Source organism: Salmo salar, chromosome 12 (genome assembly GCF_965601325.2).
Source record: "Salmo salar chromosome 12, fSalSal1, whole genome shotgun sequence".
Taxonomy (NCBI): domain Eukaryota; kingdom Metazoa; phylum Chordata; class Actinopteri; order Salmoniformes; family Salmonidae; genus Salmo; species Salmo salar.
In genome coordinates this window covers 20,630,362-20,702,450 of record NC_138302.1, presented here as the reverse complement: position 1 = coordinate 20,702,450, position 72,089 = coordinate 20,630,362, and the positions used below count along the sequence as shown (strand labels likewise).

Genomic DNA, 72,089 nt, shown 5'->3' with positions numbered 1-72,089 from the left:
CTAAAAGTATTTGGTTTTAAATATACTTCAGTATCAAACTAAATGTAATTGGTAAAATATACTTAAGTATCAAAAGTTAAAGTATAAATAATTTTAAATTCCTTATATTAGGCAAAGCAGACAGCACCATTATCTTATTTTTGTAATTTACAGATAGCCAGGGGCTCAATCCAACACTCAGACATCATTTACAAATGAAGCATTTGTGTTTAGTGAGTCCACCAGATCAGAGGCAGTAGGGATGACCAGGCATGTTCTCTTGATAAGTGTGTGAATTGGACAATTTTCCTGTCCTGCTAAGCATTCAAAATGTAATGAGTACTTTTGGGTGTCAGGAAATGTATGGAGTAAAAAGTACATTATATTCTTTAGTGAAGTAAAAGTTGTCAAAAATATGAATAGTAAAGTACAGATACACAAAAAAACGACTTATGTAGTACTTTAAGTATTTTTACTTCAGTACTTCACACCACTGGTAACCAAATATCTAGGGCTTTACATGCACACTAATCATTTCCTATTAAACTGATTATGGCAGTAGACCGAGTATGGCATTAGTCATGTAAACACCTTACTCTGATGATCTTAATTGGTGTAAGGTCATAACCGAAGTAAGCATATGCCTTTAAAAACACCTGGTTTTCTGAACAATCTTTAGAATTATTAGGACATGTAAACAGTTTAATCAGAGTTATAGAGGTGTATTTAATCTGTGTATGTGTTAACACAAGCAGCGCCAGCTAACTTCTTTTGACCGAGTCCAGTGAGTTCAGGAAAAACTGAAAGTATGCAGCTTAGAAATAAGTTTCACGTACACACTTTTTTTCTCCAAACTCAGAATTAAATATGCTTAAAAAAATGACATGGTCGCTGTCGTGGTACGTTTATTTTGAGTGGCCATTTTCAGCAAGTCCCGTCAGGTAGCCTGATTTCAGATGTGTCCATGTAAACAGGTTTATTAGGGAAATTGTAATTCTTTCAAAGCATATCAACATTTAAATCAAACTCCTTATACTATTTGACTATTCACAATTTTCGTATTATTCTGCTCATGTAACCGTATTCAATGATGGTACAACTTGGAGAAGTTATTGTATTAGTTGGGTTAAAATCTTTTCTAGAAGTTACACAGGGTTGACGGGACTTGTCAAAATGCTGAATTTTGTCACTTTAGCAAGTGTTCATTCCTATTAAAAATCTGATTCATCGAATTCTCCACGTTCTGTATTAAAGGGCAGTTTATTTAATATAACAGAGATTTAAAATTCATTATTGGTGCACAATTTCTACTGGAAAAATATCAAAGGGTCGCAAAAGGAATTCATTTAATGGAACGACCAATCTGTTTATTGACCCATACTTATAAAACGTAATTATTCAATGTCTTTGTTTCACAGGGGACAGCTCTAATCCTTGTTCTCTCAGTGGGAGCGGCTTATCATTTGAGCCTCAACATCATGATGGTAAAAAGACAGAGAAGAGTCTCTCCAGATCAGAACACCTCAAGAAACACCAGCATAGAGGTATAGGGAAGAAACCGTACCACTGCTGCTCTGACTGTGGGGACAGTTTTGCTGCATCTAAAACCTTAAAATTTCATCAGAGAATTCATACAGGGGAGAGGCCTGCTTTGATTGTGGGAAATAATTCAATCATTCAGGATCCCTGATTACTCACCAACGCATACAAACAGGAGAGAAGTCTTATAGATGTGATCAGTGTGGGAAGAGTTTTGTTCCAGATTTCCCCCTGAATAAACACCAGCTCACACACACTGGAGAGAAACCTTACTCCTGTCTATGTGAAAAGAGCTTTGCTCATTCAGCATCACTGAAAAAACACAAGAAAGCACAAACATGTCGTCTTTCATCTCCCTCCTCTCCGGCACCGGTTACAGATCTCTAAATAAAGTTTCAATAGAAAACATATTGTAAGGAGTCATCCATCTCCCATTCTCTTAACAGTTTACTAAGTCTGACTACCATGGTAACCTGTGTAGCATAATATGCAGCTCTGGATCCGTATGTATTAAGCGTCTTGGAGTAGGAGTGCTGTGTGTGGTGGGGTGGGGGTATTCAGAGCTGTATCTTATTTCATTAACTCCTATTATCCATTAAATAATGTAGAATAATGTTTCAACAATAGTAGGTTCTGATAAGGGAGTTATACGTTTAAATGTAATGATTAAATAATTCTACCCTGAAACTTAACTATTAGTAATTATTAGTTATGTAGCATGTATAATGAATGATTAAAGTACTAAACGTAAGTCCCATAAGGTTTAGTAGAGACCTGTGATGAAGAGAAATGTATGTGTGTATGTGTGTGCCGAAGAGAATACCGAGAACAATGAAGACTGTGTTTGTCTCGACCTGGCTAGAACTGAGAAATCTATTGTCATGACGTTGGCCTCTTTTGGTACAGGGAGGACAGTTGACCCCCTCCCTTTTGCAAAACCACCCCCTTCCTTCCCCCCCAATCCACCCTGTGTGTAAAGGGTCGTAAAAACTCTAAAATTCCAGGAGAGTCTCTGGCCACATGGCCCATAGAGAGACACAGGAAATTCTTCCAACTCATAGAATTGGAGAGCCAAGCGACATTTTGTGTTCTGGAGAAGGTATGGAAGATTGGTGAAGAATCCAGCTACGAACTGATCCGCTTGGTACAATTTTGTGATACTCAGAAGAGACAATATAGCCATATTACCATAAAACTGTTTATATAATAGCATCATAATGGTTGTATAGAATGTATTAATAAGGATAAAGCTTTTGTAAGACATTGAGATGCTATGTACTGATGTAATGTGATAGAATTGTATTTCTGTAACCAAATCTAACTCAGTCATAGGCACGCCCCCAGGGACCCATACAGGACCAGGCGTAATTTGACAAGCTGTTCTATGGGCACTATAAAACACTCCCTGATTTACATTTCTTCAGACCAGGCCTACACTCTATGGCCAGAGGTTTGACCATCCAAGTACTCTACTGAAAGTGAACTATACCACGTGGTTAACTTTTAGACTATCGATACTGACAGAATAAGAACAAGTCTTTGATATTAATTATTAGTCTGCAGCTAAGTAAATTATATCATTGAACGCGAAGACCAACGAAACAACCATTCGATGACGACATTAATGAATGTCGCTTTGAAAGATCCATTCTAACCGAGAGAGAGAGAGAGAGAACGCGGACAAAACTCCCCAACAGAACAGAACTCTCGAACAAGGATCACGACGACACATGAGCGTAAATATGTATTGATTGCAATTGTTCCCGAATGAGTGAGCCTTCAATTGTCAATTGTTAATATTAATGAACTCTGTGTAACTTCTCAGCAGACCGTTTATGACCCATTGTTCAACAGGCCGACCTGCCTGTTTAGCCCACAAGGGCACATTCCTCTACCAATCCTTTGTGACGATAATTACTGTTTGTATGTTTTTCTGTTAATTACTTAGTGTAGTAAATAAATGATTTTAAGACAATTGATGTATGGATGATTTTAGTAAAGACTGGGTTCGTGCAGATACAACAATTTACGACGTTTGGAATGAGACTGGACTAGAGGTAAAATACACCATTTAAACCAGAAGATAATCGGCCTATATAATAATATAGGAAAGTTATGTTAGGAAAATTATAACTTTGTAATCTGAATATTCTCCTTGTTGCCCCGATCTCCTAGTTAATTACAATTAAACGATTAATCAGTTTAATCGCGTGATAATAATTACAGGGAGTTAATTGATAAACATGTCTTCCGTTTAATGGTACCCAAAGACACGACACTATGATAGGACAGGGAGTACTCCTCAAGGTTCCTCTAATCTCGGGGGAATGGAACGGACAGCGCTGGGTAGTGATTAACAGTGGTGAGAAGTCCGGGGAGGGATACAACTCACCTACTGTTCGTGTGGATGTATGTGTGTAGGATATCTACTGTTTGTGTGGAGGTATGTGCGTAAGTAGGGAGTGAGCATAAAATGAATGTCTTTGTATAATGGACTTCAGAACGTTCTCTGAATAAACTGTACGAACCTTTTGCATAAGCTGAGTCTTTGCCTAATTATTATTAACCCAGTGTCTTACAAACCTTGGGGATTAGTCAAAGCTTATTGATTGTTAGTTATCATTTGGATTGAAAATTCTCATGACAGGTTCCTATTCATGTGTGGGGGAAATGTTGTCTGAAGAGAGAGCCTTGAATTGTACATCATGTCTCATACAATCATTGGTTCCTGTAGGTGCTGGGTAGAGATGTGAGGGGGAGACGGTCATGACCCCCTCAGACCTTTTGTTAGAACGCCCAGAATACGTTCTGTAAGTTAAGATAGGAGACGGTGCCAGTCACATGCAGGAACCAAACGTTAATGGTGAATTAAGGAATAATGTAAATCATGCAAATATAACTTGTCTGTGTAAGCAGTATATAAGAAAACTAACAGGACTTCCCCGAAAGAGCTCCCAACTGATGTGTACTATGGTGTATTTGTTGGAACCTCTCCAGCTTGCTGATAATAAAGAATGATTCATTTAAGTTTGACTTTGAGTCCCTGGTGGTAATTTCCACGACACATATTCAATACATCAATAAATTAAATTCAATCCATTATCTTATGTGAAGGAGATGTGTTGCATTGCATGAGGCAAATGGTGGTCACACCAGATACTGACTGCCTTTTTTTAAGGTATCTGTGACCAACAGAAATGTAATGAGGTGCCTAAAATCCTGAGATCGGTCCAGAGTATGCAGGTCGTGCTGATTACCTTGGGACTAAAAAGAAAGTGCATCCTGAGAATCACAGACCTGAGAGAGATTCAGCTGAGTTCAAGTTCAGATTTAAAACACGGTATGCAGAATGGGGGTACAGCTTCCCCGGAACAACTCTGACTGTCACAGGTAATATATAATATTTACAGGTAATACGTCATATCTACAGGTAATATATAATATATACAGGTTATATATATATTTACAGGTAATATATATCTACAGGTATTATATCATATCTACAGTTAATATATCATATCTACAGGTAATATATATCTACAGGTAATATATCATGTCTGCAGGTAATATGTCTACCGGTAATGTATAATATCTAAAAGTAATATATCATATCTACAGGTAATATATCATATCTACAGGCAATATATCATATCTACAGGTAATATATATCTAGAGTTAATATATCATATCTACAGGTAATATATATCTACAGGTAATATATCATATCTACAGGTAATATATATCTACAGGTAATATATCATGTCTACAGGTAATATATCATATCTAAAGGTAATATATAATATCTAAAGGTAATATATAATATTTACAGCTAATATATAATATCTACAGGCAATATTACACCAATAGTTTAAGATTGTGGAGTCTTGGTCTGTGGCACAGAGTACTGACAAAGTTATGTTTCTACACCTCATTTCAGGTCTGCAGGTGAAGGTGACTCCTGCCACAGAGAAAGGGAATCTGACACTGACCAGTAGCACCACCTGTACTCTAACTGAACCCCACCTACATCTGGTACAAGAATGGACAACATCTCACCAACTCAAACACCCAAGATAACTACCTGATCCTAGACCCAGTCAGCAGTGAGGATACAGGCAGAAACTCCTGTACAGTAGAAGGCTACAATAATCTCCACTCTCCTGTATTGTCTGTGGGGGAAGAATTGTTTTTGAAGGAAGCAGCTGTAGGAATAATAGTGGATGTTCTGATTCTCATCCTCTGTCTCTCTGGCTTCATGTGGTTCAGGTGAGGGAGAGGAATTGACCCTTTTTCATATTCTGTTTTATAATCCTTGATCTCAATATTGAACTTGATTTTAATTTATTAATTAATTCATCTGATCATTTATTTATTCTTTCCATCATTCGCAAAAACAGGGAGAAGGCCTCCAAATCCACCTCTGACAGAAGAGACACAGCAGAGAATGGACTGGTGAGTCTGTTGGAATCAGCTAACTGACAACGGTATGTGTGAATCACCCTTAGCTGCGTGGAAGAAAGTGAATGTTTCTGGTTTTCAGGGATAAAGTATTTTCAACCTAACTACCGTTTCTTCTGAAAAATGTAAGTGTGCGCTCTTGTCACGTCCTGACCAGTTAAGGGTTTATTTGTTATTGTAGTTTGGTCAGGACGTGGCAGGGGGTGTTTGTTTTATGTGTTTTGTTTTTTTTTGGTTTATGTTCTATGTTAGTATATTTCTATGTTCGTTCTAGTTTTTCTATTTCTATGTTTAGTTTATTGGGTTGACCTTCAATTGGAGGCAGCTGTTCCTCGTTGCCTCTAATTGAAGTTCCTATTTAGTAGTGGTGTTTTTCCATGGGTTTTTGTGGGTAGTTGTTCTGTATGTAAGCTATGTGCCTTACAGGACTGTTTTTCGTCGTTGTTTTTGTTTAAGTGTTTATTTTGGTTTTCTTCATAATAAAGAAGATGAGTATACACATTCCCGCTGCGTTTTGGTCCCATCCTTACGACGAACATGACAGAACTACCCACCACCAACGGACCAAGCAGCGGGCCCAGGAGGAGCAAGGATCCTGGGCCAGGGAAAGAAGGGAGTGGAGGACGTCATGGACATGGGAGGAGGTAATGGCAGGGGACAAGACCCTGCCATGGAAACAGGTGGAGACAGCGAGGGAGGAACGGCGACAGTACGAAGAGCGAGCCCAACGACGGAAGCACGAGAGGCACCCCCAATAAAACATTTTTTTGGGGGGCACACGGGTAGTTTGGCTGGGCCAAGGGTGAGCCCTAAGCCAACTCCCCGTGCTTACTATGAGGAGCAGCGGATCATGAGAGCGCCGGTCTATGCGGAAGCGCGCACGATCTCGCCCATGCGTACGCACAGTCCGGTGCGAGCGATCCCAGCCCCTCGCAAGTGCCGTGCTAGAGTGGGCATCCAGCCAGGTAGGAGTATGCCTGTGCAGCACATCTGGCCACCAGTACGTCTCCTAGGCCCAGGCTACCCTGCGCCTGCTCTACGCACGGCAGCCATCAGGCCTTTGCACAGCCCAGTTCGCCCTGTGCCAGCACTCCGCCCGTGCAGGGCTACTGTGACTACCCAGCCAGGACGGGTGGTGCAGGCTGTGCGCTCCAGACCTCCAGTGCTTGTTCGGTGTACCCTGTTCCTGCTCCTCGCACTAGCCCTGAGGTGCGTGTCTCTAGTCTGGCGCCTCCAAAGCCAGCACCACGCACTAGGCCTCCAGTGCGTCAGTCCAGTTCGTCCTGCTCCTGCTCCTCGCACTAGCCCTGTGGTGAGTGAAAATAGTCTGGCGCCTCCAAAGCCAGCCCCATGCATCAGGCCTTCAGTGCGCAGTCCCCGTCCAGAGCTTCCAACGACAGTACCCCGTCCAGAGCTTCCGACGACAGTTCCCCGTCCAGAGCTTCCGGCGACAGTTCCCCGTCCAGAGCTTCCGGCGACAGTTCCCCGTCCAGAGCTTCCGGCGACAGTTCCCCGTCCAGAGCTTCCGGCGACAGTTCCCCGTCCAGAGCTTCCGGCGACAGTTCCCCGTCCAGAGCTTCCGGCGACAGTTCCCCGTCCAGAGCTTCCGGCGACAGTTCCCCGTCCAGAGCTTCCGGCGACAGTGCCCCGTCCAGAGCTTCCGGCGACAGAGCCCCGTCTAGTGCTTCCGGCGATGTCCGGCGCAGCCAGAGTCGCCCGCCAGTCCGGCGCAGCCAGAGTCGCCCGACAGTCCGGCGCAGCCAGAGACTCACATTCCCATTTTAGCCTCTCTGTACATCTAGATGGTGTCAACCACAGACTCTGTTTCACACAGCCAATAAGGTATTCTATCAAAACTCTCGATCTCTCTTCACTCTGTAAGTACACTCGATAATAACTTATACCCTACTGTTGTACTTTTTATTGGTGATTTGTTCTGCAGAATGAAAGCTTGCATGTCAATCTAAATGTAAAATACATCTGTAGTGTGGTGTATTTTGTTTTGTTTAGTTGAATTATGTTTAGTTGAATTATGTAGAAGAGACCAGGATATGTTGTGCCCCTGAGTTCCAAAACAACAATGCTATAGTCATGATAATGAAAATAAAATAAGTTTGAAACAATTGATGGAGAAACATGTCTTACAGGAGCTACACATTTGCCAGAATAAGTGACCACCCGCCCCTCCCGTGCTTAGTTGCAGTATGAGGTGTTGTCACGTCCTGACCATAGAAAGATGTTATTTTCTATGGTAGAGTAGGTCAGGGCGTGACGGGTTTTTTCTCTCTGTTTTCTATTTCTATGTTCAGGTTCTAGTTTTGTATTTCTATGTTGGGGTTTTTGTTTGGGATGATCTCCAATTAGAGGCAGCTGGTCCTCATTGTCTCTAATTGGAGATCATACTTAAGTAGGGGTTGTTTCCACCTGAGTTTGTGGGAGATTGTTTTTTGAGTAGTGTATGTTTCAACTCTGCGTCACGGTTTGTTCTTTAGTTTATGTATTGCATAGTTTCACAGTGTAAATAAAATGTGGAACGACACACACACTGCACTTTGGTCCGCTTCTCCTTTCAACAACCGTGACAGGTGTAATCTACATAATGTTAACCATCTACTCTATTAAAGGGGGCTCTGATCTGTAGGCCTATGTGACATCATTAGTTGTCCTGCATCAAAAAGACTGCGTCATGCATGTTAATGTCTTAATATGTGTCAAAATATACAGTACCAGTCAAAAGGTGTCATAAAATAAGTTGTACTCATCCTTAAAAATGTCGTACTGGAGAGAAGAGGACCAAAACGCAGCAGGTATGTGCAGGCTCATCTTGACTTTTATTAACTATCAAAATGAATGCCAAAATAACAAACCATGAGAATGAACGAACAACCAACAAACAGTCTGGCAAAGCATAGGCTCAACACAGAACAATTCCCCACAACCCCAAAGACAAACACACACACCTATATAGGACTTCCAATCAAAGGCAACTATACACACCTGCCTTCAATTGGAAGTCCCAATCATCAACCCAACATTTAACAAACACAAACCTGCCACGTCCTGACCAAAACTAAAACACTAGCTCCATCTGCTGGTCAGGACGTGACAGTACCCCCCCCTCAAGACCCCAGAATGCACCTAAAAAAGAAAACCAAGAAAATCCCCAATACCCCAACAAAAACCCAACAAACAATAACCCCTAAACCATAAGGGAGGGAAGGGAGGGTGGCTGCCGTCAACGACGGCACTGTGCTACACCCTCCCTCCCCAACCCACCTATCCTGGAGGTGGCTCAGGTGCAGGCCGTTCCAGGCTGTCGGGGCAGTCTGGCAGCTGGGGACAGTCGGGGCAGTCTGGCCACTCCGGCAGGTCGGGGCAGTCTGGCCACTCCGGCAGGTCGGCGCAGCAGTCTGGCCACTCCGGCAGGTCGGCGCAGCAGTCTGGCCACTCCGGCAGGTCGGCGCAGCAGTCTGGCCACTCCGGCAGGTCGGCGCAGCAGTCTGGCCACTCCGGCAGGTCGGCGCAGCAGTCTGGCCACTCCGGCAGGTCGGCGCAGCAGTCTGGCCACTCCGGCAGGTCGGCGCAGCAGTCTGGCCACTCCGGCAGGTCGGCGCAGCAGTCTGGCCACTCCGGCAGGTCGGCGGCAGCAGTCTGGCCACTCCGGCAGGTCGGCGCAGTCTGGCCACTCCGGCAGGTCGGCGCAGTCTGGCCACTCCGGCAGGTCGGCGCAGTCTGGCCACTCCGGCAGGTCGGCGCAGTCTGGCCACTCCGGCAGGTCGGCGCAGTCTGGCCACTCCGGCAGGTCGGCGCAGTCTGGCCACTCCGGCAGTTCGGCGCAGTCTGACCTCTCTGGCGACTGTTGACTGGCGGGCAGCTCTGATGACGACTGTTGACTGGCGGGCAGCTCTGATGACGACTGTTGACTGGCGGGCAGCTCTGATGACGACTGTTGACTGGCGGGCAGCTCTGATGACGACTGTTGACTGGCGGGCAGCTCTGATGACGACTGTTGACTGGCGGGCAGCTCTGATGACGACTGTTGACTGGCGGGCAGCTCTGATGACGACTGTTGACTGGCGGGCAGCTCTGATGACGACTGTTGACTGGCGGGCAGCTCTGATGACGACTGTTGACTGGCGGGCAGCTCTGATGACGACTGTTGACTGGCGGGCAGCTCTGATGACGACTGTTGACTGGCGGGCAGCTCTGATGACGACTGTTGACTGGCGGGCAGCTCTGATGACGACTGTTGACTGGCGGGCAGCTCTGATGACGACTGTTGACTGGCGGGCAGCTCTGATGACGACTGTTGACTGGCGGGCAGCTCTGATGACGACTGTTGACTGGCGGGCAGCTCTGATGACGACTGTTGACTGGCGGGCAGCTCTGATGGCGACTGTTGACTGGCGGGCAGCTCTGGCGACTGACTGGCGGGCAGCTCTTGCCCCGTTAAACAGCCCTTGTGCCCCCCCCTAAAAAATTATTGGGGGTGCCTCTCGGTCTCCCTTACCTCGCCAGCCTTCTTCCGCTGCTTGGTCCTTTGTTGGTGGGGAATTCTGTCATAAAAATAGTTGTACTCATCCTTAAAAATGTCGTACTGGAGAGAAGAGGACCAAAACGCAGCAGGTATGTGCAGGCTCATCTTGACTTTTATTAACTATCAAAATGAATGCCAAAATAACAAACCATGAGAATGAACGAACAACCAACAAACAGTCTGGCAAAGCATAGGCTCAACACAGAACAATTCCCCACAACCCCAAAGACAAACACACACACCTATATAGGACTTCCAATCAAAGGCAACTATACACACCTGCCTTCAATTGGAAGTCCCAATCATCAACCCAACATTTAACAAACACAAACCTGCCACGTCCTGACCAAAACTAAAACACTAGCTCCATCTGCTGGTCAGGACGTGACAAAAGGTTTAGAACACCTACTCATTCAAGGGTTTTTCTATATTTGTACTATTTTCTACATTGTAGAATAGTAGTGAATACATCAAAACTATGAAATAACACATATGGAATCATGTAGTGACCAAAAAAAGTGTTAAACAAATCAAAATATATTTTTGATTCTTCAAAGTAGCCACCCTTTGCCTTAAAGACTGCTTTGCACACTCTTGGCATTCTCTACACCAGCTTCATGAGGAATGCTTTTCCAACATTCTTGAAGGATTCCTATATATGCTGAGCACTTGTTGGCTGTTTTTCCTTCACTCTGCGGTCCAACTCATCCCAAACAATCTCAATTGGGTTGAGGTCGGGTGATTGTAGAGGCCCGGTCATCTGATGCAGCACTCCATCACTCTTCTCATTGGTCAAATAGCCCTGATACAACCTGGAGGTGTGTTTTAGGTCATTGTCCTGTTAAAAAACAAATTATTGTCTCACTAAGCACAAACCAGATGGGATTGCGTATCGCTGCAGAATGCTGTGGTAGCCATGCTGGTTAAGTGTACCTTGAATTCTAAATAAATTACAGACAGTGTCACCAGGAAAGCACCCCCACACCTCCTCCTCCATGCTTCATGTTGGGAACCACACAAGGGGAGATCATCCGTTCACCAACTCTGTGTCTCACAAAGACACAGATGTTGGAACCAAACATCTCAAATGTGGACTCATCAGACCAAAGGACAGATTTCCACCCGTCCTTCTTGTAGAATAGCTTGACTGCCTTAAACCCTTGGCTTCCAGAAGGAACGTAGGCCTCTTGTATAATAAGTGCTTTTTAATTTTCCACCCCTCGTGTTTCTTGGCCCAAGCAAGTCTCTACTTCTTATTGGTGTCCTTCAGTAGTGGTTTCTTTGCAGCAATTCGACCATGAAGGCCTGGTTCATACAGTCTCCTCTGAACAGTTTACGTTAAGATTTGTCTGTTACTTGAACTCTGTGAAGAATGTATTTGGGCTGAAATCTGAGGTGCAGTTAACTCTAATGAACTTACCCTCTGCAGCAGAGGTAACTCTGGGTCTTCCTTTTCTGTGGGGGTCCTGATGTGAGCCAGTTTCATCTTAGCGCTTTATGGTTTTTGTGACTGCACCTGCAGAAACTTTAAAAGTTCTTGACATTTTCCGGATTGACTGACCTTCATGTCTTAAAGTAATGATGGACTTTCGTTTCTCTTTGCTTATTTGAGCTGTTTTTGCCATAATATGGCCATGGTCTTTTACCAAATAGGGCTCTGTTCTGTATACCACCCCTACCTTGTCACAACACAACTGGAGCACAAAAGGGTTCTCCTATGGGGACAGCTGAAGAACCCATTTGGGATCCTGTTTTCTAAGAGACTACCCTGCATGTGTCACAGGTGTAACCAAGGTCTTATAATGAGTGACATCATCCTCGTCTCCTCCATGACGTCTACACTGTTGATCCTGGCAACGGCTCAAAGGTTTTGAGCACGGTCGCTAGGCGACGGTCCAGGGCGGAGAAGGACCACAGAGAATAGAGGATCATGAAAAAGAGAGTCCCTCATGACATGACAGACTGTACTGGGGCAGGGAGAGGAGACGCAGACAGAAGCAGGAGGGTGGAGCGACGGATCCTAGAGAAGGAGAAAGAGAGGGAGAGAGAAATGGAGTGAAAGTTGAGAAAGAAGAGGAATAAATTATATTTTTCATTTATCATGTTCTCTCATCTAGCTGAATATATATATATTCATGACAACACAACTTATTGCACCTTAATGTTTAATCATGTACCATGTTTTACCTGCAGCACCGCTCCAGAGGTGTCAGGATAGAGGGTTCATCTGTAGAGTGGCCTCCAAACCTGTAGTCAGCACACACAGTCTCAATGTTACGATCAACTAACGTTAGTTAAACCTGTAGTCAGCACACAGACAATGTCAATGTTTCAATCAACCAACTTTAGTTAAACCTGTAGTCAGCACACAGACAATGTCAATGTTACAATCAACTAATGTTAGTTAAACCTGTAGTCAGCACACAGACAATGTCAATGTTTCAATCAACCAACTTTAGTTAAACCTGTAGTCAGTACACAGACAATGTCAATGTTACAATCAACTAACGTTAGTTAAACCTGTAGTCAGCACACAGACAATGTCGATGTTACAATCAACTAATGTTGGTTAAACCTGTAGTCAGCACACAGGCAGTGTCATTGTTACAATCAACTAACGTTCGTTAGCTAGCATTCGAGGGCTGACTGTTTTCAATGATTTGTGCAGTATAAAAATAAAATGTTGGTAATTTGTGTAGTCTTACTACTGCAGTAGGCTACTGCTTGTCCATGTGCTAACTAACAGCAAAAACCCAGACGAGAGAAACGTGAAAGCATCCAGGCAGCAGAGATGAGCTTGTCATTAGCTAGCTAATGTTAGCGCTATTGTAGCTATAAAGCATTATGTTTATTGTTATTTTGAAATAACATCTTTATTTTATTGTTTACAAGTTATATACATAGACAGAAGGGAGTTAGTTATAAATGCAATATATTTGGCTGTAGTTTAGTTTAGAAGAAAGACTTACGCAGTGGTGTAAAGTACCTAATTAAAAATACTTTAAATTGCTTCTTAAGTAGTTTTTTGGGGGGAATCTGTACTTTACTTTACTATTTATATATTTGACAACTTTTACTTCATTACATTTCACAAGAAAATAATTCACTTTTTACTCCATACATTTTCCCTAACACCCAAAAGTCCTCATTACATTTTGAATGCTTAGCAGGACCGAAAATGGTTCAATTCACACACTTATCAAGAGAACATCACTGGTCATCCTTACTGCCTCTGATCTGGCAGACTCACTAAACAGAAATTATTTATTTGTAAATGATGTCTGAGTGTTGGAGTGTGCCCCTGGCTATCCATAAATTTAAAAAACAAGAAAATTGTGCCTTCTGGTTTGCTTAGTATAAGGACATTTTAATTATTCATACTTATATTTGAACAATTACGTTTACTTTTGATACTAAAGTGTATTTAAAACCAAATACTTTTAGACTTTTACTCTAGTAGAATTGTACTGGGTGACTTTTACCTGAGTCATTTTCTATTATGGTATCTTTACTTTAACTCAAGTATGACAAATTGAGTACTTTTTCCACCACTGGATTTTCGTTTATTTTTACTAGAGAATTACTTGTGAATTAGGTTTGATGCACCCATTGCAAAGACTTGCATACATAGCTCTTTGTCCGATCTGTGCTGGTAGTGTACAGCAGCTGCCATTATAGCAGCAGTGATAGACCGGAACCAATAATTCCCAGACACTCCCTCACGAGAGATAGGCCTGTTGAGATATTCCCTCTTTGCGCACGTGTTCCAAGTGGCTGCCAGGTAAAAGTAGACGATAGCAGACACCAGGATTGTTAGTGAAAGGGGGTGTTGTTTAACGTTTTCTTGACTTTTGTAGTTAACGTAAAATGTTATCCAAGAACTTTCTGAAGTAATATTATGCTATATGAGACATGTATTTGTTCTAACTTATTTACGTTTTGATATTTAAATAGATGTTTGATTGCTCTGGTCTAGGGACGCATCAGTTGCAGCCTTGAATCGAATTTTCTCTCCGCAACTCCCTAGTCATTATCTGAACACAACAACAAAGTATTCTGACTGTACTGTAGCCGACAACATTTCATGCAATACAAAGAAACATTTGCTTCCACAATGAATCGGGTAAGTCTGGTTTTAACAGTATAGGCTTGCTGTGTTGTACAAAATGTCTAGGCCTAGTTTTCATAATCTTTGTTCCTGTGTTGGGTTTAAACGTCTCGACCAAAAAAACATGACGGAAAAACTTGTTGGGATTTTTTTCTTCTTCAACAAAGTACCCTATCATGTTTAGGAATCTATGACCTAATTATCTCTCCTTCCTCACAAAGTGTTCACATAACTTCACTGATTTCGAACACATTATCCATTATTTGACCAGATACTCAAGTGGCCGTTCTAACAAAGAAGATAAATGTTTTCAACAATGGAGGGCAATCGGTAAAGAGGCAAGATCAGGTGGCACCATTACAGCCAATGAGAGGGCAGACATGCGTGTTGCCACAGAGTCAAACTTCTATTTAGCGTTTTAATTTATTTAGGATTAGGCATAACGTTAGAAGTGTTGTTAGGGTTAAAATCACATGTTAATAAGATCAATGGTAGAAATGGGCGTGGTTTATGACTTTGTTTGTGGTAACTAGTGACGACCAGGCACTACTCCCATATGAAGTGTCCTACTTTTATCAATACACTCCTAACAACATCGTTACGAATTTTATATTCGATCAAATAAAACAGAAGACAGCTTTTGGGCCGAGTTATCCCTGTCGCTTCGCCTCTTCCTCGCTGTTTGATAGGAAATGACTGGTATAAGAAATATGGTGGAAACTAGCTCATGCCTCCACCAGCCAATGCTCTTAGATTTGTGGGTTGTAGTCAACGAGTCAACATTTTAGGAAAAAGGAGATATCCTAGGGATTCACCCAAATCAGAGGTTTAGACTGAATTAATACAATATTTGGTTTAATGTTCATCTATGTAGAATACTTCTTGTGGCCAACAGGACAAAGCTAGTCCGTCCCCCTCCATCCACCCTGAGTCCCCAGGTCGACCGCCTCTCCGTACTTTACTGCTGGTTCTGGTCGACTGCAGGAAAACACCGGGGCAGAGTGGAACTAAGAGAGGAGAAGGAGAAGAGGAACATGGAGATTTAATTTCATTAAGTAAGAACCATGGTGTGTGGATTAGACTACAGTCTGCTTCTGTAACAATTAATAGATTTAAGTATATATTGATTAAAATATCTGGTCGATTTAAGAAGTGTAACTTGGTTTAAAAAAAAAATGTTTGATTTCACAATTTTAACATTCTGTCTTAAAGAGCAAGTGCTCAACTAAATAAAAAACAAGTTTCCCATCTCAAGAGGTTACATGGAAATAAATCCTATAGTAAGTACCAATGTGCCAAATAAAGTAACAGGGTTGACCGTAACAGGGGACTACTGAAAACAACAAAACTGCTGGATTACATCAAATCAAATGTATTTGTCACATACACATGGTTAGCAGGTGTTAATGCACGTGTGGCGAAATGCTTGTGCTTCTAGTTCCGACAATGCAGTAATATCTAACAAGTAATATAACCTAACAATTTCACAACAACTACCTTATACACACAAGTGTAAAGGAATGAATACGAATATGTACATACAAATATATAAATGAGTGATGGATGAACGGCATAGGCAAGATGCAGTAGATGGTATAGAGTACAGTATATACATATGAGATGAGTAATGTAGGGTATGAGAACATTATATAAAGTGGCATTGTTTAAAGTGGCCAGTGATACATTTAATTGCATCAAGATGGCAAGATACAGTAGATGGTATAGCGTACTGTATATACATATGAGATGAGTAATGTAGGGTAAGTAAACATTAAATAACATGGGTAAAATAGTCCTTTAAATCAGCCATGAATCTGCTTGTGACATGAGGAATGGACCTAGTATAGTGCAACAGGGAGTAGCAATTGAATGCAATTTTCAGAAATAAAGTTATTGTTAAAACATTTCTAGCATGTCTATGTCTGGGTAAAAGGGTTGACTTGCTCAGTTTTGCACCATAAAACAGCAGTAAATTGATAAAGAGTAGAACCAGCTCAGCTGCTTTTACTCTGATTTGACTATTAGATGTTCAATGTTTCTTATGCAAAAAATAAATATTTTCTAAAATTATTTTTTTAAAGAATAGTTTCACCATATTAAAACAAGATTTCAGTTCATGTAACAGGGTTGACCTTAAAATTAGGGACAAATGTAAATTAATCACTAATCACATGAAATAAATCATGTTCAGAAATGACTGTCAATGTAACCAAATAACTAGGGCTTTACATGCACGCGAATCATTTCCTATTAAACTGATTATGGCATTAGTCATGTAAGCACCTTACTCTGCTTATCTTAATTGGTGTAAGGTCATAACCGAAGTAAGGATACGCCTTTAAAAACACCTGGTTTTCTGAACAATCTTTAGAATGATTAGGACATGTAAACACTTTAATCAGAGTTATAGAGGTGTGTTTAATCTGTGTATGTGCTAACACAAACAGCGCAATCTAACTTATTTTGACCGAGGGCAGTGAGTTCAGGAAAAACTGAAAGTATGCAGCTTTATTTATCTGAACTCAATCAAATATGCTTAAAATAACATGGTCGCTGTTGTAGAACGTTTATTTTGATAGCCTATTTTTTGCATTTATCAAAGTCCCGTCAGGTAGCCTGATTTCAGATGTGTCCATGTAAACAGGTTTATTAGGGAAATTGTAATTCTTTCAAAGCATGTCAACATTTAAATCAAACTCTTATACTAATTGACTATTCACAATAATCATATTATTCTGCGCTTGTAACTTTACTCAATGATGGTAAAACCTAGGAGTAATTAATGTATTAGGTGGGTTAAAATCTTTGTAGAAGTTAAATAGGGTTGACGGAGGGACCTGTCAAAATGCTGAATTGTGTCACTTTAGCAAGTCTTTATTCATATAAAAAAATCTAATTAATCAAATACTCCATGTGTTGTGTATTAAATGACACTTTATTTAATATAACAGAGATTTAAAATTGAATATTGGTGCACAATTATTACTGGAAAAATATCAAAAGGACACAAAAGGCATTTATTTAATGGAAATACCGATCTGTTTATGGACCCATATTTGCAAAACTTAATGATTAAATGTCTTTGTTTCACAGGGGACAGCCCTAATCGTTGCTCTCTCAGTGGGAGGGGCTTATCATCTGTGGAGACTCAACAACATCATGATGCTGACAAGAAAGAACAGAGTCTCTCCAGATCAGAACACCTCAAGAAACACCAGCAGAGACGAAAAGGGAAGAAACCTCACCACTGCTGCTTTGACTGTGGGAAGAGTTTTGCTAAACAGAAGGAATTGATCATTCATGAGCGGATTCACACCGGTGAGAAACTGTACCACTGCTCTCAGTGTGGGAAGAGTTTAGCTGCATCTAAAACATTAAATTCTCATCAGAAAATTCATACAGGGGAGATACCTTACCCCTGCTTTGATTGTGGGAAATACCTCAATCAATCAGGAGCCCAGACTACACACCAACGCATACACACAGGAGAGAAGCCTTATAGCTGTGATCAGTGTGGGAAGAGCTTCAATCAATCAGGAGCCCTGACTAAACACCAACGCATACACACAGGAGAGAAGCCTTATAGCTGTGATCAGTGTGGGAAGAGCTTCAATCGATCAGGAGACCTGACTACACACCAACGCATACACACAGGAGAGAAGCCTTATAGCTGTGATCAGTGTGGTAAGAGCTTCAATCATTCAGGAGCCCTGACTAGACACCAACGCATACACATAGGAGAGAAGCCTTATAGCTGTGATCAGTGTGGGAAGAGCTTCAATCAGTCAGGACACCTGACTTTACACCAACGCATACACACAGGAGAGAAGCCTTATAGCTGTGATCAGTGTGGGAAGAACTTTGCTCGAGATTTCACCCTGACTACACACCAACGCATACACACAGGAGAGAAGCCTTATAGCTGTGATCAGTGTGGGAAGAGCTTCAATCATTCAGGATCCCTGACTGAACACCAACGCATACACACAGGAGAGAAGCCTTATAGCTGTGATCAGTGTGGGAAGAGCTTTGCTCGAGATTCCATCCTGACTACACACCAGCGAATACACACAGGAGAGAAGCCTTATAGCTGTGATCAGTGTGGGAAGCGCTTCAATCATTCAGGATCACTAACTACACACAAACGCTTACACACAGGAGAGAAGCCTTATAGCTGTGATCAGTGTGGGAAGAGCTTCAATCAGTCAGGACACCTGACCACACACCAACGCATACACACAGGAGAGAAGCCTTATAGCTGTGATCAGTGTGGGAAGAGCTTTATTCAATCAGTAGAGCTGACTAGACACCAGCGAATACACACTGGAGAGAAACCTTACTCCTGTCTATGTGGAAAGAGCTTTGCTCATTCAGGGTCACTGATAAAACACCAGGAAGCACAAATGTGTTGTTTTTTATCTCCCTCTCCTGCACCGGTTCCAGATCCCTAAATAGAATTTCAATAGAAAACATATTGTAAAGAGTCATCCATCTCCCCTTCTCTATAAGTTTACTAAGTCTGATTACCATGGTAACCTGTGTAGCATGATATGCAGCTCTGGATCCATATTTTTATTTTTATTTTTATTTCACCTTTATTTAACCAGGTAGGCAAGTTGAGAACAAGTTCTCATTTACAATTGCGACCTGGCCAAGATAAAGCAAAGCAGTTCGACAACATACAAAAACACAGAGTTACACATGGAGTAAAACAACATACAATCAATGATACAGTAGAAAAAAACAAGACTATATACAATGTGAGCAAATGATGTGAGATAAGGGAGGTAAAGGCAAAAAAGGCCATGGTGGCAAAGTGTATAGCAAGTAAAACACTGGAATGGTAGATTTGTAATTTGAAGAAAGTTCAAAGTTCAAATATAAATAATATGGTGCAAAGGAGCAAAATAATAAATAAAATAAATACAGTAGGGGAAGAGGTAGTAGTTTGGGCTAAATTATAGATGGGCTATGTACAGGTGCAGTGATCTGGGAGCTGCTCTGATAGCTGGTGCTTAAAGCTAGTGAGGGAGATAAGTGTTTCCAGTTTCAGAGATTTTTGTAGTTCGTTCCAGTCATTGGCAGCAGAGAACTGGAAGGAGAGACGACCAAAGGAGGAGTTGGCTTTAGGGGTGACCAGAGAGCTATACCTGCTGGAGCGCGTGCTACAGGTGGGTGCTGCTATGGTGACCAGTGAGCGGAGATAAGGGGGGACTTTACCTAGCAGGGTCTTGTCTATGACCTGGAGCCAATGTGTTTGGCGACGATTATGAAGCGAAGGCCAGCCAACGAGAGCATACAGGTCGCAGTGGTGGGTAGTATATGGGGCTTTGGTGACAAAACGGATGGCACTGTGATAGACTGCATCCAGCTTGTTGAGTAGGGTATTGGAGGCTATTTTGTAAATGACATCGCCGAAGTCGAGGATTGGTAGGATGGTCATGATATGTATCAAGCATCTTGGAGTAGGAGTGCTGTGTGTGTGGTGGGGTGGGGGTGTTCAGAGTTGTATCTATTTCATTAACTCCTACTATCCATGAAATAATGTAGAATAATTTTTCAACAATAGTTGGTGCATATTCATGTGTGAGGGAAATGTTGTCTGAAGAGAGAGCCTTGAATTGTACATCATGTCTCATACAATCAATGGTTCCTGTAGTTGCTGGGTAGATATATGAGGGGGAGACGGTCATGACCCCCTCAGACCTTTTGGCAGAACGTCCAGAATATGTTATATAAGTTAAGATAGGAGACCGTGCCAGTCACATGCAGGAACCAAACGTTAATGATGAATAATGTATATCATGCAAGTATAACTTGTCTGTGTAAGCAGTATATATGAGAACTAACGGGACTGCCCCGAAAGAGCTCCTGACCAACATGTACAATGGTGCATTAAGTTTGTTGGAACCTCTCCAGCTCGCTGATAATAAAGAATGATTCATTTAAGTTTGACTTTGAGGCCCTGGTGGTAATTTCCACGACACGTTTTCAATACAAAAACAAATTATGTGAAGGAGAAGTGTCGCGCTGCATGAGGCAAATGGTGGTCACACCAGATACTGACTACCTTTTTTAAAGTTATCTGTGACCAACAGATGCATATCTGTATTCCCAGTCATGTGAAATCCATAGATTAGGGCCTAATTCATTTAGAACAGTTTACTGATTTGTTTATATGAACTATAACTCAGTAAAATCATATATATTGTTGCATGTTGTGTTTCTATTGTTGTTCAGTATAGTAATAATAATATAATAAACTAATTTAATAAATGAATGGGCCTCCTACTGTTTTAGGTGTTCTGGGTCAGAACTGTTTCAACGTGACTTACACCTATCAGAGTATCTGTGCCCTGGAACAACTCTGACTGTCACAGGTAATATATAATATCTACAGGGAATATATAATATATACAGGTTATATAATATCAACAGGTAATATATACTGCTCAAAAAAATAAAGGGAACACTTAAACAACACATCCTAGATCTGAATGAAAGAAATAATCTTATTAAATACTTTTTTCTTTACATAGTTGAATGTGCTGACAACAAAATCACACAAAAATAATCAATGGAAATCCAATTTATCAACCCATGGAGGTCTGGATTTGGAGTAACACTCAAAATTAAAGTGGAAAACCACACTACAGGCTGATCCAACTTTGATGTAATGTCCTTAAAACAAGTCAAAATGAGGCTCAGTAGTGTGTGTGGCCTCCATGTGCCTGTATGACCTCCCTACAACGCCTGGGCATGCTCCTGGTGAGGTGGCGGATGGTCTCCTGAGGGATCTCCTCCCAGACCTGGACTAAAGCATCCGCCAACTCCTGGACAGTCTGTGGTGCAACGTGGCGTTGGTGGATGGAGCGAGACATGATGTCCCAGATGTGCTCAATTGGATTCAGGTCTGGGGAACGGGTGGGCCAGTCCATAGCATCAATGCCTTCCTCTTGCAGGAACTGCTGACACACTCCAGCCACATGAGGTCTAGCATTGTCTTGCATTAGGAGGAACCCAGGGCCAACCGCACTAGCATATGGTCTCACAAGGGGTCTGAGGATCTCATCTCGGTACCTAATGGCAGTCAGGCTACCTCTTGCGAGCACATGGAGGGCTGTGCGGCCCCCCAAAGAATTGCCACCCCACACCATGACTGACCCACCGCCAAACCGGTCATGCTGGAGGATGTTGCAGGCAGCAGAACGTTCTCCACAGCGTCTCCAGACTCTGTCACGTGCTCAGTGTGAACCTGCTTTAATCTGTGAAGAGCACAGGGCGCCAGTGGCGAATTTGCCAATCTTGGTGTTCTCTGGCAAATGCCAAACGTCCTGCACGGTGTTGGGCTGTAAGCACAACCCCCACCTGTGGACGTCGGGCCCTCATACCACCCTCATGGAGTCTGTTTCTGACCGTTTGAGCAGACACATGCACATTTGTGGCCTGCTGGAGGTCATTTTGCAGGGCTCTGGCAGTGCTTCTCCTGCTCCTCCTTGCACAAAGGCGGAGGTAGCGGTCCTGCTGCTGGGTTGTTGCCCTCCTACGGCCTCCTCCACGTCTCCTGATGTACTGGCCTGGCTCCTGGTAGCGCCTCCATGCTCTGGACACTACGCTGACAGACACAGCAAACCTTCTTGCCACAGCTCGCATTGATGTGCCATCCTGGATGAGCTGCACTACCTGAGCCACTTGTGTGGGTTGTAGACTCTGTCTCATGCTACCACTAGAGTGAATGCACCGCCAGCATTCAAAAGTGACCAAAACATCAGCCAGGAAGCATAGGAACTGAGAAGTGGTCTGTGGTCCCCACCTGCAGAACCACTCCTTTATTGGGGGTGTCTTGCTAATTGCCTATAATTTCCACCTGTTGTCTATTCCATTTGCACAACAGCATGTGCAATTTATTGTCAATCAGTGTTGCTTCCTAAGTGGACAGTTTGATTTCACAGAAGTGTGATTGACTTGGAGTTACATTGTGTTGTTTAAGTGTTCCCTTTATTTTTTTGAGCAGTGTATAATATCTACAGGGAATACATATCAAATTATAATAATTCACTGGAATCATTCAGACCTGCAGGTGAAGGTGTCTACCTCCACAGAGGAAAAGAAGAGAACACTGACCTGTAGCACCACCTGTATTCTGATTGACAACCACCACCCCACCTACATCTGGTACAAGAACGGACAACGTCTAGATGACCCTACTTCCCAACAATACTCCTGTAATACTCTAGTGGTCTGGCGTTACTCTGCAGACAGTTACTCCTGTGCTGTAAAAGACCATGAGGATTTTCTCACTCCTACAGTGTGTGAGCCTGAACTCACCTATAATAATCATCTTAAGCATCAATCATTAAGGGCTGTGGACCAATAGTCGAACATGTGGGGAAAAACAGACAAATCTGTAACACTAGTAGAAATGATGCAGTATAATATACAAGGTAGAAAATGGCTGATGGTATGTTATACTGTTTTAGAATTATAATTTTTTTAATACATTTAAGAATAAGGCTGTAACATATCAAAATGTGGAAAAAGTCAAGGGGTCTAAATACTTTCCGAATGCACTGTGTGTGTCTATATATTTCATTCATGTTAAATGAACCAGTCCAATACATCTAAAACACTTGAAAATCATCTCATTATTGTTTGAGGAATTGATCAGATACATTTAGTTTCAAGTGTTCATGGTCAGAGCTGTTTGAATGTGACTTACACCAAGAGGAGTATCTGTGCCTTGAAGGGGTCAACAGTGGACATTACCTGCACGTATAGACATCCCAGCTGGAAAAATGTCACAGAAGTATCCTGGTTCAACAAATGGGAGTCTGGAGTTACTACAGATCTAAGCCAGGACACAGAGTATGCAGGTCATGTGAAGTACCATCAGTGTTATAGTCATGAGAATAAAACAGTGGGATTTTTTATTTAACCTTTATTTAACTCGGCAAGTCAATAACGGCCTACCAAAAGGCCTCCTGCGGGTACGGGGGCTGGGATTTATATATATAAATATACAACAAAGCACACATCACGACAAGAGAGACCTAAGACAACAACATAGCAAGGCAGCAACACACGACAACACAGCATGGTAGCAACACAACATGACAACAAAATGGTAGCAACACAAAATACTGTACAAACATTGGGCACAGACAAAAGCACAAAGGGCAAGAAAGTAGAGACAACAATACATCTCGTGATGCTTCTCCATGGTTGTTATTCACACTGAACTCAGAAACTACGGCAACAAAGTGTTGACAAACTCTGTCTGTGTGAGCTAATAGGTTTGTGCCTAATTTAATATCCTTTTGATGTGTGATTGTGTTTCAGTGATACTGGGGCAGGATGGCTGGAGTGTGACTTACACTCCTCAGAGTATCTGTGCCTTGAAGAGGTCAACAGTGGATATGTCCTGCTCTTACACATATCCCAGAGGTCATACAGTCACAGAGACATCATGGTTCTATAGACGGTCTGGTGTGAAACCTCAGAATGATGATCGTGTGGAGTACTATGGGGACAGAGTGAATAACTGCACCCTGAGAATCACAGACCTGAGAGAGAGAGAGACTCAGCTGAGTACTGGTTCACTTTCAAGACTCAGATCATACAAGGTCATGTCTTTCAAAGTGTGACAAGTGAGAGATATTCTGGCAGTCCTGGAGTCAGGCTGTCTGTCACAGGTACACTATTTTGTAATGCTTTATCAGTTACATTAAAGCCTTTGGAAATCTGTTTTAATTTGACATTATACAGTACATTAGGATGTAATATGAATGTCTTGTGTCATTTGATTACAATGGTTGTCGTTTGTTGTTTGTTTTTAATCACAGGCCCGAAGGCAAATGTTCCAACAACAGTGACAGAGGGACAGAGAATGGCATTGACCTGAAGCACCACCAGTACTCTGACTGACAACCCCACCTACATCTGGTACAAGAACGAACAATGTCTCATCAACAAAAATACCAAAATAACTACCAAGACCCAGTCAGCAGTGAGGATACAGACAGATACTCCAGTGCTTTAAACGGCCATGAGGATCTCCTCTCTCCTGTAGAGACTCTCACTGTCACGATGTGGCCTTTTGGGTGTATATTGTGGCTCCCCCTTTTCTCTCTCTTGTCAGGTTTTACAACTGTCATAAATACCTGGTAGAAACTGCCATGCAGTATTGAGGGAGAGAGTCTACCAGAGCAAAGAGTTTCTCTTTGTTCAAAACTCCTAATCCCCAAAAAGGGAGAACTAAACAATTTCTATTTTTGAGAATATGGCAATGGTCCGTGGACATTTAAAGAACAATCCTGTCGAAGTTGTTTGACACACAACTATATCTCTTAATGTGTACATTTCCCAGCTGTCAGGTTTACATATAAATATTGTGAAACGTATGTGATTAAACATGATACTATTTGTGAAAAGATTTATTGTGATGTTAACCTTCTAAATGAGAGTGGTTTTCATATAAAGATTACAGTTGAAGTCGGAAGTTTACATACACCTTAGCCAAATACATTTAAACTCAGTTTTTCACAATTCATGACATTTAATCCTAGTAAAAATTCCCTGTCTTAGGTCAGTTAGGATCACCACTTTATTTTAAGAATGTGAAATGTCAGAATAATAGTAGAGAGAATGATTTTATTTCTTTCACCACATTCCCAGTGGGTCAGAAGTTTACATACACTCAATTAGTATTTGGTAGCATTGCCTTTAAATTGTTTAACTTGGGTCAAACCTTTTGGGTAGCCTTCCACTAGCTTCCCACAATAAGTTGGGTGAATTTTGTCCCATTCCTCCTGACAGAGCTGGTGTTACTGAGTCAGGTTTGTAGGCCTCCTTGCTCGCACACACTTTTTCAGTTCTGCCCACACATTTTCTATAGGATTGAGGTCAGGGCTTTGTGATGGCCACTCTAATACCTTGACTTTGTTATCCTTAAGCCATTTTGACACAACTTTGGAAGTATGCTTGGGGTCATTGTCATTTTAGAAGACCCATTTGTAACCAAGCTTTAACTTCCTGACTGATGTCTTGAGATGTTGCTTCAATATATCCACATAATTTTCTTTCCTCATGATGCCATCCATTTTGTGAAGTGCACCAGTCCCTCCTGCAGCAAAGCACCCCCACAACATGATGCTGCCACCCCCGTTCTTCACAGTTGGGATGGTGTTCTTCGGCTTGCAAGCCTCCCCCTTTTTCCTCCAAACATAACGATGGTCATTATGGCCAAACAGTTCTATTTTTGTTTCATCAGACCAGAGGACATTTCTCCAAAAAGAACGATCTTTGTCCCCATGTGCAGTTGCAAAGCGTAGTCTGGCTTTTTTATGGCAGGTTTGGAGCAGTGGGTTCTTCCTTGCTGAGCGGCCTTTCAGGCTATGTCGATATAGGACTCGTTTTACTGTGGATATAGATACTTTTGTACCTGTTTCCTCCAGCATCTTCAAAGGTCCTTTGCTGTTCTGGGATTGATTTGCACTTTTCGCACCAAATTTGTTCATCTCTAGGAGACAGAACGCGTCTCCTTCCTGAGCGGTATGACGGCTGCGTGGTCCCATGGTGTTTATACTATTGTTTGTACAAATGAACGTGGTACCTTCAGGCGTTTGGAAATTGCTCCCAAGGATGAACCAGACTTGTGGAGGTCTACAATTGTTTTTCTGAGGTCTTGGCTGATTTCTTTTGATTTTCACATGATGTCAAGCAAAGAGGCACTGAGTTTGAAGGTAGGCCTTGAAATACATCCACAGGTACACCTCCAATTTACTCAAATGATATCAGTTAGCCTATCAGAAGCTTCAAAAGCCATGACTTCATTTTCTGGAATTTTCCAAGCTGATAAAGGCACAGTTTTCTTAGTGTATGTAAACTTCTGACCCACTGAAATTGTAATACAGTGAATTATAAGTGAAATAATAAAGTGAAACAATTGTTGGAAAAATTACTTGTGTCATGCACAAAGTAGATGTCCTAACCGACTTGCCAAAACTATAGTTTGTTAACATGAAATTTGTGGAGTGGTTGAAAAATGAGTTAATGACTCCAAACTAAGTGTATGTAAACTTCCAACTTAAACTGTAACTAGTCAGTGGCCACACCCCCGTGAGCCTAGACATCACATTAGGCGTCATAAAACCGCCCCTTCTTCCACAGACTATAAAACCCACTTCCTACAAAATATACATTAAGTCAGAGAACGCCGGGACGTCGTCCACACGTTGAAATGGCTTCAACTCTATAGGCCAAGGTAACCAGAAAAGCATGAAGTGGTGGCTACATTGCTAGAAATGGTTAAACTCTGAGACTATCGATTCACTACAGAAGGAGCAAATTCTAGACGACACGAATTACTAGTCTGCAGCTAGAAATTACATAAACCTAGAACGAGAATACCGACAACCGCCAAAGCATCTATCTATGAGAACATTTCCGAATGGTACTATGAAGTATCCATTGTCACCACCTACAACCAAGAAAGACATCGTAATTTCTGGGAAAGTTAACCAGAGACTCTAATGAACTCTTTAGGACGATCTAGTGTTTTCAATGGAGAGACAACAACAACAGCGTAAATATGTACATTGCAATTTCTTTCAGAATGAGGTGCCATTCATGTGCAAAGTATTAGCATGTCCATGAGCACAATTATCAACTAACTGTGTGTGTAATCCATTTTGTCTTTCCCGCTCTTTCTCAGTCCCCACCCCTTTCCTTTGTTACCAAGCCATCATATCGGCTTCGTCTGCTCAGGACTTTTTCTTTGCATCATGTAGTAACCCAAATACCTACTGTTTGTGTGTTATGTAATTCTATGTAATTATTTAGTTAGTTAGTTAGTTAGTTAGTTAGTTAGTTAGTTAGTTAGTAAATAAATAATTAAGTCAATTTGTATATCACTGATTCATGATATAGGCTAGGGTTCGTGCAGATATTCAAGGGTTTGCGACATTCAGTAATGAGAACTGATGAGGTAATAATAATACATTCATGAGAATGACTAAATCGATAAGACATGAAAATATGTAAAGAGTTATATTCGGGAAATTGACACTCCATAAACAATTTTTCCATGGTGCTCCGACTTCCTAGTTAATTAAAATGTTCATGATTAGTTTAATCACGTAATAATAATTACACATAGAGAATTGATTTGATAAAATAAGTCTTCACATTTAATGATAGTCCAGAAACGACACCACTCTCCTAAAGAGACTCTCACTGTTGTCGTGTCTTTGGCTATGCCGGATTAAGTGATATGACATGCTATTCTATAAAATCCTTTCTCTGTAATTAATATTACCTGATTAAGCTAATCATGTAAATGTAATTAACTAGAAAGTCGGGGCACCACGAAAGAACGTTTATAGAGCCGTTATCTTCCGAATAAACTCTTAAAAGACTTAGTAATATTTTACATCGATAGCCGTCATCTTAATCCTCACCTTATTTCAGTCTCATAATGAAAGTTGTAAATTCTTGGTTATCTTCACGAACCCTGGCTAACAAGTTGAATCAGCAATACAAAATTGGGTTTAATTATTTATTTACTAAATACCTAACTAATCACACAGAATTACATATACACAGAATACAAATGATGTCATACAGAAAAACGTCCCTGGTGGACGGAGCCGACATGGCGGCTTGTTACACAAAGAAAGGGGGTTGGGCTTGAATGAAAGAGCGGGAAGACTGAGGAACAAAGAAACAGCTATGCTATCGTAAATACAGAATCTTATGCATTCTAAATTACCGCCCATTTGGAAAAGGAAAATGCAATAAATATTTACTCTGAGCTGCGCTTCGGTAGATTGGTCGTAGATAGTAGGCCGGGTTGGCCAAGAGAGATCTTCCTGTCCTCGGAAGAATGTCTCTGGTGGTAAATTGGATACGTTGTGGTATCTTCGCCTGTGTTAGACTGGATCTGCCGTCCGTCCTTTCCTAGCCCACGTCTACAGCGGCCGCTGCTAACTCAACGGCTAGGAAGTATCACTTCTGTAGTGAATAAGTGTTCAAAGTTCATTCCATTCACAACCAAAGCTCACGCCGAGGTTGGCTTAGTTCTGTACTTGACATGTGTGTCCCTTTAACGCAAAGGCTGCAGACCTCACGTAGTGGAACTCTTGGTTACATTGTGTCATTGTCTTTTATAGTGGCGAGGGGAGGAGGGTGTGTTTCATCGTTTATAACCCCTATCTCTTCACAGGGGCGGGCCACTGATTAAGCAGGGCACTTTTCTTATGAGAACCCAATTCTCTCAATTGGAAGCTAAAATTACATTTAATCTCCTAACAAACAATTTCAATATCAAACATTTCAATTGCATAACAATTCCATGTGACTCTGATAACTAGAGGGTGTATACTATCCCAGGTACAGTTTATGTTGTCCTGTCATCAGTCATAATGTCTCAGATGACAACCGAACTGACATCCATACTCATTAAGTTCCAAAGCATATTTCCAACTGGTTTTATTACCAAAATATGGTTATTTTCCCCCATTTGTTTCATGTTCCCAGACTCTCTATATTTAACAAAGGTTATTCAACAGTCCTTCAGCAGGGTCAGAAAGAGAGGGGAAGAGAGAAAGGTATTTATGGGGGGGGGGGGTCATAAACCTTACCCACAGGCCAACATCATGACACTGTCAGATGTAAGTACAATACATATATATAATCTCACTGTAATTTACTTATAGTATTATACTTTGGTTACACTGTGTGTTCATTTGTATGTCATTCCCAACACTAGATGGCCCAAAGAGAGTGTCAGTATTAGTCAGTCCTTCTGGTAAAATAGTGGAGGGCAGTTCAGTGACTCTGACCTGCAGCAGTGATGCCAAGCCACCTGTAGACAAATACAGAAGAACGTAACCTCACCAAAAGCATCAGGACAGAGTTACAGCATCACTAACATCAGCTCTGAGGACAGAGGAGAATATTACTGTGAGGCTGAGAATACAATTGGAGCCCAGAAATCTACACCTCAATTGATCATTGTAGCCGGTAAGATAATTTTTTATTTAAAGCTATATGATAACATTCATATCATTCCTTATGCTTTAGGGGAACAAGCTTCTGTTAGAATGCATCTGTAGGAATCATTGTGGTGGTTCTGGTTCCCATCCTCAGTCTCTCTGGCTTCATGTGGTTCAGGTGAGCATCTTTAAGACTTATCTTCCACTTTATTATTTTCATTTGTTATTAACTTGATTGTTATTCAATGATTTATTGATTGATTTGTTCAATCAGTTCATTATTTTAAACAGAAAGAAGGCCTCCACATCCACCTATGTCACAAGGGACACAGCAGACAATGGACAGGTGAGTTAAGATCACATAGAATTGTATTAATTAAAGCTCAAGCAGCACTACACCCTGGTTACACCTCCACACCTGGTCACATTATTTTATTACATCACTACACCCTGGTTACACCTCCACACCTGGTCACATTATTTTATTACATCACTACACCCTGGTTACACCTCCACACCTGGTCACATTATTTTATTACATCACTACACCCTGGTTACACCTCCACACCTGGTCACATTATTTTATTACATCACTACACCCTGGTTACACCTCCACACCTGGTCACATTAATTTACTACATCACTACACCCTGGTTACACCTCCCCACCTGGTGACATTAATTTACTACATCACTACACCCTGGTTACACCTCCACACCTGGTCACATTATTTTATTACATCACTACACCCTGGTTACACCTCCACACCTGGTCACATTAATTTACTACATCACTACACCCTGGTTACACCTCCCCACCTGGTGACATTAATTTACTACATCACTACACCCTGGTTACACCTCCCCACCTGGTGACATTAATTTACTACATCACTACACCCTGGTTACACCTCCACACCTGGTGACATTAATTTACTACATCACTACACCCTGGTTACACCACACCTGGTTACATTAGTTTACTACATCACTACACCCTGGTTACACCTCCACACCTGGTGACATTAATTTACTACATCACTACACCTGGTGACATTAATTTACTACATCACTACACCCTGGTTACACCACACCTGGTTACATTAGTTTACTACATCACTACACCCTGGTTACACCTCCACACCTGGTGACATTAATTTACTACATCACTACACCTGGTGACATTAATTTACTACATCACTACACCCTGGTTACACCTCCACACCTGGTGACATTCATTTACTACATCACTACACCCTGGTTACACCTCCACACCTGGTGACATTCATTTACTACATCACTACACCCTGGTTACACCTCCACACCTGGTGACATTCATTTACTACATCACTACACCCTGGTTACACCTCCACACCTGGTGACATTAATTTACTACATCATTACACCCTGGTTACACCTCCACACCTGGTGACATTAATTTACTATATCTCTACACCCTGGTTACACCTCCACACCTGGTGACATTCATTTACTACATCACTACACCCTGGTTACACCTCCACACCTGGTGACATTAATTTACTACATCACTGCACCCTGGTTACACCTCCACACCTGGTGACATTCATTTACTACATCACTGCACCCTGGTTACACCTCCACACCTGGTGACATTAATTTACTATATCTCTACACCCTGGTTACACCTCCACACCTGGTGACATTAATTTACTACATCACTACACCCTGGTTACACCTCCACACCTGGTGACATTAATTTACTACATCACTGCACCCTGGTTACACCTCCACACCTGGTGACATTCATTTACTACATCACTACACCCTGGTTACACCTCCACACCTGGTGACATTAATTAACTACACCCTGTGTTTTTTTAAATTTATTTTTAATTTATTTATTTTTTATTTCACCTTTATTTAACCAGGTAGGCTAGTTGAGAACAAGTTCTCATTTGCAACTGCGACCTAGCCAAGATACAGCAAAGCAGTTCGACACATACAGTTACACATGGAATAAATAAACATACAATCAATAATACAGTACAAAAATCTATATACAGCATGTGCAAATGAGGTAGGATAAGAGAGGTAAGGCAATAAATAGGCCATGGTGGCGAAGTAATTACAATATAGTAATTAAATAAATACTGGAATGGTCGAATGTGCAGAAGATGAATGTGAAATTAGAGATACTGGGGTGCAAAGGAGCAAGATAAATAAATAAATACAGTATGGGGATGAGGTAGATTGGATTGGCTATTTACAGATGAGCTATGGACAGGTGCAGTGATCCGTGAGCTGCTCTGACAGCTGGTGCTTAACTCAAAGCGACTTGCACAGACTTATCTTAAAATAGTCGCAGATTTAGCCTGTTCTGGACTAAACAAAGCCGATTGCAAGAGGGAGGATTAGAGCTACTCCAGGACTAAATGGAAGCTTAAATGAATCTTTCAAAGAGGCAGGTTTAACTTCTGCTTAGTGCTGTTTGTGAGGAAGCCTGGACTATTTGTAATATCTAAATGAAGACCAACATGCACTACAGAGGCCAGCCAGACCAGTACTTGTGGATGGGAGTAAACCATTAAATTACTTTGAGACCGCTTTCGTATGTACAAAGAAAATGCATTGGAGATAATATCTCTGCTTGAGCCTACTTTCCTCTCTGTCTCAAAGAGGAAGGCCTTCACCCAATTCTCTCCAAGTTCTGATCACTTTGAGGTTTTTGGCATCTGGAATCTTTCATTGTGAAACTGGTGATTTGTGTGGTGCCAATGAAGCAACTGTGTATAGAATAGTTCAAAGTCTGCATGGCCATTTGTGAACTGAGGAGTCTTTACATCAAGTGTCCTGATGCTGCAGGCCAAGCCAACTATAAAGTGCAATTCGATGAATATGGGCAGTTCCCAGGAGTGATTGGCTGGTTAGATGGATGTCATGTTCCCATCAAGTGTCCATCAACTCCTGATGCTGAGGAGTACCATAACCATAACAACTGGTTTATCATCAACTCCTGATGCTGAGGAGTACCGTAACCATAACAACTGGTTTTACATCAACTCCTGATGCTGAGGTGTACCGTAACCATAACAACTGGTTTTCCATCAACTCCTGATGCTGAGGAGTACCGTAACCATAACAACTGGATTTACATCAACTCCTGATGCTGAGGAGTACCGTAACCATAACAACTGGTTTTACATCAACTCCTGATGCTGAGGTGTACCGTAACCATAACAACTGGTTTTCCATCAACTCCTGATGCTGAGGAGTACCGTAACCATAACAACTGGTTTTCCATCAACTCCTGATGCTGAGGAGTACCGTAACCATAACAACTAGTTTACCATCAACTCCTGATGATGAGGAGTACCGTAACCATAACAACTGGTTTTACATCAATGTTCAGGGTGGATGCACTCCTAATTTATAGTTCTCAAACATTGTTGCCTGTTGGAAAGGTGCAACTCAGGATTGAAGGATTTCCCTCAACTCTTCATTGGTCTCAGTTTCAGAGAGGACAACATAGTGGACAACTACTTGGTGACAGTGGATATTAGGGTGAGAAAAATGGTCTACTAATAGTTACTACATAGTAATCTGGACTACTAGTTACTACATAGTAATATGGTATACTAATAGTTACTACATAGTAATATGGTCTACTAATAGTCACTACATAGTAATATGGTCTACATTACTACACAGTAACATGGTCTACTAATAGTTACTACATAGTAACATGGTCTACTAATAGTTACTACATAGTAACATGGTCAGAGTAACTTTTTATTCACTCCAGACATAAATCCCACAACAGCTGAGCAGCAAAGATACAACAGAGCTCATATCCACACGAGAGGGATGGTCGAGCGTATATTTGGAGTATGGAAAAATCGATTCCAGTGTTTTCACAATACACTTTGTTTCAAGACAAGAAGATGCTGCAAGGTGATCATTGCTACAGCTGTGCTGCACAACTACCTGAAGCAGCATGGCTGTTCTGATCCTCCCATGGAAGATCAGCATCAAGCAGATGTACCCATGGCTGTTCTGATCCTCCCATGGAAGATCAGCATCAAGCAGATCTACCCATGACCGAAACAGATGGACCCGTGACTGAGGTAAATGTGTCCATGACTGAGGCAGGTAATGACCAACGATGACTTGCACACGGAGTTGCTTCACATTTCAGCACTTCAACTAGATGAGATGCATTTAAATATGAAATGTGTTCATTATGGCTTATTTTTTCTTTGATAATGTTTGTTCTGTACAAAATTCAAATAGTGTGCAGCAAAATGAAATGAGTGACTAAACCAAGGCTGGTTTAAAATGTAGTTTGTGGAAATTAAAATACTCTCCCTCATGAATATCCAAATGACAAAACATTTATTTTTTACATATCATTTCATGTTCCTTCTTCAGATATTTCATTTTATTCTCATGAAATTCTCTGGTTAACGTTTCATGCATGGTCATCTTTGTTCTCTGCTGAAAGGTGGTGGCGGCATCTTCTCTCAGGGATGTTATAGCAGATGTGGAGGGTTCACACTCACTGTGTACTGGCTCTTCCAACCTGTTCACATTACACACTCACTGTGTACTGGCTCTTCCAACCTGTTCACATTACACACTCACTGTGTACTGGCTCTTCCAACCTGTTCACATTACACACTCACTGTGTACTGGCTCTTCCAACCTGTTCACATTACACACTCACTGTGTACTGGCTCTTCCAACCTGTTCACATTACACACTCACTGTGTACTGGCTCTTCCAACCTGTTCACATTACACACTCACTGTGTACTGGCTCTTCCAACCTGTTCACATTACACGCTCACTGTGTACTGGCTCTTCCAACCTGTTCACATTCCTTTCCTCTGGAAAAAGAACACGGTTAGAAGCACAAATAAACTCATATGGTCATTAGAATGAAGAAGAATAAAGATTGACACAGACAGTGGAATATATTTACCAAAGGAAATAACCAATTTACTGTCTTTGGTATATATACACACCATTTGTGCTCAGTTCTTCATCTGAACTGTCCAAATGGTCATCGTCTGGTATACCATCCAGAGGTTGGTCATCGTCTGGTATACCATCCAGAGGTTGCTGCTGCTCTATTATTCCAGACAGGAAGTCACTCAATTCATCAGTGTTGTTTTGGTGGTCCACCACCAGTAGTAAATCTCTCTTCTGATCTCTGCTTTCTCTCTTTTTAAAGCCATTTTAATTAAGGTTCTTCCACAGAGTCTATAAAAGGCAGATATCATTTAATAATAGAAGTGATGTCACAAAAATATGAATATGAGAAATGTGAAATACTGAAAATAATGCAGATATTTCACCTGAAGTTGTTGTTTCTTCTTGAAATCCTGATAATTATGCAGATATCTCACCTCTAGTTGTTGTACTCTTCTTGTGGTTACATTTCCATTGAATTCACAGCAAATTGCAGCTCAACCCGCTTGTTCTCCTGCTCAGTAGCAGCAGTGTGGTTTTTATCTTCAATAACTGGATGGTTTTGGAGCGTTTTTTCATACACACTAAAGTTTTTTTTAACAAATTATTTTTGCCTCTGCCATTGTTTCGTCTCAAGATTCCCACCAGTATTGGCGTTTTCTATTCCGGGTTTTAATGAGCACCACTAGACCAACAGCTTTTGTTCATACTGAACCTAATCAGGATTAACCCAGGTGTTCATACTGAACCTAATCAGGCTTAACCCAGGTGTTCATACTGAACCTAATCAGGCTTAACCCAGGTGTTCATACTGAACCTAATCAGGCTTAACCCAGGTGTTCATACTGAACCTAATCAGGCTTCACCCAGGTGTTCATACTGAACCTAGTCAGGCTTAACCCAGGTGTTCTCATTTAGGCTTACTTATCTTACTCCAGGACTCCAGTCTCTGACTAACTAAGCCAAATTTAAGATACTTTCAAAGCTACTTAAATATCCTAGTTTAACTAGTTCTGGCATAATCTAAGTCCTGCACGGTCTGAATCAAACCCAATGTCAAATGGGATTGATCTGTTTGATCCAATTGTTTGTTTCAGTTTTCAGTTGTTGGAACCTTTGATGTATTGTTGACTTCAAAACTTTTCAGTTTCAACAAATGCACTGGGTTGGTCTAAAAGTGATACTAAACTTACATACCATGCACTATTCTGACATAGTGGAAGATACACTGAATTTATACTGTTTTTCATACTAAGATGGACCAAGATATGTGCTCATTGGTTTTTCAAGATGGCGGCAGGTAGCCTAGTGGTTAGAGCTGACAAGGTAAAAATATGTTGTTCTGCCCCTGAACAAGGCAGTTAACCCATTGTTCCCTGGTAGGCAATCATTGTAAATAAGAATTTGCTCTTAACTGACTTGCCTAGTTAAATAAAGGTAACATTAAAATTAAGTATGTTGATTGTTAGTCATGGGGTTCATTTCTTTTGCAATATGTTCAAATCAAATCAAGCTTTATTTATACAGCACATTTCAGACATGGATGCAACGCAATGGCTTCACAGGAAAAAACGAATAAAAACAGAAATATTTACTACACAACAAACATAAGAGGATAAAAAACAAGATTAACAACTGAAAGACTAATGAGCATTCTAAGGAAAATCCATTGATTAAAATATTCACAATTGGATGCAATATCCAACCCTAATGAGATGGACAAGCCAGCACAGGTAACACATTGACTAACGAGGTGACACCAATCGGTGCACCCTACGTGCTAACGAGCTATAGGTGCTAAAGTCCAACCGCAAAACATAAATGGAAAAACCAAAGCCTGTAACACCTTCCCCTTTAAGACAACAAATACATCCTATATTTTTGTTGGACAAGTTTGCTCACCACCAACAGAAAACAACTTCCATTTCACATTATAATCAACTACAATGCTTCACCTTCACCAATATAAATATGGTGTCTACTGGCTGTCAACAATTAAAAACAAGAAAAAAAACCCACGTATTTCTAAATAATAATATACAATTGTATAATTTCTATAGAATCCTAAAACTCACTAGCTTCTAGAACTCTCGTCTTTCTAAAACCCACTAGCTTCTAGAACTCTTGTCCCCTTGGAACGAGCCCAAATAAAACTAATCTCCAATACGGAAAAATGTGCAGTCAAAATAAATTGTGATCCATGGCAACGCACTGGCTAAATGCAAAACACAAATATTTTTGACTGCCCACATCTGAGACAATCAGCAACCAAGTTGTCCTTACCACGGACATGTCTGATTTCAAGAGGAAACTCCTGCAATATCCGTAGTAACTTTCCACCTCACTTCGGAGCTTCTCTCTCTTTTCAGGGTTCACTCGATAGGCATGTTGTTGGCCCAGTCCCCAATGTCATTCTCTAGTACATTTGGGTTGGCACATCTGAGAATGAACCCTGATATTCTAAAAGCAGGGCAACAATGTCAATAAAATTGTACCCCAAAATTGTCAGTTGGTTGCATAAATAATCATGATTACTAAATATTACATGAAATGTAAATATAAAATATCAACAGCAAATGTACACCCCTTTGTTCATATGTATTGGCAATAATTCACTTAAAAGGATACACCCTTTTTTTCAATTTTCACCTAAAATGACATACCTAAATCTAACTGCCTGTAGCTCAGGCCCTGAAGCAATGATATGCATATTCGTGGTACTATTTGAAAGGAAACACGTTGAACTTTGTGGAATTGTGAAAGGAATGTAGGAGAATATAACAGAATAGATCTGGTAAAAGATAATACAAAGAAAAAACCAACCATTCTATTGTATTTTTTTTGTACCATCATCTTTGAAATGCAAGAGAAAGGCCATAATGTATTATTCCAGCCCAGGTCCAATTTAGATTTTGTCCACTAGATGGCAGCAGTGTATGTGCAACGTTTTAGACTGATCCAATGAACCATTGCATTATGTTAAAATGTTGTATCAAGAATGCCCAAATGTGCCTAATATGTTTATTAATAACTTTTCATGTTCAAATTATGCACTCTCCTCAAACAATAGCATGGTATTCTTTCACTGAAATAGCTATTGTAAATTGGACAATGCAGTTAGATTAACAAGAATTTAAGCTTTCTGCCAATATCAGACATGTCTATGTCCTGGGAAATGTTCTTGTTACTTACAACCTCATGCTAATCGCATTAGCCTATGTTAGCTAAACCATCCCATGGTATGGTGAGGCATGGAATAATAAAAAATGTATCTTTTGTCAGGTTGGATGTTTGAAATATGAGGCAATTTGAGTCGTGCTTCTAGGCAGGTAGCCTAGTGGTTAGAGCGTTGGGCCAGTAACTGAAAGGTTGGTGGATTGAATCCCGGAGCTGACAAGGTAAAAATCTGTCGTTCTGAGCAAGGCAGTTAACTCGCCGTGGACGTTGATTAAAGCAACCCCCTGCACCTCTCTGATTCAGAGGGGTTGGGTTAAATGCGGAAGACACATTCAGTTGTACAACTGACTTCCCTGAAAACAATTAGCGTTTGAATTTTGTCAAGAAATACTGGAGTGACATAAAATTGATTATTGGCCAATTCATTATTCTGCGTCCATGCTGCAAGTACGTTGAAATTAAGTTATTTTCAAGTCACTGACAAAACGACATCTTTTCAACTAAAACCGAACGTATATTGGACGTCTTGTCAACAACATTTTGCTATTTTGGTGGGATAGCCCCAATGTCAAAACACCGTTTTAACATGTACAATTCAATAACCAATATGCAGAAACAGTTTGTGATATATAGAAAACCTAAATATAAAATGTACTATCTACTACACAAACATCTGCCACAATAGTAATCATATTACAAGCACCTTATAAACTGCACAAGCACCAGAAACGCTGTTGTTTTGACAAGTAGCAATAAATCACTGATATCAATTAGGGGGGGAAAATCAGGTTGGAACTGGGAGATATCTTTGACCTCACTGGTTAGAGGACAACCTGCAGAAGACAGTCAGCTACATTTTGGAGTGACGTATTTCAATTTAGGGGTCGCTAAACAAAGGAACACAACACTTACTTGTCATCACTCATCGATATCATGTTGAAATCAATTGTGCGAGAGGGAGACGTGATGGCATGTCCTGTTAAAACTAACAGCTCAAAAACCACACGGAATCTGGGAATGTGTACATCACTAGTTAGAGGACAACTTGTAGAAAACAGCTAGCTACATTTTGAAGTGTTACATTTTGATTCAAGTGGGTCACCAACGTGGTAAGTGTAACACAACTCTTTTTTGGTTAGTCACTTTTTGCTAAATCACATAAATAGTACTCTTTCAATTCAGAGCCTGGATTTTCCCCCTGAGGCTAATATCCACATCATATTGAAATCAATAGAACAGGGGTCAAACATTTAGGGTTCTACATTGTGACATCATTACAATACTCCTTCTACAATGTTTAAACATTCTACATTGTGACATCATTTCATTGATATCATGAAACAACTCCTTCATGTATGTATTTTATGATGTTTGATTAGAGATCTTTTATCAGAGTATCTCTTGTCACATTGATCACAGCTATGAGGTTTCTCTCCTGTGTGTGTTCTCTGGTGTACAATAAGACGGCTAGATGTAACAAAACTCTTCCCACATTGATCACAGCTATGAGGTTTCTCTCCTGTGTGTGTTCTCTGGTGTACAATAAGACTGCTTGATTTAGTAAAACTCTTCCCACATTGATCACAGCTATAAGGTTTCTCTCCTGTGTGTGTTCTCTGGTGTGATGCCAGGTTGCTTGACTGAGTAAAACTCTTCCCACATTGTTTACAGCTATAAGATTTCTCTCCTGTGTGTTTTCTCTGGTGTGATAACAGGCTGCCTAAGTGAGTAAAACTCTTCCCACATTGAGTACAGCTATAAGGTTTCTTTCCTGTATGTGTTCTCTGGTGTACAATCCGATGGCTAGATGTAGTGAAACTCTTCCCACATTGATCACAGCTATAAGGTTTCTCTCCTCTGTGTGTTCTCTGGTGTGATACCAGGGTGCTTGACTGAGTAAAACTTTTCCCACATTGATTACAGCTATAAGATTTCTCTCCTGTGTGTTTTCTCTGGTGTGATAACAGGTTGCTTGACTGAGTAAAACTCTTCCCACATTGAGTACAGCTATACGGTTTCTCACCTGTATGTGTTCTCTGATGTACAGTCAGATAGCTAGATATAGTAAAACTCTTCCCACATTGATCACAGCTATAAGGTTTCTCTCCAGTGTGAATTCTCATGTGTAGTTTTAGTGATTTTAATCTTAAGTAACTCTTCCCACAATCAAAACAATGGTGAGATTTCTCTCCAGTGTGAATTCTCAGGTGTACTTTTAGTGAATTTGAGCTTGAGAAACGTTTCCCGCAGTCAGAGCAGCAGTATGGTTTCTCTCCTGTGTGTACTTGCTGGTGTGTTTCAAGTTCTGATGAAGATTTGAAACCTTTCCCACAGTCAGAGCAGCAAATAGATTTCTTCCCAGTGGGTCTCTGCTGGTGTTTCTTGAGGTGTTCTGATGTGGAGAGACTCTGCTCTGCCTCGTCAGCATCATGATGTTGTTGAGGCTCCCCAGAGGATCCACGATAGTCACATCTCTCTCCTGTGTGAACAACAAGTGAGATAGATGGTTAAAGGCCCACAACAGCAGAAATCCACTGTAAAAGGTGATGCCAACAGCGTAGCCATGATGTTGTACAAACATTTGACGTCTGTAATGAATGTTACAATTATTTGACAATTGTCTTAAGACAGTCAAGTCAGAAACTATAGTGATATTTTGTCTTGTTTTCACATTAGCAGAAACATCGATGATTGTAGGCTAGAAATAAGTTATTCAAGTTGTTGAAATCCTAAGCAGTGTGCCAGACAACTTTTGGTCTCCAATATAGGCCCCTTTCTGTGTTTGCTAAAATTGGCGCACGAGGGCGATGCACACGCAATTTGGTTGCAGAAACTCCTCCATGCTAATGTGGAAACTGCTAGTTATACCACTACCATAGACCTACTATAGGACTGATAACTTCACCTAACAATAACATAGATCTACTGTAGGACCCATAACTTCACCTAACAATAACATAGACCTACTGTAGGACCCATAACTTCACCTAACAATAACATAGACCGACTTTCAGACCCATAACTTCACCTAACAATAACATAGACCGACTTTCAGACCCATAACTTTACCTAACAATAACAAAGACCAAGGACTATAAATCATTTAATATTTCAGGTGAAACATGTAAACTAAACGGTCTTTGTCATAACATTTCATAACCTGATCACCAGATAATTTTGTCAATAATCCCACTAGGCTAATCTTTAATGTGTTGTCATTCTAAATGTCCTGAATAAAGGAAAATAGCTCTGTGTGTTGTACAATAGCCTATCCATCAAGGAACATTTCTCTACACATTATGAGGTAAGCATCTCTGTGTGCAAACTGACTAACGAAACCCTACTGTAAATCAATCAGACAATAACACACTATAAACATCAATTTGTTAGGGATGTTGGAGCCAACATGGAGCATGGCATAACTGTCTTTACCAAAGTAATGAATGAATAAGCACTTTGGTTGTTGTTGCATGTCGTGATGTTTGTCATGTGACTGTCATTCAGAAAAGGATTTCCTGGATCAGCTGATGATAGTTGAACATGTGACTAACTAAATTGCTACAGTATTAACCTGTTTAGGATAGGGGGCAGTATTTTCACGGCCGGATAAAAAACGTACCCGATTTAATCTGGTTATTACTCCTGCCCAGAAACAAAAATATGCATATAATTGTTTGATTTGGATAGAAAACACCCTAAAGTTTCTAAAACTGTTTGAATGGTGTCTGTGAGTATAACAGAACTCATATGGCAGGCCAAAACCTGAGAAGATTGCATACAGGAAGTGCCCTCTCTGAACATTTCATGGCCTTCTATAGCCTCTTTATGGAAAATAGAGGATCTCTGCTGTAACGTGACATTTTCTAAGGCTCCCATAGGCTCTCAGAAGGCGCCAGAACGGGGAATGATGACTCTGCAGTCCCTGGCTGAAAAACAGTAGCGCATTTGGATAGTGGTCGATCTGAGAACAATGAAACGGGTGTGCGCGTGAAGAGTCCATTTTACATTTTCAGTCTTTGAACGAAAACGACGTCTCCCGGTCGGAATATTATCGCTATTTTACGAGAAAAATCACATAAAAATTGATTTTAAACAGCGTTTGACATGCTTCGAAGTATGGTAATGGAATATTTTGAATTTTTTTGTCACGATACGCGCCGGCGCGTCACCCTTCGGATAGTGTCTTGAACGCGAGAACAAAACGCCGCTATTTGGATATAACTATGCATTATTTGGAACCAAAACAACATTGGGTGTAAACTAGAAGTCCTGGGAGTGCATTCTGACGAAGAACAGCAAAGGTAATCCAATTTTTCTTATAGTAAATCTGAGTTTGGTGAGTGCCAAACTTGGTGGGTGTCAAAATAGCTAGCCATGATGGCCGGGCTATCTACTCAGAATATTGCAAAATGTGCTTTCACCGAAAAGCTATTTTAAAATCTGACATAGCGATTGCATAAAGGAGTTCTGTATCTATAATTCTTAAAATAATAGTTATATTTTTTGTGAACGTTTATCGTGAGTCATTTAGTAAATTCACCGGAAGTTTCGGTGGGTATGCTAGTTCTGAACGTCACATGTTAATGTAAAAAGCTGTTTTTTGATATAAATATGAACTTGATTGAACACAACACGCATGTATTGTATAACATAATGTCCTAGGAGTGTCATCTGATGAAGATCATCAAAGGTTAGTGCTGCATTTAGCTGTGGTTTTGGTTTTTGTGACATTATATGCTAGCTTGAAAAATGGGTGTGTGATTATTTCTGGCTGGGTACTCTCCTGACATAATCTAATGTTTTGCTTTCGTTGTAAAGCCTTTTTGAAATCGGACAATGTGGTTAGATAAAGGAGAGTCTTGTCTTTAAAATGGTGTAAAATAGTCATATGTTTGAAAAATTGAAGTTTTGGGATTTCTGAGGTGTTTGTAATTCGCGCCACGCCCTATCATTGGATAATGGAGCGGTGTTCCGGTAGCGGAACATCTAGATGTAAGAGATTAAGAATGATGTGTAATTATTGAAGAACCGCATAAATGACAGTATCCATTTGGGTGACTCTCTTTTTGAACAATTGGATTTAGCAAACTCTGAAATGCTTTAGGATTTCTGTGCCCTTGAAAACTGTTTTCCCAGCGTAACATAAGGAGACACTAAATGTTGAGTGCATTTCAGAGATCTGAATACAAAAAACTGTCCCACAGCAAGAACCAGTTCATCATATGACAAGCTTAACGTTATGACAATAACTACTGTTCCCTGAAGGAGGGAAACTAGGTACAACATACTATTAAATCCGTGCCTCGCTGGAAGCCCCGCCTTCTACAGGTGATGAGCGTGAGGCTCAGATTTATTCTTTAAATGTAATACCGCTCTTCACCGACCCAGGAAAGAGGCGGGGACAAACAAGTGTTGTTCCTCGTTTCCCTCCTTCAGGGAAGAGTAAATATAATCAAAGTTACACTCCCGAAGTCGGTCAACTTCGGTACAACATACTATGGGGAAATACAATCATTCCCCATGCCGACCCAAACGGATACTAAATGAAACGGCCCATGGCAGACCACCCAGACCTGACCACGCAAGATGCGTTAGTTTTGTCAATTAATTTATTGTCTTTTGTTTGAAACACTCCTGTCAATGTTGAGTAAGGACGCACACCTGATTACGCATATAGAAGTGGGACTAGTCTACCTGTCCTGCGTGCAAATGTAGGCCTATAAATGTGCCCATTTGGGGATGTCTGATAGCATTTCTGATTGTCTTAACGCACCACCACTAATGAGTTGTGGAGCTTTTAAAATACATTTTTTTCTTCACCTCAAACAGCAAGTAAACAAAGTCTTATCAAAATCAATTGCGAATAACAATAGTTCCTCAAAGTATTTTAGTAAAAGATTTCCAGCTCTCGCCCTTTCGATAACCACTCAGCATAAAAGGGAAAAATGTAATGCTCTAATCCAGTGGAAATATCATAAAATACCTGATTACTTCTTATTCTTTGCAAAAATAGCTGACAGCTGTGTCTGTCCCAAACTCACTGGCACGGGAAACTGAGGGCGGAGAATATTTTATACAATGTTGCAAGCTTGCTATCACAAGTTTTGGGCCGACCCAATTGATAGTTGATACAATGTTTCAAGTTCGTTGTAGACAGGCCATGTGAACAAATGTTATTTATAGGATATTTTCTACCTGCAGGCTGCAATGTTTTTATTTGTTTGCTTTATGTAGGCTATTTTTACATAGTTGGCAATGGCAATAAAAGTTACTTTTAGATTTGTATAATTTTCATTTAGATTTAGATAGAATGTATATTAATCACAGACAATGATATTGAGATACTATTATAAATTAAATGAAACTGTTCCAGTAAAATGTGAATATGAAAACCATAACTGGCACCAGATCAGTAGAAATGGTCAGATAAATTGGCACCAAATGGAAAAGGATGCTGACTGCTGGTGTAGCCTATTACCAGAAACTATAGGAGCATAACGACAGCTGGTGTAGCCTATTACCAGAAACTATAGGAGCATAACGACAGCTGGTGTAGCCTATTACCAGAAACTATAGGAGCATAACGACTGCTGGTGTAGCCTATTACCAGAAACTATAGGAGCATAACGATTGCAGGTGTAGCCTATTACCAGAAACTATAGGAGCATAATGTCAGGCCAGCAGCAGCGGGAGGAGTAGGCTAAGGAAGATTTTTTTTCTGATGGTTAAGCTATCTTGTTTAAATGACAAAGTGAAAACAGGTAAAAAACAGAAATACCTTATTTACATAAGTATTCAGACCATTTGCTATGAGACTCGAAATTGCTTTCAGGTGCATCTTGTTTCCATTAATCATCCTTGAGATGTATCTACAACTTGTTTGGAGTCCACCTGTGGTAAATTCAATTGATTGGATATGATTTGGAAGGCACACACCTGTCTATATGTGGTCCCACAGTTGACAGTGCATGTCAGAGCAAAAACCAAGCCATGAGGTCGAAGGAACTGTCCGTAGAGCTCCAAGACAAGATTGTGTCAAGGCAAAGATCTGGAGAAGGGTACCAAAAAAAAAATTCTGCCGCATTGAAGGTCCCCAAGAACACAGTGGCCTCCATCGTTCTTAAATGGAATACTCTTCCTAGAGCTGGTCACCCGGCCAAACTTAGCGATTGGGGGAGAAGGGCCTTGGTCAGGGAGGTGACCAAAAACCAGAGCTCCAGAGTTCCTCTGTGGAGATGGGAGAACCTTCCAGAAGGACAACCATCTCTGCAGTACTCCACCAATCAGACATTTATGGTAGAGTGACCAGATGGAAGCAACTCCTCAGTAAAAGGCACATGACAGCCTACTTGGAGTTTGACAAAAGGCACCTTAAGGACTCTAAGACCATGAGAAACAAGATTCTCTGGCTTGATGAAACCAAGATTTAACTCTTTGGCCTGAATGCCAAGAGTCACGTCTGGAGGAAACCTGGCACCATCCCTACGGTGAAGTATGGTGGTGGCAGTATCATGCTGTGGGGATGTTTTTCAGTAGCAGGGACTGGGAGACTAGTCAGGATCGAGGGAAATATTAACGGAGCAAAGTGCAGAGAGATCCTTGATGAAAGACCAGCTCCAGAGCGCTCAGGACCTCAGACTGGGGCAAAGGTTCACCGTCCAACAGGACAACGACCTTAAGCACACAGCAAAGACAACACAGGAGTGGCTTCGGGACAAGTCTCTGAATGTCCTTGAGTGGTCCAGCCAGAGCCCGGACTTGAGTCCGATCTAACATCTCTGGAGAGACCTGAAAATAGCTGTGCAGTGATGTTCCCCATCCAACCTGACAGAGCTTGAGAGGATCTGCAGAGAAGGATGGGAGAAACTCCCCAAATTCAAGTGTGCCAAATAAATTAGCTAAATGAAAGGGGGAAAAAAAGAATTCAATCAAATTTAGAATAAGGCTTTAACGTAACAAAATGTGGAAAAAGTCAAGGGGTCTGAATACTTTCCCGAATGCACTGTATACAGCAACAGCTCCCCCATAAGCATTCCTGTCTTTTCTGTAGATGTTATATCCCTGTATTGCTACTGCTGTATCAAAGGAATTATCTCAGTGAGTTTCAGAGATGAACAGTACAGTGCATTCCAAATTAAATGGGCAGGCAAGTAAACAAAAACGTTTTCAAATAAAAACTATTCCAGAAAATGTCAACGTGTATATAACGTCCAAGAGACTGTCGACCAATCGCGTTCACATTGTCATGCTGTGACACGTAGTTCCTACGCTAATTCTCACGAAAACCCCTTTTTAAAGTCGGGTATGAGTCGAGAAACATGCCTATTTTCCTTGAAAGTACGTAATGTCACGATTGCAAAGATATACGATATTACAGAGAACAAGTTAATTATCTCACATCTCTGAAAATATTTGTAATATTGTGTTTCTTGTTCACAGAGGGTAATTCATGCCAATGTTATTTTCTTTAAGATGTTAATACGAATCTAAAGGAGTTTCCAAGATCCTCATTTCTTAAAGTATTTCTGGTGATAGCAAGCGATAGCGATACACAAGCTAGGTCTATTTGAAACATTGCCATCCCATGGCAGCATTTACCAGCCACCAGGTTCAGAAACTTTAAAACCACATAAAACATATTTTTAAATGAATTCTATTTTTGCCCAAAGTTAAGATATAAATTACTCAAACTGAACATAAATCATGCTGGTTATTATTTTAGGCTATTTTAGTTTTGGAGTCAAAGATAGTTTTGGAATAGTTTTCATTTTTCAAACAGGTTTGTTATTTTATTTCAGTTTACTAAATAGTTATATAGTGTTTTATGACAAACCGTTTCTACAAATCCGTCAAGACACCAACTTAGACTTTACCGTGAAATGCTTTACTTACAAGCCCTTAACCAACAGTGCAGTTCAAGAAGAAGAAAACGTTTACCAAGTAGACTAAAATAAAAAGTAATAATAAAAAGTAACACAATGAGAATAACAATAACGAGGCTATAAACAGGGAGCACCGGTACACAGTCAATGTGCGGGGGTACAGGCTAGTTGAGGTAATTGGTACATGTAGGTGGGGGCGTAGTGACTATGCATAGGTAACAAACAACCAGCGAGTAGCAGAAGTGCACAAAAGGGAGGGGGGTCAATGTAAATTGTCCGGTGGTGATTTTATGAATTGTTCAGCAGTCTTATGGCTTGGGGGTAGAAGCTGTTGAGGAGGCTTTTGGTCCTAGACTTGGCTCTCCGGTACCACTTGCCGTGCGGTAGCAGGGAAAACAGTTTAAAACTTGGGTGACTGGAGTCTCTGACAATTTTGTGGGCTTTCCTCTGACACCGCCTATTATATAGGTCCAGGATGGCAGGAAGCTTGGCCACAGTGATGTACTGGACCGTTCGCACTACCCTCTGTAGCGCCTTACGCTCAGATGCCAAGCCGTTGCCATACCAGGCGGTGATGCAACCGGTCAGGATGCTCTCGATGGTGCAGCTGTATTACCTTTTGAGGATCTGGGGACCCATGTCAAATCTTTTCAGTCTCCTGAGGGGGAAAAGGTTTTGTTGTGCCCTCTTCAGACTGTCTTGGTATATTCCCACATGGGTGATTGAAAGATGATCTGAGGTCCACACTCCAGTCCAGTTGATGGTGGTAAGGCACCTTAAAGTTGGTTGCCAACCGCCATATAAAGTCCAAAGAAGAAAAAGAAGCCTGAAGGAAGGAGAAATGACGAGAAACTAATTTGGTTTACCGTTTGGTGCGTCGCAACTGGTTACCTATTTTGATGTGATATGAAAGTATTGTGTGAAATTATTTTGATGTGGTATTTAAGTATAGTGTGAAATTATTTTGATGTGATATGAAAGTACAGCGATTTATGTTTCTAGAAACGTATCGCAATTGAGAATCAATTCACATTTAGATGGAATATTTGACTATTTTAGCTGCCAGAGCCAGTCTACCTCTGAAAATAACGTACAGTCCTTGGACCTTGAGGAGTAACAGGGGCAGAAATCAGCAGTAGAAACAATAACAAAGCGTACTCCCTGCCCATTTTGGTAAAAAGCTGAGGGATGGGGCTGGAGAAATGTAACCATCCATGATATCAACATTATAGTTTGAACCATGTTTTGAGGATATACAGTGTTTGTTTATATTTACTGACAAACATAGGAGTAAAACAAAAAGCTTATATTTTGGGTTCTGATGGGGCACAACAGTTGAACTAAGCTCATGAGGCATTTATAAGTGAATTCTTCAAGAAACAACGGGTACATATCATTAATGTAAAAGTCCCAAAATGGATGTAACAACTGCTGATTGCCCCTTTAAGAGAACATCTTGGGCTAAGCTAATAGGAGATATTGAGGACTACAGTATTTCAGGCATTGTTATTGGATGCATTTGATCAATTGTTAACGTGTTGTTGATGGTCCACTCTTGATGTTCTACACATTACAGTGTAGCTTCAGCCATTCCTACAGAACAACATTAAAGTGTAGAATCCCTTTACTGCATATTGGTTCAACGACTGCAGAGACGGTACTTACTGGTGTTAAACAGATCTCCAACCTCCTCCTCTTCCTCCAATGTGACAGTAATCTCCCCCTCCTCCTCTTTCACTCCAAAAACGGCATCCTCCTCTTTCACTGCCACCTCTTCTTTTACTGTAACATCCTCCTCCTCTTTCACTCTGAACGCGTCTTCCTCTTCTTTCACTAAAACGGCTTTCTCTTCTTCTTTCACGGTAACAGCCTCACCCTCTACTTGTTTTTGTATTGTAACATGCTTCTCGTCTTCCTCCTCTTTCACGGGAGCTTCTTTCTCCGTCCAGCAGACCTCCTCTTTATCAGGAGGAGAGTAGCTAAGTGAACTCATGGTCGGAGACGTTAGCTAGCTAGCATTAGCGACTAGCCTAGTTCTAAGCTAATTTAGCAAACCATCTAGCTGAAAAACAACGTAAATATATAATTAAATGGGCCAACAAGTACATACGACAGAAGTGTGTTTAATACACAGCGACTAATATACACCAAAACAGTGTAAATAGCGTGAATGTTGTAGCTATGCTTGCTAGAAAGCTACTGAGGTGTCTGACTAGCTGTTGTTGTTGAAGGAGCGTCCCGTCCACTAGATTATACGTCAGACTGGCAGCATCTCCTGAACCTAAAAGACGCACAGCGCCATCTGCTGAATGGACTGGGCAACGCAGTTGAGGAACCAAAAGTTTATTTTTCATTTATTTCATAAAAGTTTAATATTATATTAAGTCGTTCAAAGAGAAGCATGTGTTGATTGATTCGTTTTTAATGAATGAGAATTTAAAACAAACTTTACACCCACTACACATTTGGATTGAACCATACTTCTGACATGGTTCATTTTGACCCCAGAGGCATATCTTTTATCATAGCCAAAATGTGGTTCATTCAATTCTTCCAATTTTTCATGACTTTGTCAATCAACTTGTTCTTAATACATTTAAATCATGGTTTAGTGTTTCTGTATCAATATGGACTTTTACCAAATTCAAATCCTTTGGAGCCATTTTGACTCCAGCCAAAAGCACCTTTGATAAATAAGATGTTTATTTCAAATAAAAATGACATTTTATTGGTCACATACACGTGTTTAGCAGATGTTATTGCGGGTGTAGCGAAATGCTTGTGGTTCTAGCTCAGACAGTGCAGTAATATCTAACAAGTAATATCTAACAATTTCACAACATATACCCAATACACACAAATCTAAGTATTTGAATCTAGGTTTCTCTGTAGACATGATCCATCCCACCAGAGGGTGAAGGGGCACCTGTATCAGTGGTTTTGATCAGATACACAATATAGTGCCTCCCATGTACTCTCCTAAGATTGGACTTTTCTGTACCATGCATCACATGACTGTGTACAAAACTGCCAATGGTAGAAAACTCTGCCAGCGGTAGAAAACTCTCCCAGCAGTAGAAAACTCTGCCAGCGATATACAGTGCATTCGTAAAGTATTCAGACCCCTTCACCTTTTCCACATTTTGTTACGTTACAGCCTTATTCTAAAATCGAATAATGTTTTGCCCTAATCAATCTACACACACAATACCCCATAATGACATCACAATAGCCCACAATGACATCACAATACAAACCCAAAACAGGTTTTTAGAAATGTTTACAAATGTATTTACTTAAGTATTCAGAACCTTTGCTCTGAGACTCGAACTTGAGCTCAGATGCATCCTGATTCCATTAAACATCCTTGAGATGTTTCTACAACTTGATTGGAGTCCACCTGTGGTAAATTCAATTGATTGGACATGATTTGGAAAGGCACACACTTCTCTATATAAGGTCCCACAGTTCACAGTGCATGTCAGAGCAAAAACCAAGCAATGGGGTCAAAGGAATTGTCTGTAGAGCTCTGAGACAGGATTGTGTCGAGGCACAGATCTGGGGAAGGGTTCCAAAAAATGTCTGCAGCATTGGAGGTCCCCAAGAACACAGTGGCCTCCATCATTCTGAAATGGAAAAAGTTGGGAACCACCAAGACTCTTCCAAGAGCTGGCCATCCAGCCAAACAGCAATTGGGGGAGAAGGGCCTTGGTAAGGGAGGTGACCAAGAACCCGATGGTCACTCTGACAGAGCTCCAGAGTTCCTCTGTGGAGATGGGAGAACCTTCCAGAAGGACCATCATCTCTGCAGCACTCCACCAATCAGGTCTTTATGGTAGAGAGGCCAGATGGAGGCAACTCCTCAGTAAAAGGCACATGACAGCCTGCTTAGAGTTTGCCAATAGGCACCTAAAGGACTCTCAGACCATGAGAAACAAGATTCTCTGGTCTGATTAAACCAAGATTGAACTATTTGGCCTGAATGCCAAGTGTCGCGTCTGGAGGAAAATTGGCACCATCCCTACAGTGAAGCATGGTGGTGGCAGCATCATGCTGTGGGGATGTTTTTCAGCAGCAGTGCAATTTGTCCACTGATATTGGTGTAACTTCTCACCCCTTTTGGCTGTATGAAAGTTAATTTCCCCTCAGGCACACACATTTGTTCTTTGATATAATGAAGGTAATTTGTGTAGAATGTACTTTTCCCCCCCTCTTTATTTTTTTTCAAGAGAAAAACTGCTGATGCACAACCACATTTTGAAATTACACCTTGTCTTTTCTTCTATTCTAACTCTCAACAGTAAGTGATTTAAAAAAATATATATTATTATTTATGACAAAAAAACACAAGGAAGGGGTAACATTAAAGTATTAGAACACGAAGGACAAACAATACAGCATCAGGACACTATCAAACATGTATCAGTCTTTCCGCAACAGAGCCATCCTTATGTGTGAGGATGCGTGTGCATGATAGCGATATAAAATATATGTCATAGTTTCCTTTTTCATGATCACAATCTTGTGAAACCCGAACCCTTCAAGATCCCCCCACAGTTCCACAATAGCTGTCCCCCAACCATTCGAGACCCCTCCCACAGTCCCCCCCCCCCCCCCCACCCCCGGAAAAAAAGAAAAATACAATTAATTCCATTCCCCACCCCCCAAGAACCCCCCAATGCACCAACAACCAAGAGAATGAACTAAAGAGAAAAAAGGAAAAGACAGAAGAAAACAGCAAACAACAATGCAAAAAAAGAAAACAAAATAATACATTTAAAACAAAGGACATCAAGGACAACTCAAATCATAACAGCAATGCCCACTTTATATGTTTGTGTGCATGTCTGGCACTATTACATGTATGTGTGTGTTCTTGTATGTGTTTATTTGAATGAGAGTGTGTGTATATGCATATGTTCCAACACCTGCACGGCATCAGCCTCAGGCAAACCGGCATTAGTTGTAAAAACACTACAACTTAGTGTCATTGAAATGTACTTTTTATTATGTTTTATTTAGACTTTTTTTAAACTTTTACTTTTATCTTTTGACCATCATTCCATCTCCTATCATGAATCGGACCGCAGAGTGAAGGAAATGCAGCCAACAAGCGCTCAGCATATGTGGGAACTCCTTCAAGACTGTTGGAAAAGCATTCCAGGTGAAGCTGGTTGAGGGAATGCAAAGAGTGTGAAAAGCTGTCATCAAGGCAAAGGGTGGCTACTTTGAAGGATTTCAAATATAAAATATATTTAGATTTGTTTAACACTTTTTTGGTTACTACATGATTCCATATGAGTTATTTCATAGTTGTGTTGTCTTCACTATTATTCTACAATGTAGACAATAGTTAAAATAAAGAAAAAACATAGAATTTGTAGGTGTGTCCAAACAATTGAAAGGTACTGTGTATGCATTGTGGAGGAGAACTGATCCTAGATCAGTACAAAGGCATAACATCTACAGCAGGAACAACTGTCTGTGTTAAAAAGGCCCAGCTGGATTGAATTGAGCTATTTAAAATGATATATTTGAATGTGAAATGATTTGTTCTGTTTGTCGATACAAGACAGGGTCTGTGGAGGCTTGGCCTATTAGTGGTGGATTTGGGGGAGAATTTGAGTTGGAATAGTGATAGATTTTTGGAGGGACCCTTGTCACTACAGCCAATCAGTGAGCAGCGTCCACTCCGCCACATCGTAGGCAGTTCTGTTACTCACAACACTTCCCCTGCTTTCCTCAACAATGGAAAAGCCCACTGAACTAAAGCCTTGCCATTTCAGATCTTTTTTTTAAAAGATTGGGGAATTTCTTACAATTAGGAAATAATATGTCATGTTTTACTCGTACCTCAGCCAGCATTGTGAATGGTGTCCGAGGCAGTGACATACTAGACCAGGGCAGTACATCTAATACTTAGGTGTTTTTAGTCATGCATGAAAGGTCTGGGGTGGTTCTGTGGTTATAAGTTACTGACCTTGGAGTACATTTCTGGCCATGCTGGCAGGGTCTGAATCAACCCCAATGTCCACCTGGTACACTGGCAGGGTCTGAATCAAACCCAATGTCCACCTGATACACTGGCAGGGTCTGAATCAAACCCAATGTCCACCTGGTACACTGGCAGGGTCTGAATGAAACCCAATGTCCACCTGGTACACTGGCAGGGTCTGAATCAAACCCAATGTCCACCTGGTACACTGGCAGGGTCTGAATCAAACGCAATGTCCACCTGATACACTGGCAGGGTCTGAATCAAACCCAATGTCCACCTGGTACACTGGCAGGGTCTGAATCAAACCCAATGTCCACCTGGCACACTGACAGGGTCTGAATTAAACCCAATGATAACCTGGCATACTGACAGGGTCTGAATTAAACCCAATGATAACCTGGCATACTGACAGGGTCTGAATTAAACCCAGTGATAACCTGGCATACTGACAGGGTCTGAATTAAACCCAGTGAAAACCTAGCACACTTACAGGGTCTGAATTAAACCCAATGTTAAGGAGAGGGAAGATTGGTCAAGAGGGTGATGATTATTGTTGTTCTACTGCCTGATTGTTATGCAACAACACTGTTTACAAAAGCTTTGTTAAAGAACAAGGCCCACGCACTGTTTACAAAAGCTTTGTTAAATCAGCACAACAGTTTTCAGCTGTGCTAACATAATTGCAAAAGGGTTTTCTAATGATAAATTAGCCTTTTAAAATGATAAACTTGGATTAGCTAACACTACGTGCCATTGGAACACAGGAGTGATGGTTGCTGATAACGGGCCTCTGTACGCCTATGTAGATATTCCATAAGAAATCAGCCGTTTCCAGCTACAATAGTCATTTACAACATTAAGAATGTCTACACTGTATTTCTGATCAATTTGATGTTATTTTAATGGACAATTTTTTTTGATTTTCTTTCAAAAACAAGGACATTTCTAAGTGACCCCAAACTTTTGTTACACGATGTAGGAGCAGTATAGACCTAGTCTGTTCATTATATGCATCTACATGATGTATTGTTACACCATGTAGGAGCAGTATAGACCTAGTCTGTTCATTATATACATCTATATGATGTATTGTTACACCATGTAGGAGCAGTATAGACCTAGTCTGTTCCTTATATACATCTATATGAGGTATTGTTACACCTTGTAGGAGCAGTATAGACCTACAGTAGCTAGCTGCCAATTTAGATGTAGTATGACTTAATGAAACGGCCTTAAATATGCTGTGGTAAACATTTTTTATTCGCACTAAACAATCAACATATTCCTGTCTTTGTATGTGTCAATATAATGGTATTATTTAATTAAATTCATTTTAAATAATCTTTGTCTGAAAATAAAATATGATCCTCAAATGCGTTTCCCACTCCAGTCAGCAGACGGCGATGTGCGTCTTTCAGGCGATGCTGATAGCGTGACGTATAATCTAGTGGACGGTTGTTCAAAAACAGCTAGTCATCACCTCGGTAGCTTGCTAGCCAACATATTCAAGCTATTTATACGCTTTCGGTGTATATTAGCTGCTGTGGTTTAGACACACTTCTGTCGTATCTTCTTGTTAACCCATGTCATGTAATATTACGTTATTTTGTATTAGTCAGCTATAGTAGCTGGCTGGTTAAGTTAGCACTAGCTTAGTCGCTAATGATAGCTAGCTAGCTAACATATCCGAACATGAGCTCCCTAAACTACTCCCCTCCTGTTAAAGAAGAGGAGGTCGGCTGGACGGAGAAAGAAGCTCTGGGGCTGAACATTGTCGTGAAAGAGGAGAAGGAAGAGGAGGATGTCACAGTAAAACAAGAAGTAGCGGGTGAGGAGGCTGATACAGTGAAAGAAGAAGAGAAAGACGTTACAGTGAAAGAAGAGGAAGACGCGTTCAGAGTGAAAGAGGAGGAGGATGTTACTGAGAAAGAGGAGGATGTCGTTTTTGGAGTGAAGAAGGAAGGCGAGATTACTGTCACATTGAAAGATGAAGAGGAGGAGATAGGAGATCTGATTAACACCAGTAAGTGCCGCCTTAAATTTGTTTTTAACTTTGGATATTCGGAGTTGGCTCGTCAATACCTCTTCAACGGAGGGCCCTAGGATGATGACTGATATGTCTAGAATCAGACGACGTGGAGAGAAAGCTACCTCTTGTTTTCTCCATTCCGTTTCCAAAAAGTGACTTAACATAGACCCTTCTCAAATATATATCTGGGGGGCACGGCATGTTGTGATTTTCGTGTAGTGATGTTTTACTACACACCGTGCCCCCCAATAGTGCCATGCGAGAGTTGGGTTGGCTACACCAAAGATTATGGATATACTGACAAGATGACTCTCCGCCCAAACAAGGGGAGTCGTTGTCCAGAAAGCACCACTGCTGTTTCTCTAGCTCCTGCCTACCCTTTCTTTGGATTGGTGGATACTTCTTATTATTGTAATCTATTTTTATATATATTCTATGAGGGTTGTTGACGTCAACCGCCTGTATTCAATGGAGAGAAATGCAAAGCTACTACTCATGTCATGAATATGCATAGCCATCTGGAGACAACTCCTATAGTGTTTTTATTAGAACACATCGTTCTATACAGTCCACCTGGTAGAGGTTCATGTCTGACAGAGATGAACACACCGTTCTATACAGTCCACCTGATAGAGGTTCATATCTGACAGAGATGAAAATCTCTGTTAGAAACTTAGAAAGAGGGGGAGTCTAAAGCTGCAACAACTAGGATTGTGCCTTTTGGCTTCGGGACAACGAAATAAAGTTGATATGAAAACCAATAGAACAGGAGAGAAATGACATAGTGGTGGGTCCAATAGAACAGGAGCGAAATGACATAGTGGTGGGTCCAATAGAACAGGAGAGAAATGGCATAGTGGTGGGTCCAATAGAACAGGAGAGAAATGGCATAGTGGTGGGTCCAATAGAGCAGGAGAGAAATGACAGTGGTGGGTCTAATAGAACAGGAGAGAAATGACATAGTGGTGGGTCTAACAAAACAGGAGAGAAATGACATAGTGGTGGGTCTAATGGAACAGGAGAGAAATGACATAGTGGTGGGTCTAATAGAACAGGAGAGAAATGACATAGTGGTGGGTCTAATAGAACAGGAGAGAAATGACATAGTGGTGGGTCTAATAGAACAGGAGAGAAATGACATAGTGGTGGGTCTAACAGAACAGGAGAGAAATGACATAGTGGTGGGTCTAACAGAACAGGAGAGAAATTACATAGTGGTGGGTCTAATAGAATAGGAGAGAAATGACATAGTGGTGGGTCTAATAGAATAGGAGAGAAATGACATAGTGGTGGGTCTAATAGAACAGGAGAGAAATTACATAGTGGTGGGTCTAATAGAACAGGAGAGAAATGACATAGTGGTGGGTCCAATAGAACAGGAGAGAAATGACATAGTGGTGGGTCCAGTAGAACAGGAGAGAAATGACATAGTGGTGGGTCCAATAGAACAGGAGAGAAATGGCATAGTGGTGGGTCTAATAGAACAGGAGAGAAATTACATAGTGGTGGGTCTAACAAAACAGGAGAGAAATGACATAGTGGTGGGTCTAATAGAACAGGAGAGAAATGGCGTAGTGGTGGGTCTAATAGAACAGGAGAGAAATGACATAGTGGTGGGTCCAATAGAACAGGAGAGAAATGACATAGTGGTGGGTCTAATAGAACAGGAGAGAAATGACATAGTGTTGGGTCCAATAGAACAGGAGAGAAATGACATAGTGGTGGGTCTAATAGAACAGGAGAGAAATGACATAGTGGTGGGTCTAATAGAACAGGAGAGAAATGACATAGTGGTGGGTCTAATAGAACAGGAGAGAAATGGCGTAGTGGTGGGTCTAATAGAACAGGAGAGAAATGACGTAGTGGTGGGTCTAATAGAACAGAAGAGAAACGACATAGTGGTGGGTCTTATAGAACAGGAGAGAAATGACATAGTGGTGGGTCTAATAGAACAGGAGAGAAATGGCGTAGTGGTGGGTCTAATAGAACAGGAGAGAAATGACATAGTGGTGGGTCTAATAGAACAGGAGAGAAATGGCGTAGTGGTGGGTCTAATAGAACAGGAGAGAAATGACATAGTGGTGGGTCTAATAGAACAGGAGAGAATTGAAATAGTGGTGGGTCCAACTGGTTCTATTAGACCCACCACTGTCATTTCTCTCCTGTTCTGTTAGACCCACCACTATGTCGTGTCTTTGGCATCATTAAAACGGAAGACATGTTTATCAAATAACTCTCTGTAATTATTATTACGTGATTAAACTGATTAATCGTGTAACTGTAATTAACTACGAGGTCGGGGTACCAAGGAAAATATTCAGATTACAAAGTTATAATTTTCCTAATATAACTTTCAGATATCATAATATCTGATCTCTGAGTCTTCTGATTTAATGACGTATTCTTTACCTTGGTCTCATTCCAAATGTCGTAAATTGTTGGTTATCTGCACAAACCCAGTCTTCACTATGAGTCATCCATACCTCAATTGTCTTAAAATCATTTATTTACTAAACTAAATAATTCACAGAAATGCATAAACAAACAGATATGGTTACAAGGAAATGATAGGAGAATGTGCCCTAGTGGGCTAAACTGGCATCGTGGCTCGTTAGACAAAAGGGGGGGTGGGGGTCAGCTGAGAAGACACTACAGAGTTGATAAATATTAACAATTGAAATGCTAATCCTTTGCACATGAACGCTCACTCATTCGGGAACGATTGCAATCAATATATATATGGTCAGAACTAGCATACCCACCGAAAACTTCCGGTGAATTTACTAAATTACTCACGATAAACGTTCACAAAAAACATAACAATTATTTTAAGAATTATAGATAAAGAACTCCTTTATGCAATCGCGGTGTCCGATTTTAAAATAGCTTTTCGGTGAAAGCACATTTTACAATATTCTGAGTAGATAGCCCGGCCATCATGGCTAGCTATTTTGGCACTCACCAAACTCAGATTTACTATAAGAATAATTGGATTACCTTTGCTGTTCTTCGTCAGAATGCACTCCCAGGACTTCTACTTCAACACACAATGTTGTTTTGGTTCCAAATAATCCATAGTTATATCCAAATAGCTGTGTTTTGTTCTTGCGTTCAAGACACTATCTGAAGGGTGACGCGCCGGCGCGTATCGTGACAAAAAAATTCTAAATATTCCATTACCGTACTTCGAAGCATGTCAAACGCTGTTTAAAATCAATTTTATGCGATTTTTCTCGTAAAATAGCGATAATATTCCCGGGAGACCTTGTTTTCGTTCAAACACTGAAAATAGAAAATGGAGTCTTCACATGCACAGGCGCGCCAGTGTCATTGTTCTCAGAACGACCACTTTCCAAAACCCCTACTGTTTTTCGCCCAGGGACTGCAGAGATCTCATTCCACGTTCTGGTGCCTTCTGAGAGCCTATGGGAGCCTTAGAAAATGTCACGTTACAGCAGAGATCCTCTATTTTTGATAAAGAGGCTATAGAAGGACAAGAAATGGTCAGACAGGGCACTTCCCATATAGAATCTTCTCAGGTTTTGGCCTGCCATATGAGTTCTGTTATACTCACAGACACCATTCAAACAGTTTTAGAAACGTTAGGGTGTTTTCTATCCAAATCAAATAATTATATGCATATTATAGTTTCTGGGCAGGAGTAATAACCAGATTAAATCGGGTACGTTTTTTATCCGGCCGTGAAAATACTGCCCTCTATCCTAAACAGGTTAAATAAATTGTCCCAAATGATATAATTACTCCTGTCTATACAGAAATCAATAAAATACTTCACCAGAAAGCATGACGTTGCCACTGAGGAATCAGGAATCATTAGCGTCTTTAAAAAAATACCTGTGTTTGGTTTCAAATCACAAGCTTGGAGGCTTATGCCTATTTGGGCAGCGCGTGTGGCAATTGGCCTCGCTGATTATTGAGAAGAAGGGGAGGGTTGTGTGGTGAAGATATAGGTGAGTCTCTCTTCAGAATTTCCTTACAGTCATTTACCATTGTCATTCTCGGAGTGGAAACGTCTGTTCAAAACCTGCTACGCTTGTGAGAAACCAGTTTTGGTTTATTTCAGAACCATCATTTACAACATTTGTCCATTTTTTCATTGTCTTTTTGTTTGGAGTACTCCATGTGAGCAATGAGCATGTCTGGTTTCTCTGTCCTGATCATGTTGAGGGAGCACCCAACTGAGCATAGAACTACTTGGCCTGATGCGCGGAAATGTAGGAAAGTGTTTTTTTTTAACATCCATTGTGACGTTCCCCGGCAAGAATGCCAAAAATATCTCTCAAACAGAAGAGTACACTCAACCAGATACATATGAACTACTATATCATGTCTGCATTGTAAATAGTCTATCACTAGTTAACTGAAATACTTACCACTCTTGGCTTTGGGCAAAGGACCAACACAGTCCACCAGAACCCTGCTGAAAGGTTTGTCAAAAGCAGGAATAGGCTGCAAAGGTGCAACCGGTACAGCTTGGTTCGGTTTACCTGTCCGCTGGCAAACGCCACGGGATTTACAGTGAGCTACAACATCCTGTTTCAGACGTCTTGTTGACCCCAAGATGGCCTGCCATACTACCATCGTGAGCCACAACATCCTGTTTCAGACATCTTGTTGACCCCAAAATGGCCTGCCATACTACCATCGTGAGCCACAACATCCTGTTTCAGACGTCTTGTTGACCCCAAGGTGACCTGCCATACTACCATCGTGAGCCAACCTCAGTATCTCTTGTCGAAGCGCAACTGGAACAACAATTTGATATAAACTGGGCCAATCGTCTTGTCCAGAAGTGGCGCGAGAACGCCATTTCCTCATTAGAATGCCGTTTCCTCGTTAGAGCTCCATTTCCTCGTTGGAGCGCCATTTCTGTCAAAATTACCAACACAAACTTCATTAAACTCCTCCCCTGGATGTATCTCAGCAAAAAGAGGGGAGAGGGAAACATCTTTACTCTCTCCAGCAATCTGCTGCTTCCTAGAAACATCTTTACTCTGTTCAGCAATCAGCTGCTTCCTAGAAACATCCATATGTCATCTGTAGGGATCCTCTCTTCATTCAGAGGTTCTATGAACTCTCACCTTTGGGGTTTTCAAAGGAGAGGTCAACTCAGGAGGTTTACCGAAATCAGGATCACCCATAAACGTCTCAGACAGATGGACCATGGTGGGATCGCTGACATCCTCAACACTAGACTTGCTCCCGGTGACTTTCTTAGACAGAGCACGTGTAATGGCACATGCTGGGAACACTGTAGGGTACTTTTCTGATAACCCATCAGGTTCCTCAATTCTGAGTTCCTTACAAACAACAGGATTTGGCACAACCTTCCCTCCAGCCAAATAATTTCCCAATATTTCACCGGTAGGCTAGGCCTCACTCCAACGACAACGGAATGAGACAAAAGGTCAGATTCCAGTTCCACATTATATAAAGGAACTTCCATGCAACCATCTCCACGCCTTGTAATAACACACTGTAACCAGTTGCTGAAGTGTCAAAGATAAAACACCCTCCAACATGAAGGGCTTCCCCAGTATAGTACTGTAGAAACACATGGAACAACACTAACTATAGTAACACATTGGATAACATTCACAACATGGAACAACAGTAACCATAGTAACACATTGGATAACATTCACAACATGGAACAAGAGTAACCATAGTAACACATTGGATAACATTCACAACATGGAACAACAGTAACCACAGTAACACAATGGATAACATTCACAACATGGAACAGTAACCATAGTAACACATTGGATAACATTCACAACATGGAACAACAGTAACCATAGTAACATTGTTTCCCCCAAAAAATCTAAAGGAAGTTTGTTCTGAAGTGTCTGACCTGTATCTAAGAGATAAAATGTATCTGAGATATATACAAAATAAAATGTGTCTTTAACCCCTTATTTATGTCACTGTCTTTCCACATTTTGTTACGTTACAGCCTTATTCTACTATGGATTAAATAAATAACAATCCTCATCAATTACGTTTTGAGAATTACACAAATATTAATTTCCACAAAGTTTGCTGCTTCAGTGTCTTTAGATATTTTTGTCAGATGTTACTATGGAATACTGAAGTATAATTACAAGCCTTTCATAAGTGTCAAAGGCTTTTATTGACAATTACATGAAGTTGATGCAAAGAGTCAATATTTCCAGTGTTGACCCTTCTTTTTCAAGACCTTTGCAATCCGCCCTGGCATGCTATCAATTAACTTCTGTGCCCCATCCTGACTGATGGCAGCCCATTCTTGCATAATCAATGCTTGGAGTTTGTCAGAATTTGTGGGTTTTTGTTTGTCCACCCGCCTCTTGAGGATTGACCACAAGTTCTCAATGGGATTAAGGTCTGGGGAGTTTCCTGGCAAGGGAACCAAAATATCGATGTTTTGTTCCCCGAGCCACTTGGTTATCACTTTTGCCTTATGGAGCATCATGCTGGATAAGGCATTGTTCGTCACCAAACTGTTCCTGGATGGTTGGGAGAAGTTGCTCTCGGAGGATGTGTTGGTACCATTCTTTATTCATGGCTGTGTTCTTAGGCAAAATTGTGAGTGAGCCCACTCCCTTGGCTGAGAAGCAACCCCACACATGAATGGTCTCAGAATGCTTTACTGTTGGCATGACACAGGACTGATGGTAGTGCTCACCTTGTCTTCTCCGGACAAGCTTTTTTCCGGATGCCCCAAACAGTCGGAATTGGGATTCATCAGAGAAAAGGACTTTACCCCAGTCCTCAGCAGTCCAATCCCTGTACCTTTTGCAGAATATCAGTCTGTCCCTGATGTTTTTCCTGAAGAGAAGTGGCTTCTTTGCTGCCCTTCTTGACACCAGGCCATCCTCCAAAAGTCTTCGCGTCACTGTGTGTGCAGATGCACTCACACCTGCCTGCTGCCATTCCTGAGCAAGCTCTGTATTGGTGGTGCCCCGATCCCGCAGCTGAATCAACTTTAGGAGACGGTCCTGGCACTTGCTGGACTTTCTTGGACACCCTGAAGCCTTCACAACAATTGAACCGCTCTCCTTGAAGTTCTTGATGATCCGATAAATGGTTGATTTAGGTGCAATCTTACCGGCAGCAATATCCTTGCCTGTGAAGCCCTTTTTGTGCAAAGCAATGATTACAGCACGTGTTTCTTTGCAGGTAACCATGGATGACAGAGGAAGAACAATGATTCCAAGCACCACCCTCCTTTTGAAACTTCATCTGTTATTCAAACTCAATCAGCATGACAGAGTGATCTCCAGCCTTGTCCTCGTCAACACTCACACCTGTGTTAACGAGAGAATCACTGACATGATGTCAGCTGGTCCTTTTGTGGCAGGGCTGAAATGCAGTGGAAATGTTTTTGGGGGATTCAGTTCATTTGCATGGCAAAGAGGGACTTTGCAATTCATCTGATCACTCTTCATAACATTTTGGAGTATATGCAAATTGCCATCATACAAACTGAGGCAGCAGACTTTGAAAATTAATATTTGTGTCATTATCAAAACTTTTGTCCACGACTGTACACACAATACCTCATAATGAAAAAGCTAAAATAGGTTTGTAGAAAACATGTCACATTTATTAAAAAGAAAAAACAGATACCTTAATTTACATAAGTATTCAGACCGTTTGCTATGAGACTTGAAATTGAGTTCAGGTGCATACTGTTTCCATTGATCATCATTGAGATGTTTCTACAACTTGATTGGAGTCCACCTGTGGTAAATTCAATTGATCGGACATGATTTGGAAAGGCACACACCTGTCTGGCTACCACTGCATTCTGAAGCGATACGCCATCCCATCTGGTTTGCGCTTAGTCCCACTATCATTTGTTTTTCAACAGGACAATGACCCCACACACCTCCAGGCTGTAAGGGCTATTCGACCAAAAAGGAGAGTGATGGAGTGCTGCATCAGATGACCTGGCCTCCACAATCACCCGACCTCAACCCAATTGAAATGGTTTGGGATGAGTTGGACCGCAAAGTGAAGGAAAAGCAGGCAACAAGTGCTCAGCGTATGTGGGTACTCCTTCAAGACTGTTGGAAAAGCATTCCAGGTGAAGCTGGTTGAGACACTGCCAAGAGTGTGCAAAGCTGTCATCAAGGCAAAGGGTGGCTACTTTGAAGAATCTAAAATATATTTTGATTTGTTTACCACTTTTTTGGTTACTACATGATTCCATATGTGTTATTTCATAGTTGTCATGTCTTCACTATTATTCTACAATGTAGAAAATAGTAAAAATAAAGAAAAACCCATGAATGACTAGGTGTGTCCAAACTTTTGACTGATAGTGTATATCTCATGAATGTTTTTGCATTGTTACAAAAAGTCACTTTTTTACCACTTCTTCCATAGGCAAACATGTAAGGAAAGCTTTTTTTTTTAAATCAAAAGGGATGCTGTCAAAAATGTATTGAATTCAAATGGATTTACCCAGCCTACAAAGCACTACAGCCACTCTGTGATGACCAGTTCTGCTCATTTATTGAGGGATCTAGTCTAGATTAAACCTCATAGGAAGACAGTTTTATCATGTGGAGGTTTCATTTAGGTCTCTGTATAACTAGATATTGTTTGTCTTTGACAGGAGAAAGAGCAGACTCTCGCTATGACAGCAGGAAGAGTCCTTCAGGGGAACCAGACCCAGAGACATCCAAACCAGTGAGACAACACCACTGCTCCCACTGTGAAAAGAGTTTTCGCTGGTTAGGGAACCTAAAACGCCATGAGAGGACACACACAGGAGAAAAGCCATACCACTGCTTCCAATGTGAAAAGAGATTTTCCGGATCAGGGGACTTAAAAGCTCATGAGAGGACACACACAGGAGAAAAGCCTTTCCAATGTTCCCAATGTGGAAAGAGTTTTATTCAGTTAGGAAGCCTGAAGGAGCATGAGTGGACGCACACAGGAGAAAAGCCTTATCACTGTTCCCAGTGTGGAAAGAGTTTTACTGTGTTAAATAACCTGAAAAGGCATGAGAGAATACACACAGGAGTAAAGCCATTCCAGTGTTCCCATTGTGGAAAGAGTTTTATTCAGAGAGGGCACCTACAAGAGCATGAGAGAATACACACAGGAGAAAAGCCTTACCACTGCTCCCAGTGTAAAAATAGTTTTTCACGAGTAGGGGACCTAAAAGCTCATGAGAGTACACACACAGGATTAAAGCCTTACCACTGCTTCTTATGTGAAAAGAGATTTTCCCGATCAGGGGACCTAAAAGCTCATGAGAGGACCCACACAGGAGAAAAGCCTTTCCAATGTTCCCAGTGTGGAAAGAGTTTTACCCTGTTAGCTAATCTGAAAAGGCATGAGAGAATACACACAGGAGAAAGTCCTTATCACTGTTCCCACTGTGGAATGAGTTTTATTCAGTTAGCGAGCCTGAAGGCACATGAGTGGACACACACAGAAGAAAAGCCTTTCCAGTGTTCCCAGTGTAGAAAGATTTTTACCCTGTTAGCTAATCTGAAAAGGCATGAGAGAATACACAGAGGAGAAAAGCCTTACCACTGCTTCCAGTGTGAAAAGAGATTTTCCCGATCAGGGGACCTAAAAGCTCATGAGTGGACACACACAGGAGAAGAACCTTTCCATTGTTCCCAGTGTAGAAAGCGTTTTACTGTGTTAGCTAACCTGAAAAGGCATGAGAGAATACACACAGGAGAAAAGCCTCATCACTGTTCCCATTGTGGAATGAGTTTTATTCAGTCAAGGAGCCTGAAGGAGCATGAGTGGACACACACAGGAGAAAAGCCTTTCCAATGTTCCCAGTGTGGAAAGAGTTTTATCGTGTTAAGTAACCTAAAAAGGCATGAGAGAATACACACAGGAGTAAAGCCATTCCAATGTTCCCATTGTGGAAACAGTTTTACTCAGAGAGGGCACCTAAAAGAGCATGAGAGAATACACACAGGAGAAAAGCCTTACCACTGCTCCCAGTGTAAAAATAGATTTTCCAGAGTAGGGGACCTAAAAGCTCATGAGAGGACACACACAGGAGAAAAGCCTTTCCAATGTTCCCAGTGTAGAAAGAGTTTTACCGTGTTAGCTACCCTGAAAAGGCATGAGAGAAAACACACTGAAGAAAAGCCGAGCACCGAAGACGTGGATGGCAATTAAGGCAGACCCCGCACCTCTATGATTCAGAGGGGTTGAGTTAAATGCAGAAGACACATTTCATTTGAATGCATTCAGTTGTACAACTGACAAGGTATCCTCCTTTCCCATTCCCTATTATAGAGCTCTGCTCAGCCTATAAACATGAAAGCAAGGTTATATTTAATGTTCTACATTATTATTATTATTAGGGCAGCCACCAAGTTATGAAAATTATGGTATGTTCTGAAAACTGACTTCAGGTTTTTGAGGAATCTAGCCTCGCAGGAAGAAAGTTTTATTTTATGGAGGTTTAATTCAGTTCTCTTTTTCGTATTTAACTAAATACTCTGTCTTTGGTAGGAGAGGGATCAGACTTATCACTGTTCCCACTGTGGAGTTTTATTCAGTTGGGAAGCCTGAATGAGAATGAGTGGGGGGACACAGGAGAAAAGCCTTACCACTGCTCCCAGTGTAAAAACTGAACAACACTTGTTGCTCTTTGTACATGTTAATAATAATATTCTTATTTAATGGAGAGGAAAAAAACGTTCCCTAAACTGCTTTATAATATTATAATTCAATGAAGAATAAAAAAAGTTTTCCCTCCTCAACTGCGTTTACTCACTCCAGACAGCAGATGGCGATATGTGTCTTTCAGGCGATGTTTCTAGTGTGACGTATAATCTAGTGGACGGAACGCTTCTGCAACAACTGCAGTGTGTGTGTTGTCGGTGTGTGTGTGTGTGTGTGTGTGTAACAACTGCAGCCACCTCAGCAGCTCGCTAGCAGCCACCTCAGCAGCTCGCTAGCAGCTCGCTAGCCATCAAAGTGGGAACATTCAAGTTCTTTATACGATTTCGTGGTTTAATTGCCACTATGATTTAAATATACTTATGTGGAAACAACTAGCTACCCCATTTAATTTAATATTTACGTTGTAAGTCAGCTAGCTGGCTGGTTAAGTTAGCAGTCTAGTCGCTAATGCTAACTAGCTATTATCCCCGACCATGAGCTCACTAAGCTACTCTCCTGCTAAAGAAGAGCTCTGCTGGACGGAGAAAGAAGCTCTCGTGAAAGAGGAGGAAGAGGAGGCTGTAACAATACAAAAACAAGTAGAGGGTGAGGCCGTTACCGTGAAAGAAGAAGAGAAAGACGTTACAGAGAAAGACTCCTTCAGAGTGAAAGAGGAGGAGGATGTTACTGTGAAAGAAAAGGAGGGAGATGCAGTTTTTGGAGTGGAGGATGAAGTGAAAGAAGATGAAGACGTTTTTGGAATGAAGGATGAAGAGGGTGAGATTACTGTCACATTAGAGGAGGACGAAGAAGAGAAGCCTGGAGAACTGATTAACACCAGTAAATACAGTGAGTACTATCTTATAAAACAGGGACACAAACTCTGCAGTTGTTGAGCTAGTGTGTGATTTTTAAAGGACATTCTACACTTGAATATGTTTTTGTACATTCGGAATTCTTCATGAAGTCCTCCAGTGATTTAAAAAAAAAAAAAATTCCTGTTGAAAAGCGATGTATAAATACAGTAATGTATAAACATACTAAAGGGAAACAAATATTATTTTGAAAATAGTGTTTAATAAACAACTGCAACTGTCAAGTAGTAGAGCATTCAATTAGTTAGTTTGATAGGAAGTGGTGATGTCATCGACACTTCAAGTAGTAGAGCATTCAAGGAGTTGGCTTGATGGGAAGTCGTGATGTCATCTAATAGGCGACAGATCTTCATGTGAATATTCATTATTATTTTTAAAATCCTTCATGTTCTGTCAAGTTGGTTGTTGATCATTGCTAGAAAGCCATTTTCTAGTCTTGCCATAGACTTTCAAGAAGATTTAAGTCCAAACTGTAACTAGGCCACTCAGGAACATTCAATGTCGTCTTGGTAAGCTCCTCCAGTGTAGATTTGGCCTTGTGGTTTAGGTTATTGTCCTGTTAGGACAGTTTTTTTGTATTCAGATCTCTGAAATGCACTCTAACTATGTAACATTTAGTGTCTCCTTATATTACACTGTGAAAACAGTTTTCATGGGCACAGAAATCCTAAAGCATTTCAGAGTTTGCTAAATCCAATGGTTCTAACCGAGAGTCACCTTAACTTTATTGACAACACCCAAATGGATACTGTCATTTACACGGTTCTTCAATAATTACACATAATACTTAATACTGTAGATGTTTAGTTACAGTCACATGTTCAACTATCATGAGCTGATCCAGGAAATCCTTTTCTGAATGACAGTCACATGACAAACACCACGACATGCAACAACAACCAAAGTGCTTCTTCATTCGTTACTCTGGTAAAGACAGTTATGCCATGCTCCACGTTGGCTCCAACATCCCTAACAAATTGATGTTTATAGTGTGTTATTGTCTGATTGATTTACAGTAGGGTCTCGTTAGTCTGTTTGGACAGAGATACTTACCTCATAATGTGTAGAGAACTGTTCCTTGATGGATAGGCTATTGTTCAACACACAGAGCTATTTTCCTTTATTCAGGACATTTAGAATGACAACACATTACAGAGTAGCCTAGTGAGATTATTGACAAAATTATCTGATGATTAGGTTGTGAAATGTCATGACAAAGACATTGTAGTTTCCTTGTTTCACCTGAAATATTACATGATTTATAGTCCTAGGTCTAGGTTATTGTTAGGTGACGTTATGGGTCCTATAGTAGGTCTATGGTATTGGTATAACTAGTGGTTTCCTCATTAGCATGGAGGAGTTTCTGCAACCAAATTGCATGCGCATCGCCCTCATGCGCCACTTTTAGTAAACACAGAAAGGGGCCTATATTGGAGACCAAAAGTTGTCTGGCACACTGCTTAGGGGTTCAACAACTTTAATAACTTATTTCTTCCCTGCAATCATCGATGTTACTACTAATGTGAAAACAAGACAAAATATGACTGTTGCTCACTTGACTGTCTTAAGTCAAATAATTTTAACATTCATTACAGATGTCAATTGTTGTACAACATCATGGCTACGCTATTGGCATCACCTTTCACAGTGGATTTCTGCTGTTGTGGGCCTTTAACCATCTGTCTGGCATGTTGTTCACGCAGGAGAGAGACGTGACTATCGTGGATCCCCTGGGGAGCCTCAACAACATCATGATGCTGACGAGGCAGAGAAGAGTCCCTCCAGATCAGAACACCTCAAGAAACACCAGCAGAGACCCACAGGGAAGAAATCTCACCGCTGATCTGACTGTGGGAAAGGATGCAAATCTTCATCAGAACTTAAAATACACCAGCGAGTACACACAGGAGAGAAATCTCACCACTGTTTTGATTGTGGGAAGAGCTACTTAAGATCAAATTCACTAAAAGTACACATGAGAATTCACACAGGAGAGAAACCTTTTAGCTGTGATCAATGTGGAAAGTTTTAGACATCAAGCCATTGGATTGTACACCAGAGAACACACACAGGAGAGAAATCTTATAGCTGTACTCAATGTGGGAGGAGTTTTACTCAGTCAAGCAACCTGTTGTCATACCAGAGAAAACACACAGGAGAGAAATCTTATAGCTGTAATCAATGTGGGGAGAGTTTTCTTACATCTCACCATCTGACTATACACCAGAGAACACACACAGGAGAGAAATCCCATAGCTGTGATCAATGTGACAAGAGATACTCTGATAAAATCAGAGTATCTCAAACATCAGAAAATACATACATGAAGGAGTTGTTTCATGATATCAATGAAATAATGTCACAATGTTGAATGTTTTAACATTGTAGAAGGAGTATTTTAATGATGTCACAATGTAGAATTTTTTAACATTGTAGTAGGAGTATTTTAATGTCACAATGTAGAACCCTAATTGTTTGCTTCCTGTTCTATTATTTCAGCATGATATGGATATTAGCCTCATCAGTGGAAATTGTTTTGTACTTTGCTCCGTTCATCTTTCCCTCAATCTTGAATAGTCTGCCAGTCCCTGCCACTGAAAAACATCTCCACTGCATGATGCTGCCAACACTATGCTTTACCGTAGGGATGGTGCCTGGTATCCTCCAGACGTGACGCTTGGCATTCAGGCCAAGAGTTCAATCTTGGTTTCATCAGACCAGAGAATCTTGTTTCTCATGGTCTAAGAAGCCTTTATGCGAACTCCAAGTGGGCTGTCATGTGCCTTTTATTGTGGAGTGGCTTTCGTCTGGCCACTCTATCATAAAGGCCTGATTGATGGAGTGCTGTTTAGATGGTTGTCCTTCTGGAAGGTTCTCCCATCTCCACAGAGGAACTCTTGAGCTCTGTCATAGTGACCATCAGGTTTTTGGTCACCTCCCTGACCAAGGCCCTTCTCTCCTGATTGTTCTGTTTGAACGGGAGGCCAGCTCTAGGATGAGTCTTGGTGGTTCCAAACGTCTTCCATTTTAGAATGATGGTGACCACTGTCTTCTTGGGGGATCTTCAATACTGCAAAAAAATGTGTCACCCTTCCTCAGATCTGTGCCTTGACACAATCCTGTCTCGAAGTTCTACGGACAATTCCTTCGACCGCATGGCTTGGTTTTTGCTCTGACATGAATTTATGGCAGGTAGACTCCAATCAAGTTGTAGAAACATCTCAAGGATGATTAATGGAAACAGGATGCACCTGAGCTCAATTTTGAGTCTCATAGCAAAGGGTCTAAATACTTATGTAAATAAGGTATTTCTGTTTTTCACTTTGTCATTATGGGGTATTGTGATGTCATTATGGGGTATTGTGTGTAGATTGATGAGGAAAACAATATTATTTAATACATTTTAGAATAAGGCTGTAACGTAACAAAATGTGAGAAAAGTCAAGGGGTCTAAATACTTTCTAAATGCTCTAAATATGCTATTGGTTTACTGTTAGAATAAGTTGTATGACTACACCAATACTGTTAAAGCAACGATGCATAGACCTAGAAATTGCATGGCCAACCTTGCTTCTAGAGATCTAGCTACTGGGTGTGCAGGTTTCTGTTCCAGCCCTGCACTAACACCTGACATTGTGCTGATTATTTGGATTAGACACTATTCAACTATTCAGTCATGTCTTGTTGTGGAGTCAGATGGATGTCTAAAACCACGGCCCATTTCCACAGGTGTTCTTTATGATAGGAAATAAAGTGGGGATTCACACAATGAACTATAGTGTCTTTTTGGGTCATTGAGCATTCCCTGTTTGTCTGTTTTATTTGGTTGTTACTCTAATTTAGTCTGATGGTATTGCACAATCACTGTCTAGCTGACAGTCTGTGAACTGAGTCAACTGTGGGTATTTAATTCTGCTACATTTAAAAATTATTGTATTCATTTAAGCTTTATTTAACTAGGCAAGACAGTTAAGAACAAATTCTTATTTACAATGACGGCCTACTGGGGAACAGTGGGTTAACTGCCTTGTTCAGGGGCAGAACGACAGATTTTTACCTTGTTAGCTCGGGATTCGATCCACCAACCTTTTGGTTTCTGGCCCAATGCTCTAACCACTAGGCTACCTGCTGGCCCATAGGCGTGTCCAATGCAGACATTTGCTAATCCTCCACATTGTTTACATTTTGCTGAGATGTTTTCTCCATTTGAAATGATACTGTTAGAAATAGGTAAAGCACTCACACATCTGAGAACTTGTGTGTGTTAATCATTAGTTAATAACTTGAAAGAAAACAAAAGGCTGATTGATACTGAGCAGTGTGTGGGTTTTCTTTTTCATCAGACAATTAATGAGGCTCACCATGTTGAAGAAGACCAGATTAGACTCATAATGAGGCTGACCATGTTGAAAGAGACCAGATTAGACTCATAATGAGGCTGACCATGTTGAAGGAGACCAGATTAGACTCAATGAGGCTAACAATGTCGATTAGACTCATAATGAGGCTAACCATGTTGAAGGATTAGACTCATAATGAGGCTAACCATGTTGAAGGATTAGACTCATAATGAGGCTAACCATGTTGAAGGAGACCAGATTAGACTCAATGAGGCTCACCATGTTGAAGGAGACCAGATTAGACTCATAATGAGGCTAACCATGTTGAAGGAGACCAGATTAGACTCAATGAGGCTCACCATGTTGAAGGACACCAGATTAGACTCAATGAGGCTAACAATGTCGATTAGACTCATAATGAGGCTAACCATGTTGAAGGATTAGACTCATAATGAGGCTAACCATGTTGAAGGATTAGACTCATAATGAGGCTCACCATGTTGAAGGATTAGACTCATAATGAGGCTAACCATGTTGAAGGAGACCAGATTAGACTCAATGAGGCTCACCATGTTGAAGGAGACCAAATTAGACTCATAATGAGGCTAACCATGTCGAAGGAGACCAGATTAGACTCAATGAGGCTAACCATGTTGAAGGAGACCAGATTAGACTCATAATGAGGCTAACAATGTCGATTAGACTCACAATGAGGCTAACCATGTCGAAGGAGACCAGATTAGACTCATAATGAGGCTAACAATTTCGAAGGAGAACCAGATTAGACTCATGATGAGGCTACCATATTGAAGAAGACCAGATTAGACTCATAATGAGGCTAACAATGTCGATTAGACTCATAATGAGGCTAACCATGTTGAAGGAGACCAGATTAGACTCAATGAGGCTAACCATGTTGAAGGAGACCAGATTAGACTCAATGAGGCTAACCATGTTGAAGGAGACCAGATTAGACTCAATGAGGCTAACCATGTTGAAGGAGACCAGATTAGACTCATAATGAGGCTAACCATGTCGAAGGAGACCAGATTAGACTCAATGAGGCTAACCATGTTGAAGGAGACCAGATTAGACTCATAATGAGGCTAACAATGTCGAAGGAGACCAGATTAGACTCAATGAGGCTAACCATGTTGAAGGAGACCAGATTAGACTCATAATGAGGCTAACCATGTCGAAGGAGACCAGATTAGACTCATAATGAGGCTAACAATTTCGAAGGAGAACCAGATTAGACTCATGATGAGGCTACCATATTGAAGAAGACCAGATTAGACTCATAATGAGGCTAACCATGTTGAAGGAGACCAGATTAGACTAGATTAGACTCAATGAGGCTAACCATGTCGAAGGAGACCAGATTAGACTCATAATGAGGCTAACCATGTCGAAGGAGACCAGATTAGACTCAATGAGGCTAACCATGTTGAAGGAGACCAGATTAGACTCATAATGAGGCTAACAATGTCGATTAGACTCATAATGAGGCTAACCATGTCGAAGGAGACCAGATTAGACTCATAATGAGGCTAACAATTTCGAA

General features: G+C 41.0%; 4 protein-coding genes across 5 annotated transcripts; 3 read left to right on the top strand and 1 right to left on the bottom strand.

Annotated features, from left to right (window-relative positions):
* The first annotated feature begins 14,488 nt into the window (after positions 1 to 14,488).
* Positions 14,489 to 25,051, top strand: LOC123725443 (uncharacterized). Of its 2 annotated transcripts, XM_082958708.1 has the most exons (6): positions 14,489 to 14,636; positions 15,517 to 15,676; positions 17,715 to 17,939; positions 20,922 to 21,001; positions 22,694 to 24,313; positions 24,464 to 25,051. In XM_082958708.1, the coding sequence occupies exons 1-4, from the start codon at positions 14,598 to 14,600 to the stop codon at positions 20,990 to 20,992; spliced, it is 495 nt and encodes a 164-aa protein (XP_082814834.1). In that variant the 5' UTR covers positions 14,489 to 14,597; the 3' UTR covers positions 20,993 to 21,001; positions 22,694 to 24,313; positions 24,464 to 25,051. The 2 variants fall into 2 exon arrangements, with proteins under 2 accessions (XP_082814834.1, XP_045546933.2); XM_045690977.2 differs by lacking the exons at positions 20,922 to 21,001; positions 22,694 to 24,313; positions 24,464 to 25,051 and having other exon boundaries at positions 17,715 to 20,576.
* Positions 25,052 to 36,062: 11,011 nt separating this feature from the next.
* On the bottom strand, positions 36,063 to 48,859 carry LOC106564416 (uncharacterized). Its single transcript, XM_082958709.1, has 2 exons — positions 48,290 to 48,859; positions 36,063 to 40,221 (listed from the first exon to the last, which is right to left on the bottom strand). The coding sequence occupies exons 1-2, from the start codon at positions 48,615 to 48,617 to the stop codon at positions 39,092 to 39,094; spliced, it is 1,458 nt and encodes a 485-aa protein (XP_082814835.1). The 5' UTR covers positions 48,618 to 48,859; the 3' UTR covers positions 36,063 to 39,091.
* A 5,216-nt stretch (positions 48,860 to 54,075) lies between these two features.
* On the top strand, positions 54,076 to 65,408 carry LOC106564406 (uncharacterized). Its single transcript, XM_014130500.3, has 2 exons — positions 54,076 to 54,645; positions 63,281 to 65,408. The coding sequence occupies exons 1-2, from the start codon at positions 54,315 to 54,317 to the stop codon at positions 64,816 to 64,818; spliced, it is 1,869 nt and encodes a 622-aa protein (XP_013985975.3). The 5' UTR covers positions 54,076 to 54,314; the 3' UTR covers positions 64,819 to 65,408.
* A 147-nt stretch (positions 65,409 to 65,555) lies between these two features.
* On the top strand, positions 65,556 to 69,952 carry LOC145859421 (uncharacterized). Its single transcript, XM_082958714.1, has 2 exons — positions 65,556 to 66,159; positions 67,889 to 69,952. Exons 1-2 carry the CDS (start codon positions 65,805 to 65,807, stop codon positions 68,026 to 68,028), a joined length of 495 nt encoding a protein of 164 aa, XP_082814840.1. The 5' UTR covers positions 65,556 to 65,804; the 3' UTR covers positions 68,029 to 69,952.
* Positions 69,953 to 72,089: the final 2,137 nt, after the last annotated feature.

Coding starts and splice junctions, on each gene's coding strand:
- LOC123725443 (XM_045690977.2), top strand. CDS start 14,598: ATGCAATACAAAGAAACATTTGCTTCCACAATGAATCGG. Junction 14,637..15,516: donor TTGCTTCCACAATGAATCGG/GTAAGTCTGGTT, acceptor TGTGGCCAACAG/GACAAAGCTAGTCCGTCCCC. Junction 15,677..17,714: donor TGGAGATTTAATTTCATTAA/GTAAGAACCATG, acceptor TTTGTTTCACAG/GGGACAGCCCTAATCGTTGC.
- LOC106564416 (XM_082958709.1), bottom strand. CDS start 48,617: ATGAGTTCACTTAGCTACTCTCCTCCTGATAAAGAGGAGGTCTGCTGG. Junction 40,222..48,289: donor TGGAGATCTGTTTAACACCA/GTAAGTACCGTC, acceptor TTGTTCACACAG/GAGAGAGATGTGACTATCGT.
- LOC106564406 (XM_014130500.3), top strand. CDS start 54,315: ATGAGCTCCCTAAACTACTCCCCTCCTGTTAAAGAAGAGGAGGTCGGC. Junction 54,646..63,280: donor AGGAGATCTGATTAACACCA/GTAAGTGCCGCC, acceptor TGTCTTTGACAG/GAGAAAGAGCAGACTCTCGC.
- LOC145859421 (XM_082958714.1), top strand. CDS start 65,805: ATGAGCTCACTAAGCTACTCTCCTGCTAAAGAAGAGCTCTGCTGGACG. Junction 66,160..67,888: donor GATTAACACCAGTAAATACA/GTGAGTACTATC, acceptor TTGTTCACGCAG/GAGAGAGACGTGACTATCGT.